Source organism: Electrona antarctica (genome assembly GCF_951216825.1).
Source record: "Electrona antarctica genome assembly, chromosome: 6".
NCBI classification, from domain to species: domain Eukaryota; kingdom Metazoa; phylum Chordata; class Actinopteri; order Myctophiformes; family Myctophidae; genus Electrona; species Electrona antarctica.
In genome coordinates this window covers 689,813-755,459 of record NC_136811.1, presented here as the reverse complement: position 1 = coordinate 755,459, position 65,647 = coordinate 689,813, and the positions used below count along the sequence as shown (strand labels likewise).

At 42.7% G+C, this 65,647-nt stretch overlaps 1 protein-coding gene across 1 annotated transcript; it reads left to right on the top strand.

The window, feature by feature from the left end:
- The first annotated feature begins 25,355 nt into the window (after positions 1-25,355).
- LOC306924392 (uncharacterized protein) lies at positions 25,356-65,254 on the top strand. Its single transcript, XM_079502886.1, has 6 exons — positions 25,356-25,481; positions 28,817-28,942; positions 44,352-45,272; positions 58,377-58,604; positions 61,939-62,091; positions 64,465-65,254. Exons 2-6 carry the CDS (start codon positions 28,849-28,851, stop codon positions 65,022-65,024), a joined length of 1,956 nt encoding a protein of 651 aa, XP_079359012.1. The 5' UTR covers positions 25,356-25,481; positions 28,817-28,848; the 3' UTR covers positions 65,025-65,254.
- Positions 65,255-65,647: the final 393 nt, after the last annotated feature.

Below are 65,647 nucleotides of genomic sequence, written 5' to 3'. Positions count from 1 at the left end.
CATTTGTGGCCGGTGAGGAATCTATCCTTAAACAGGTCCGTGGATTATAACCTTATTTTCCTTAATATAGCATGAAGTGAGTCGCGATGTCCAGGCAAAGTCCTTCTTTTATTCAATCAAGGCATATCCCATAGTTACATCAAGTTACACGCATCAAGTCATCAAGTCCATACAGCATTCAGGCCAGGCCAAGCCTGTCCTCTCCGTTCTCCTCCAACCAACCAACCAACCTTTTTTTTCCCAACTCTTCTGTGTCCCATCTTATACAATTCTAACATGTGGGTGTCACTGTGTGTGTGTGTGTGTCAGTTAAGTCAAAGACCCCCCCCTGTGACAGGCACTATAATAATAGAATGCCTAGAGTCAAACTGTAGCCTCCTATCATAAAGGTTGGCCCAGGTCAACCAGGAAGCCCCAGGTGGTCTTCCTGAATAGCCTAGGTATTTCTACAGCTGCCGTAAGCCAAGACCTGTGTTCGCTGACCCTAAAGATCAGATCACAGATCACTTCCCAAGAATTATCTTGAGAAGTAGTCAACTGAACCCTACCATTTGGAATGACTGTCTTTCACCCCCGAGAGTGGCTTCCTGCCTGTGACTTCAGTTGATATGCAAATAGACTTCAGTTTAAGGCACGTTGTTAAGACACTGGAGAAATGGCTTACAGAAGTTATATGTACAATTGTGACTAACCATGTAGTTATGCCTATGTTATGATTCATAATACACCACATATTCCCCCCTACTAATAGTCCTTAATACTATTAGTATAAAATATGAATCATAACATTAGCCCAAAATATCAATTTTCCAAAAAATGTTCACTTTTTTTTCCTTTTTCCCCAAAAATCCCCAAATGTTCAAATTAAACTGAATCCCCTTTTGTAGGTACCTCTTCCCCCCTGGACAATATTCAGAAACTGAAAACAGTAATATTAACACAAAATCAAACCTAAAACAAAATGAACAAAATCAAAAGCTATGTTATTTGACATCTGTTAGACAATGACCCTATCAGTCCGAAGCTGTTTGTTGTCACACCCAGCTTCTGTAAATTCAAGTGAACTGTTCCTAGGCTAATTACACCTCTGACCCCCCCCTCCCCCCTGGCAGCTGAGCAAGGGAGAGGGTGAGATAGGCTGATCCCTGTACCTGTATAGACATCAATATTTGTTTGGAAGTGGATTCCAATATCGACTTAATAAGAAATAATATTCCCTTCTCCCCCCCTTCTTAGTTAGTGAGCAACTTTCATAGAATAATGGACAGATGAATGATCCTGCAGAAACCATCCATCTGACCCCCAATTCGGTGTTGCACACAAACTAAGAACCAACATGTAATACTCATGGTGAGGTTTTAATCCGTATTAACATTATCCCCATCAGTTCAACATTGTCTGCAATATATTACCGGTACCTAGTAATAGCAGAATAATGGACAGGAGACAAAGTAATATTGGACATATTATCCTACCGTAGGCCTATTTTAACTAACAATTAAACAACATTTGTATTACTAACTAGAATATAATTCTCATTTTTGAATTGGATTTCACTGTGATACTTAAGGAAGTTATCTAAAATGAACTCATATTATTACCATTAACTATTATTTTTAAACAAATCAACCAAAATCTTTTCATTCCTAAACTGAAGTACCCCTTTTCATTACAAAGTCTTTCTCTCCCTAAACTAAACCTCAAAGTGTCAAAAGCAAAATGTCCGTCATGCCAAATGCACAATACATTGGGTCAGTGTCAGATGACAGCTAGGTGACAGATCAAAAGCCATGTGCTTTCAACAGCACAGAGAGGGGCGTCCCAGCGTGCAGCCTCTCAGAGTCTCTCGCTGTGGTCCCTGGTCACACTGTCCAGAAAAATGACCAAATGTACCACAGTTATGGCAAACTCCGTTCAGTCTCGAAATATATCCTTGCTTTGAAGAATACGGCTGTACTCCCCATGGTGCAGCCCATTGATAGGATGACACCTGTTGTTGACTTGGTGATGCCCTCATTCTCCATGGCAGCACTTCTGACTGCTGCTGCTGAAAAGGTGCAACTTCTGGCTGGACAAGTCTCTCTTCTTGAATCTTTTTCAGCTTTTCTGCTTGTAGTGACACCGTGTTCTCATTCATTTGTCGAACAAGGTCCAAAGCTTTGAGTATTTCGGACTCCTGTTTTTTCCGGAACAGGTCGACGCAGTAAGCAATATGGTCTGTGTAGGTTTCCAAAGGCAGTGTTGAAAGGGAGACCATCTCCTCTAATTTAGTCTGCACGGACCAGGGCAAACCTTTCAGAATCTTGTCCCTAACCAGGGCCCGCTCGTGACCTGAACGGCTGGCATCGTTCCCCGTTACATCCATCCACGTCTGGTGCACACGGGCTACATATGAGCGTGGATTCTCGTTGTCAGCCAAAGAGTCAATCAAAATCCTGTCAGGATTGAGGTCTGTGGGGTAAAGTTCCCTTAGTGCACGATCCAGGAACCCCTTGTGTCCCACATACAAATCTGCGTCTCCTACAGCGGTGTTGACATAAGCCTGCATTCCCACACGGATCAGGAGGCTATTCAAGTTCTGCATACCCACAAGGTGTGCTAATAATTGTTTCATATCCCCTACGGTTAGCTGAGAACCCACCATAAGTACGTCGAGTTTGGCCATCCATGCGTAAGCCCCCTCCTGCAGTGGCGGCAACTTTGTCACCAAGTCCGTCATGTCCATATTAGACCATGGTCTGTAGTCAAGATTCTGTCCTCGGACAACCACAGGCAGTATTTTAATGGGCGCAATCATCACCTCCTCTTGTTCGCTTTCGTTGAAGTCCTCTTTCCTCGTCCTCTTACTCCCACTTGTCCTCCCATGACTTTGAATCCTTTTCCTCCGGTCGGTCTGTGTAGGCCTAACGTCCTCGCCATAGTCATCAGAAAGAGAGTCAGAATCAGAGTCAATGTTCATGTCCGCGCCAGGGCGGGCTGCCCTTCTGTAGACGTCATCACCTCCACGTGAACTGTCTCTGTGGCAGCCTGTGGCAGCCTCATCCTGCAGGTCACCCAAATCGAGGATCAAATGTGCCTCTTTCATCAGAATTTCACTCAACCGTGTTTCTATGGCACGCATAGACTGTCTTTGTGTCCTTAATTCACTGGTCAAGTCCTCTTTCAGGCAACGTACCCGTTCCAGCTCCCTCTTAACAGAGCTTTGAGTGTCGCTGTCATCTGGCCGTTGCTTAGATGGCCTCATGTCCCTGTTGTCCACCTCAGTCTGTGCTGAGTTGTTGCTGTGACCCTCAGTGTCAATGCACTGGTTGTCTGTGCTGCAATCAGCGGAAATCTTCTCATCGGGCAGTACTGACACAGGAGACAATGGTACGAACAATTTCCTGCTCATGTCCTCACTGTCATAAATTCCGGGTGATACACTCTGTACTCTGACTGCAGTCTCCTCTCACCTCACACAGACACGCATACTCATTTGCATACTAGCCCCAAAGAATGAGTAGATAGTCTACAAACTCATGTAAAAACATGTAATACTTTCTCTCTCACACCATCCACACAGGAAAATGTAACATAAAGAAATGAGAGACAAACTACACATAAAAATAAACATAGAAATGCCTCTATATATATTTTTTTAGACTAGCAGCTCACTGACTTAGGGAAGAGACCCCCCTTGATCATCTCACACCCACGTCACTCACTGTCCTCATTTACAGGTACATGTAAGCAACGGTTGCTGTAGTTTTGTCCCTAAGGTCAACTTACTTATACAGACTATATATTCTTTGACTAAAATAAAAACCTTTAGGGTTAACAATCCAAATTAACCTATCTAATTTTATAAAGGATAAATGAAATATCCTAACTGTGATGATTTACAATGAGAAATGTATTCCCATACTAAACTCTAAATTAAGCTTGAACCCCAAATTAAACCCAATTTAATATCTATATTCCTCCCCCCTCTGAAACATGTTTCACACGTTTCAGAAATACCCAAAAGAAAAAAAAATATACCAGAAGCCAGCCCAAATTAAACCACCCAAACAAAAAGTAAAATTCTCCCCACTACCATGCCCTGAGACAAAGGAAGACCCCCCAGCGTGTGTGTCCCCAGAAGAGAAACACACAGACACTGTCCCCCTGTACTGTAAACCAGGAGAGCACCGGTGAACCAAGAATAAATGCCAAAACACCCCCAAAAAACGTGTAAGTCAGACGTAATTGAGAAACATTCGGCATCTAACCACAGCTCAGCGATGATCAACCAGCACCATATACGAAACAACACATATATGAACATAGACTCACAGACACAAACAGACAGACAAAGCACATACGCACACAAACATATTGCACCATGCACACACTATCGCTCAACTCACACCACGCACACACCACCGCTCAACTCCTAAACTCCCTAACAGAAGCTCACTCCTCAGTCCTCACGTAACACCAGGCCTCAACAACAGACCCGCCCCAGCACCATTGTCAGCCTTGGGGTCGCAGAACTCACTCCAAAAAAAGAAAAATCAAGGGAAATTCACAGATCCTCCGCAGGTTCGGTTTCCGTGCCGTAGAATATCACTCCACGTCATCAAGACCACGCCGGGCGCCACTTGAGGAATCTATCCTTAAACAGGTCCGTGGATTATAACCTTATTTTCCTTAATATAGCATGAAGTGAGTCGCGATGTCCAGGCAAAGTCCTTCTTTTATTCAATCAAGGCATATCCCATAGTTACATCAAGTTACACGCATCAAGTCATCAAGTCCATACAGCATTCAGGCCAGGCCAAGCCTGTCCTCTCCGTTCTCCTCCAACCAACCAACCAACCTTTTTTTTCCCAACTCTTCTGTGTCCCATCTTATACAATTCTAACATGTGGGTGTCACTGTGTGTGTGTGTGTGTCAGTTAAGTCAAAGACCCCCCCCTGTGACAGGCACTATAATAATAGAATGCCTAGAGTCAAACTGTAGCCTCCTATCATAAAGGTTGGCCCAGGTCAACCAGGAAGCCCCAGGTGGTCTTCCTGAATAGCCTAGGTATTTCTACAGCTGCCGTAAGCCAAGACCTGTGTTCGCTGACCCTAAAGATCAGATCACAGATCACTTCCCAAGAATTATCTTGAGAAGTAGTCAACTGAACCCTACCATTTGGAATGACTGTCTTTCACCCCCGAGAGTGGCTTCCTGCCTGTGACTTCAGTTGATATGCAAATAGACTTCAGTTTAAGGCACGTTGTTAAGACACTGGAGAAATGGCTTACAGAAGTTATATGTACAATTGTGACTAACCATGTAGTTATGCCTATGTTATGATTCATAATACACCACACCGGTTAAGACACATTTGTGGCCGGTTAAGACACATTTGTGGCCGGTTAAGACACATGCGTGGCCGGTTAAGACACATAGGCTACGTGGCCGGTTAAGACACATGCATGACCGGTTAAGACACATACGTGGCCGGTTAAGACACATGCGTGGCCGGTTAAGACATATGCGTGGGCGGTTAAGACACATGCGTGGCCGGTTAAGAGTAAGACACATACATGGCCGGTTAAGACACATGTGGCCGGTTAAGACACATACGTGGCCGGTTAAGACACATGCGTGGCCGGTTAAGACACATGCGTGGCCGGTTAAGACACGCGTGGCCGGTTAAGACTCACCCGTGGCTTCCGCCTGCGGTTAGAGTTAGGTTAGGGTTTGGGGGTAGGACGTTGGACCAAAGATATGCACCCCTTAGAGAATGTTTGTTTGTTTGTTTGTCTTTGTTTTTCCAGACCAGGTCCTGCTAATCGTGGTGGTGGTAGCAGTCAGCGTGGTCGCTCTGTCTATTGCTGCTGTAGTGGGTAAGCATCACAGTATTCAGAGGTGTCATGACAACATCTGTATACTTTTCCTGCATTTTCTCTAGATATACTTTTCATCAAGGTTCTTTTCACTGTTATTATTTTTCATTTCCGTTTTTCTTTTCTTCATGTCACATAAAAGCAGGGCTTCAAATTGACATATTGGTTGTCCAGTTTGACCCACCTGTTTTGGAGATATGGCTTATAGAGTAATGTCTTGCATGTGGACTCTTAACATTACACCTAGCTACATGTTTAAGCATTAATTGCATATGTACACGTCGATTTCAGCTCTGACATTTTTGTCAGACAGTTGCTCTAGTATGTGAAGAGTCTGCCTGTGCTATTAACTCATTTTGGAGTAAGAAAAACAACAACAAAAAATGCTGTTTTTCTGCTCAGTCAAATCCTGTCACATAAATTATATGTCAGACAGGACCGAATCCCTTACAAGTCACCTCTGTAACCTTTGACATTTGTGACTCGTTCCAGTCGTGGTTTTGGTGAGATGCAGCCTCAGCAGCGGACAGCAAGGGTGAGTCTAAACACACACACGCACGCAGGCACACGCACCCACGCGCGCACACACACACGCAGGCGCACCCGCACGCACGCACACACACACACACAGACACAGACACACACACCTATTTCTGCTGCCTTGCCAAATTTAGCTCTTAAATTAAACAAACACTCCATCCATCCATCCATCCATCCATCCATCCTAGAACTAACTCTTCACGGGACCCCCGATTCCGAAATTTCCCGAGAGGACCCGAGACCCACACAGGTTTTATCATAATCACTCGAGGCCGTGTTGGAATCGGCCGTATGTCCCGCAGAACTCAATTACAATTTACAATGCAGGCATTGATCAGACACTCTTAATCCAGAGCAATTTACAGTAAGCAAGAACTGGTAATTCATAAAATATATAGTCATCTAGGATCATAAGTAAGCTAAGAACCTAACATCCGTCTAACAGTACAATATCTGTACAATTAAACTATGAGTGTACACTATAGGATGCTATGTTTACATAAAATTATATCTAAATTACATATAGTTTTACTTTTAGCCATCGCATACACCTGTAAGGTCGTCGAGGCTGGGGCAAGTCTCACGGCAAGTTCTGCAGGCTAAGATGGAGTCTGAAGAGGTGGGTTTTCAGACTACAGCGGAAGATTGGGAGTGAGTCTGTGTGTGGAGCGTTGTCTCGGCTGTTTTAGTGAAGGTTCTGCCAGCTTGGCTGGTCGAAAACACTGTAAACCTACAGGATAGAGTGACCGCTGTAATGTGCATGTGCTTTGAATGAGAGCTGACTGTCCAGGACAACACCAAGGTTCTTGGCTGTTGGAACCGAAGTTACCAAGGCGTTGTCTATGGAAATAGTTAGCTCTTGCAGGACTTAGCTGGGAACTCGGTTCCGTCCATCATTATGTGTAATACCCGAGTGTGATGTTTTAGGTTGGTTTGGGATTGCTGCAGGGCATGTTACCGTACAGCCAGGCGAGCCAGCTGCCATGTGCCTGCCAGGCTGATTTGAAAACACTGGCGTACAATCTTTGATCTGACTCGTCGGGTCTCTCAGAATATCGGCGATAATTGGATCTCGGACCGACGTGTCACGGGTCCACTCGGGCAGCAGGCTCGTCCTTTGAAAGACATCTCGGAACGGGTCGAACCAACTTGTGACATATAATGACATTTTATGCTTGCTTAAAAAAAGATTTAGAAAAGAACCAGGGCCGACACACACACACGCACACACACACACACACACACACACACACACACACAGAACAGCCTGAACCAGTTGAGCGAAGAAGAAAGTCGTTTGATCTCTCTCTTGTGTTTGGCTGATTGTGCAACCAGTGTTATAGCTCTGTGTGTGTGTGTGTGTGTGTGTGTGTGTGTGTGTGTGTGTGTGTGTGTGTGTGTGTGTGTGTGTGTGTGTGTGTGTGTGTGTGTGTGTGTGTGTGTGTGTGTGTGTGTGTGTGTGTGTGTGCCTGTGTGAGAGTGTTCACTGACTATAGCCTGGCTAATAAGCCAGACCGAATCAGCCATAGGCAATTGACGACAGTGTGATTTGAGTCTGGCTTATTCGCCAGGCTACACTGACTACACTCTTAAAGACCAATGCAACTGCCATCGACCTTATGCAGTCCATCTTGCCATCTGTCTACTTTTATGTTTCGATCAAGCCCCCAGTGAGGCTCTCCATCGTTTGAAGCACTCGCTCCGGTTCAGTCGCTATCCTTTTATTACTCTATGGTTTGGATGTATGGGCTGTCAATCAGATAGGACTTTTCTGTTTGGATGTATGGGCTGTCAATCAGATAGGACTTTTCTGTTTGGATGTATGGGCTGTCAATCAGATAGGACTTTTCTGTTTGGATGTATGGGCTGTCAATCATATAGGACTTTTCTGTTTGGATGTATGGGCTGTCAATCAGATAGGACTTTTCTGTTTGGATGTATGGGCTGTCAATCATATAGGACTTTTCTGTTTGGATGTATGGGCTGTCAATCATATAGGACTTTTCTGTTTGGATGTATGGGCTGTCAATCATATAGGACTTTTCTGTTTGGATGTATGGGCTGTCAATCAGATAGGACTTTTCTGTTTGGATGTATGGGCTGTCAATCAGATAGGACTTTTCTGTTTGGATGTATGGGCTGTCAATCATATAGGACTTTTCTGTTTGGATGTATGGGCTGTCAATCAGATAGGACTTTTCTGTTGTTTGGATGTCATTCATTCATTCATTCATTCATTCATTCATTCATTCATTCAAACCTTTATTTATTCTCGAAAGACATCGAGGTCACCCTCATTTTATTTGCAGTGTCGTCGAGATACAACATCATATACAACATTTCAAAGCAATGAACAAAAACAGAACAGAACAGCAACATTTCCTCATCGCGTGATGTAGCACGCATGTTTAAAAACAGTTGCAGACACTTTGGGGGTAAGTCTGCAATCAAAGATTTAAATTGACCGTATGTTATGGGAGAACAGATCTTTAATTTAAGATGTAGGCCATTCCACGTGGTTGGGGCACTAAAACAAAAGGCTGTTTTCCCCAACTCTGTGTTTACATTTGGGACTTTTAGTGTGAGCCAGTGACTGGAGCGTGTCCGTGTTACAGGATTCCAATCCAGCAGAGCTTTATGTATACGGGCTGTCAATCAGATAGGACCTTTCTGTTTGGATGTATGGGCCGTCAATGGCAAATTGCAGGTAGTTGCCACCCTGCCGTTAACTTACTGGCAAGATGGCCACGGTCTGCATAAGGTCAATTGGAGATAATGGTTGATGTGTTTCTTTTCACCTGACAGGGGAGAGTTTCCCCGGCCGGACTTGGCGTGTGGAAGGAACACGTTATTCCGACCAGTTATTTTCCCTTCCATCAGGCTAGCCAGGGGGAGGTAGTTTAGGAGGGAGGGCTGGAGTTTAGGGACCAGGATTACGGCATATTTTTGTGAGGGTACCTACCCTAGCTAGGGGACACGGGGAGAAAATGCAAACTCCCCAGAGAAAGGCCCTTTCGCCAACCCTGCCTCGGGTATGGGGCACTGATGACGCGGAGGAGGGAACACGCCATCAATGCACTGAGAGAGACACAATCACGTAGGCCTGAGGACTATTCAAATGTCTTCTAAATCCTGACAGTTTTCTGAAAAACCTCATGTTTCTATGTCAGTCGTTCTCAAAGTTTTTCATGCCCAGGACCCCCTGTATTTGGCCGCCGACCCCCATCTGAAAATAGGTAATTCAAGGGACCCCCCAGAAGTAAAGATTTGAGTTAAAAACGTTCGCTCTGAAAGAATATATATTCAAAGATTTGCACCACATTTGCATGATTTTTCAAAAATAGCAGATACAAGCTCGTAGATCTGCTATTTTTCAATAGCTAAAAGTATAACATAATGCTTAAAACACCAACAAGGGTTCCTGCCCAGAATGGGTTAATTCTGCATAGCATTGAACACATAATTAGAAAGAAGCTCATCGTCATGAAAGGGGGCAGAACTTTGACGCTCTATAGAGCGTCGCAGTCCCGCCTCCTACCCTGGACCAGGAAATGAAACCCAATGCATTTTTCCCATAGACATTTCTTAAAGTATTTATTTAAAGACGGTTACACCGCGGACAAAGCCAACTCGAGTCGTGACAACTCACATACACAAACAATATTTTGGACCAAACAAATAATTACAAAGAAGAAAAACAACAAAAACCTGTAACCTGCCGTTTTTTCTTCTTTCTAATTATTTGTTTGGTCCAAAATATTGTTTGTGTTGTCATGAGTTGTCAAGACTCGAGTTGGCTTTGTCCGCGGCGTAACCGTCTTTAAATAAATACTTTAAGAAATGTCTATGAGGAAAATGCATTGGGTTTCATTTCCTGGTCCAGGGTAGGATGCGGGACTGCGACGCTCTATAGACTGAAGTTATTAAAGCGGGTCATGTTTGCCTGTTTGGAATGTTAACAGCTGAAATAAATAATATATCAATATTCGGATATTAACCCGAGGGCCACATTAAGTGAAGGTGGGGGGCCACATGTCGCCCCCGGGCCGCCAGTTGCCCATGCATGATTCAATGCATTGATTAAATGTGATTTTGTCCCTTTCAGTGCGTTGATGGCATTCAAATCGGGTGATTTAAAACCTATTGGCTCGCTTCCATTGGGGTCCTGTGTACTCAATTATTCGAAACATTTAATGACATACAAATATACAGTACTATATGCAAAAAGATGTGTTTTGTTGTTTACTGTCCTATAGTTTCTAGACACGACCATATACTGTTATGCACTGCGTCGACACATTTGTCGGCCGGACACATTTTTGATGAGTCTCTTTATTTTTTATTTTATGAAATTATGACCGATTTCCGATCTCCGATTATTTGCATCGTCATATCTGCCGATACCGATTCTAACCAATTCCGATATTAGACAGAGGACCACAATGGAAACAAGCCAAAGCCCCGCAAACGCATATTAATAAAGTATTCAAACAATCAATGAATATACAATTCTCCAAGAGTCTGTTTTCACTACTGAATGACTACTGAATGAGATGAGTACACAAATTAAATGTAGAATTTAGCCATTGACGGTCACATTATTATTGTGTCAATATCGGTGAAAATAAAATGCATTATTTTGAGACCGATCCGATATGCTACCGATTATATCGTGCATCTCATTTTGTTTTTGTTTACTACATTTTGTGTAATATTTTTTTCATATTTCTTTTAAGTAATTTAATGAATCAATAATAGGCAGATCTAAGAAAGTCCATACATTCCGATGTACAAACTAGTGAAAATAGCAGATCCACAAGCTCACAGCGTGTCACTTCGTGCCACGTTGTGAGCTTGTAGATCTGCTATTTTCACTAGTTTGGGTCCCGGGACAAAAGTCTCACTTTCGCACCCCTAAAACTGTTTTGGGTCTCAAGCAAAAAAAACTTAAAAAAAAAATCACACCTGTGTGAAGTGAGTGGTGCAACTGTACCGTGTGGGGGTCCCCTGGGGTCCCTGTTCCAGCCCCACAGGAACGCGCCCAGGGTGCCGGCCCGGTTCCCGCAAGCCGCCCCGCATCCGAAACAAATGACAGAGTTACCATGTGGGGGTCCCTGGGGGGTCCATGTGGGGGTCCCCGGGGGCCCGGAACATGCAGACCCCCAGGAACGGCCCAGGGCTCGTACTGTAGTGTACTCTGTGCCACTTTACTCTGTGCTGTACTCTACTGGCCACTTTAGGTGTTACAGCTTTCCGTGCTCGGACATACATACAGACACAGGGACAGACGGACACACAAATCTCCGTAATGGAGCGGAGGCACCGCTCAAACATTTTCCAGTTTTTCATGTGTCTATGAGGTGACAGTACTTCATTAGACACCCTGGAGTCGTTTTTATGTGCAATGGTGTATTAACTTTGTATTTAGGGTTTCTTCCTGGAGGCTGAACCCTTGAAAGTCAAACGGGCCAATGAAATAAACAGTAATATAGTGACACCACACTATCAGCCCCTCCCCTAACCCCTCCCCCTTTATCACCACCCACCAGGCAAACCAGGCATACTTAATGAACTGGGCGTGTCCACATAAAAGCATGATTTTAACAAATACTGTACACTTTTTGGAAAAGGTTCTTCCCCCTTATATTGTAATAATACCTGATGATCATGTTTTAGGGTGGAAAAACATCGTGGCACTCCATCTTTAATGATCGAATATTTTCAGAAACAGCTAAAGTAGCCGATCTACAAGCTCACAACTTGTTGGTTATTTTCCCTGCCCGACACCGTGCTGTGTGGTAGAATCCATGACAAACTTTCAGTGTGAGTGTGTGTGTGTGTGTGTGTGTGTGTGTGTGTGTGTGTGTGTGTGTGTGTGTGTGGTGTGTGTGTGAACATGTGTTTTCTAGCCTCGACAACATAGCACTCTATATGTAAACTCATAATTTCATTGTACAGATATTCTACTGTTAGACGGATGCTAGGTTCTTAGCTTACGTATGATTCTTGATGACAAGTTTGTATATGCATTTGATGTATTACCATGTGTTGTTCGTACTTACTGTAAATCGCTCTGTATTAAGAGCATCTTCTAAATGCTTAAATTGTGAATTGCATTGTGTGTGTGTGTGTGTGTGTGTGTGTGTGTGTGTGTGTGTGCGTGTGCGTGTGTGTGTGTGTGTGTGTGTGTGTGTGTGTGCGTGTGTCTGCGTGCGTGCGTGTGTGCAGGATCTACAGCGTGCCTACAGAGCAAGGCCAGAAGGTGGCAGTGTAAGCGCAGGACACCGGCGAGAGAGCAGAGAAAAAACAAAAAACAAAAAATGCAAAGCTTAGCTGAGCTGGGTTCACCGTCCAGATGCAAAGCTACAACCGTAGCCGCAACGACGCACGTACGTCACTGCGGACGCACGCTCGATGACGTCCAATGACCTTTGTGAGCAGCAGATTCTACAAAGCGACACTGTCACAAACTATATATATGCTGTGATCTTTGCATCTTTAGCATCTGCCCGTGTGAACGCAGGGGTGGGTGGCATTCACCAAAGATGATTGGTTACCAAAATGGACCCTTATTAGATTTTTAACCCTTGAGAGCGTAAACCTGTTTAATTTCACGCTCTCAAGGGTTCAATTGTTGTTAAACATTGGTGTTACCTCATTTACAACAATTTGAAGAATTGTCATTTTTAGGGGTGCGATTATGAAATTATGATCGATATCCGATCTCCGATTATTTGCAGGGTCATATCTGCTGATACCGATTCTGACCGATTCCGATATTATACAGAGGACGACAATGGAAACAAGCCTATAGGCCCTTCCAAGTGTTTTCACAACTGAATGACTACTGCATGATATTATAGGCTACACAAATTCAATTAAATGATATATTTTTGTTGCTGGTTAAAACCGATTAAATAATCGGGATTATTTTGAGACCAATCCGATTCCGATATGCCATTGTTATGGCCGATATGCCCGATTCCGATTATGCTACCGATTATATTGTGTATCCCTAGTCATTTTGATCAAAGTCTGTGTGTTATTATCTCTCCTAATGGTATATACACTCTTGTCTGCCTGGCACTGGCAGCTGAAAAAAACCACACACAAAAAGTTGCATTATTACTACAAGGTACAGTAGGTAGCCAGTAGTTCAGTTTAGGCTGACAGCTGTTTTTATAACTTGTTGTTGTTAGACCTTGTTAGTTGTTACATGATGGCCATTGGCCAATATGTTTACCTGGTGCTCTTGTAGCAGAGTGGCTCACAGCCTCAGCCTGATGTGATGACCCATCCTGGTTGTGTTTGCTGTTAATACTGTTCTCTGTTCATGTGCAGGAGGAGGGGACCAGCCTGCAGGGGTGTGTCTAGATGATGAGGCACACCTGACTCCAATTTGGCTCAGGAGTATTTAAGCAGGCTGGTCAAGGCCATTCTCCCTCTCTCCCCTGCCAAGGAACATTGTTTGCTCTTTACTACTTTGGGTTAGTTTTGACCTTAGTTACTGCACTTGCACATACATTACACTTTCACACATCCACACAGGCACTACACTACTGATTCAACTGATGACTCACACCCCACGTTACAGTAAAGTATTCTTTGTTTTGATTAAGTTTATAATAAATACCTGTTTTTGGCATTTACTCCTGTGTGTCGTCTCCCATGTTTGTCATGGTTAAGTCCGTTCATGACAAGATGGGGGCTCGCCGCTCTAGCTAAGTTTGTTGGTAGATATGGTTGTTATCTCCGAGTGGAGTTTTTTTCTATCAATTGTTTTGATGAACTTAAGCTTTGTTTGTTTGTTTGGGAAACAAATTGTTTGGGGGACACACATAGGAGTTGGTATTTTGTTTTTGGGGGGGGGAGAGCATTAAGAACCTTTTCGTTTTTCTTGTATTCTCTCTGTGTGCAGGTTTGATGTTTTAAAGTGCTTAGTCCTTGGGGTTCCAACTCCCATATAGCTTTTGAACAGTGGGTCTCCATATGGGACTCACTGTTTTTATTTTCTGGGTTTAGACTGTGTTCCACACAAGCTGGAATGCGGTGGTACCACTGAGAGGCCCTTGTTGGAGGGGGGGACTCGGGAGGGCCACTGAAGACTAGGGTGGAGACAGTCAGTCAGATTTTGTAGGCAGTTTAGGTAGGGGAGTTGGGCTCTGGGGTCTTTTGCTACTTTTGGTTAAAGCCTGTGCACAGTTTTTTTTGTTTGTTTTTTTTGAAAAAAAAAAGGAAATATGAGTTCAGTTGAAGAATTTGTTCAGGCTCCATCTGTGGAGCTGCTGGATAGATGCACAAAAGAGCAGCTATTAAAGATAGCAGAACACTACAACATTCCTGTCCGGCCTACACAGTCAAAAGTTAGGGTAAAAATAGTTCTGATCGACTGTTTGGTGGAAAAGGATGTATTATCAGAGGAGGCGGTCCCATCGGAGGATGAGAACCCAATTGAATTGAGGTCTGGTAAAACCTTTTCTTTTTCTTCAGGGCAATTAACTTTTGAACAACAAAAGGAATTGCTTCAAATTAAACTTGAACATGAGAAAATTAAACTTCAACATGAGAAAGAGATTGAAGAGATGAAGCAAAGAACTGAATTGAAAAGGTTGGAACTGGAGCAAGAAAAGTTTAACATGAGTGCTCATGAAGCCAAGCAGTTTAATGTTGGTTCTAACCTACAATTACTTCCCAAGTTTTCAGAAAAAGATCCGGATTTGTTCTTTTCCCTGTTTGAACGTGTGGCAGATGCCAGGAATTGGTCTGATGGTGAGCGCACTCTACTGCTTCAATGTGTCCTCACAGGTAAGGCCCAGGAGGCCTATGCTTCTTTATCAGTGATGGATAGTCAAAGATATGAGGTTGTTAAAGGAGCAGTGTTACGTGCATACGAGTTAGTAGCCGAAGCCTACAGACAACGTTTTAGGAATTGGAGAAAAGAGGAACACCAAACATATGTGGAATTTGTAAGAGATATGTTAGTCCAGTTTAACAGGTGGTGCGTAGCATCAGAGGTTAAAACCTTTAATGGGCTTCGTGAGTTGGTTACTCTGGAACAATTCAAAAACTGTGTGCCAGTTAACATTGCTACGTATATAACTGAGAGGAAAGTGAAAACCCCCCAAGAGGCAGCCATTTTGGCTGACGAATACTGTTTAACACACAGAAGTGTAGTTGGTGACTGTATGTCTCAGTCTGGTGGTTCCCTTCGTACAGGAAAGTGGTTTGGGGGGCAGGGGGATTCAAGTCTTTCCAAGTCTGAACATGGTTCCGGGAAACAGGACGATGCTAATGTTTGTCATTTTTGCCATAAAAGTGGACATTGGAAAAAAAATTGTTTTGCTCTTAAAGCTAAGGAGAAGATGTTAAGTGGTGCACCAATCAAACCATCCGCGTTGGCTGCACCGGCAGTTCCCTCACCGCAGCTAATGGTTAACATGGAAGGTGTTTCTGATATCAGGTGTTCCACTGGGGGTGACCATAACGCTGAGTACACAGCATTCCTTTCGGAGGGTTTTGTATCACTGCCTGGTGGAAAGGCAGTTAAAGTTAACATCTTGAGAGATACAGGGGCATTACATACTTATGTCCGTCACAACGTCATTCCATTCTCCTCCATTTCAGACACAGGCGATGTCATTTTAATGCGAGGTATGGGTATGCAGGTAATTCCGGTACCCCTACATAGAATGAACATTGTCTGTGGGTTGGTCAGTGGGGAGGTGGTGGTGGGAGTCCGTCCTGAGTTACCAGTGGAAGGGGTGGATATAATCCTTGGAAATGATTTGGCTGGGGATAAAGTGTGGGCTGAGGCTAAATCTCCAAATGTGGTTACCCAGGTCCCATTACAGTCTTACACAAGTACCCACCCAGGGGAAACTGAGGTTTTTCCGGCATGTGCCGTAACTCGCGCTATGAGGAAAAAGGATGAGTCTGCTGAAGAGGGAAAAGAGGGTGCAAAAGTGTTGTCAATACCTGTACCTCTTCAGTCCATTTCAATTACGGAGTTAGTTCAAGAGCAGAAAGCGGATACTTCCGTGAGTGTTCTGTTTGACTCTGTGTCCCCTGCAGAAGAGATGGATGCTGCAGCACAGGGTTATTTTGTGATTAATGAAGTACTCTTGCGTAAATGGTGTGTTCAAGGAGAGACTGGCGTGGGGGAGCCCATTTTGCAAGTTGTGGTGCCTACCAAATTCAGAGAAATGGTGTTGAAAAGCTCCCATGATGGAATAGCTGGGCACATGGGGGTTAGGAAAACATACAGTCGCATCCTGCAACATTTCTTTTGGCCACGTTTGAAGAAGGATGTATCGGCCTTTATAAAAACCTGCCACACTTGCCAACTGACGGGTAAGCCCAACCAGTCCATAAATCCAGCACCGTTGTGTCCTATTCCAGCGTTAGCTCAACCATTTGAGTATTTGATTATGGACTGTGTAGGGCCTCTACCTCCTTCGAAATCTGGTTGCCAATACTTATTGACACTGATGTGCCAGGCTACTCGGTATCCAGCAGCTTATGCGCTACGGTCTATTACAACAAAAAATGTGTTGAAGGCCTTGACTCAATTCATTTCAGTCTTTGGCATTCCGAAGGTCATTCAGACTGATCGTGGGTCAAATTTTTGCTCGCATATGTTTGCACAGGTCATGAAGCAGCTTCAGATTAAACACATACTGGCATCAGCCTATCACCCTGAAAGTCAAGGGGCTCTGGAACGTTTTCACCAAACTCTGAAGTCACTTATGCGGGCTTATTGTATAGAGCTTACTCGGGACTGGGAAGAGGGTCTGCCTTGGTTGTTGCTGGCTGCAAGAGAAGTGGTACAAGAGAGTACTGGATTCAGTCCTAATGACTTGGTTTTTGGACATTCAGTGCGTGGACCTTTGGCAATTTTAAAAAGTGGTTGCAAACAGTCTGAACCTCCCAAGAATTTGATAGAGTATGTGAATGGGTTTAGGCACCGTCTGTATATGGCCGGGCAAATGGCAAAACGTAATCTAGCGCAATCGCAAAAGAAAATGAAATCCCTGTTTGATCGTAAGGCAAAACACAGACAGTTCAGTCCTGGAGATCAAGTGATGGTTTTGATGCCAATGGTGAATTCTCCATTTCAGGCGCGCTTTACTGGTCCACTGACAGTGAAAAAGCAAGTCTCTGACCTGGACTATTTGATTGTGATGCCTAAGGGAAAGTCTAGGGTGTGTCATGTGAATCTGTTGAAACCATACTGTGCTCGGGTGTCGGCGTCTCAAAACTCCAGTGACGTCCCTTGCGTTGAGCCTTCATTGTGCGTAGGCACGGTTGGGTTTTCTTCAGTGGGGGAGGTTCAGGGAGGGGGAGATTGGCCGGCAGATGAGGCTGTGTTACAAGTACGCCTGAACAACTCTGAAGCATTAAAAGCTTTACCCAAAGTACTTGGACACTTGGATGAGACAAAAATGAAGGAGTTGGTCTCTATGGTTAATAGCTATCCTTTGCTATTTTCAGATACACCATCACAGACACATCTGATAGAACACGATATTGATATTGGAGATGCAAAGCCAATTAAGCAGCGATTTTATCGTGTTTCTCCCGAAAAAAGAGCCCATCTGGATAAGGAGGTAAACTACATGCTAGATAACAATTTGGCAGAACCCTCCAATTCTAGTTGGGCCTCTCCATGTCTCTTGGTTAAAAAACCTGATTCCACTTTTCGACCTTGCACCGATTTTAGAAAAGTCAACAGTGTTACAAAACCTGACTCCTTCCCATTACCACGCATGGAAGACTGTGTGGACCAGGTGGGGTCCGCCAAGTTTGTGAGTAAGTTTGACTTGCTTAAGGGATACTGGCAGGTCCCATTGAGCCCTAGGGCCCAGGAGATAAGTGCTTTCATAACACCTGCCGGTCTGTATTCCTACAAGGTAATGCCGTTTGGTTTACGTAATGCTCCAGCCACTTTCCAACGGCTGATGAACATTGTGGTGTCAGGTTTGTCGGGTTGTGCTGTGTACCTCGATGACGTCGTCATTTTTAGTGACACTTGGGAGGAACATGTACAGAGGATACGTGCACTGTTTGACAGGCTGGCGTGGGCACGGTTGACTGTAAATCTGGCTAAGTGTGAATTTGCCAGAGCTACTGTTACATACTTAGGCAAGGTTGTGGGTCAGGGTCAAGTGCGCACTGTGGAGGCTAAAGTGGCAGCCATCAGGAAATTCCCAATTCCATTAACAAAGAAGGAGTTAATGCGTTTTTTGGGAATGATAGGCTACTACCGAAGTTTCTGTAGAAACTTTTCTTCAGTGGTGGCACCTCTTACTGATCTTCTGAAGTCCAAAGTAAAGTTCATTTGGTCAGATAAGGCGCAGGATGCTTTTGATAATGTAAGAGCTCTTCTGTGTTCTTCACCTGTTTTGGCAGCACCTCAATTTGACAAATGCTTTTTGTTGCAGGTAGATGCCAGTTATGTGGGTACAGGAGCCGTCTTGTTACAAGCTGATGATAATGGGGTTGAGAAACCACTAGGTTTCTTTTCTAAAAAGTTCAATGCCTATCAGGTAAATTATTCAGTCATTGAGAAAGAGGCCTTGGCCTTAGTATGGGGGTTACAGCATTTTGATGTGTATATTAGCACTGGGAGTCCTCTGGTGGTGTACACAGATCATAATCCCCTTACCTTCCTACGTTCCTTGCAAAACCCAAACCAGCGTTTGATGAGGTGGGCATTGTTTTTGCAGCCATACCATTTGGACATCCGGCATATAAAAGGCCATGAAAATGTAATGGCTGACGCTCTGTCGCGTGCATTCTAGGGTATCAAGGTTGCAGAGGTGATGATTGGAAGGATGGGTCAGGTATCTGTATAATTGATGGGTAACTGTAAAGTTAAAGTAAAAGTTACGGAGTACCTGCTTGGTCTCCGATCTTATGGGGGGGGGTGTGATGACCCATCCTGGTTGTGTTTGCTGTTAATACTGTTCTCTGTTCATGTGCAGGAGGAGGGGACCAGCCTGCAGGGGTGTGTCTAGATGATGAGGCACACCTGACTCCAATTTGGCTCAGGAGTATTTAAGCAGGCTGGTCAAGGCCATTCTCCCTCTCTCCCCTGCCAAGGAACATTGTTTGCTCTTTACTACTTTGGGTTAGTTTTGACCTTAGTTACTGCACTTGCACATACATTACACTTTCACACATCCACACAGGCACTACACTACTGATTCAACTGATGACTCACACCCCACGTTACAGTAAAGTATTCTTTGTTTTGATTAAGTTTATAATAAATACCTGTTTTTGGCATTTACTCCTGTGTGTCGTCTCCCATGTTTGTCATGGTTAAGTCCGTTCATGACACTGATGGCCTCAAAAGTCTAATATCTCCCCTGGTTATCCCTTTGGTCTAGTGGTTAAGATATTGGACTTTCACACAGGAGACCCGAGTTTGAATCCCGGGCGTTCAGGGACTGATTAACCCCCACAAGGGCCCCTGGGCTGGTAATTATTTTGGGGCCCCCATAGCGCGCAAAAGTTTCGTATTTTTCCATGTTATTATCATCTTTTTGCCATAAATAAAGTCAACGCCAATGAAGGGCCTCAAACCCAGTATTGCACGGTCCAATTTCCCCAAACGGCCCCTGTACAACACACAACATGCCATTCAAATATGGGGTTGGGAGTTAATCCAAAGTGCTTTCCGATCAAGAAAGAAAACGGCATCAACACCACAGTACAGTGAAAAGTGAAACCAAAAATGACAAGTCATAAATAACCATTAAACACTAAAATCAGACAAACACATTTGCAAACGCAGACAGCAAAAACTGAATGAGAATTTAATTACATGCAGTGGTCATTATAAAAACAGACAATCAGTCGCCCTCAGACTAACATAATCTCAAAGCGAGAGAGAACTAGAAAAAGTGCTGCTGAAAGCCCATATAGGTCTCTGTCAGTGTTATTGTCGGCCAGCAATGTTTGGAATTCGCTAATGAGGATGGAATATTTTATATAGATCGCTGCAATCGTGATCGTAATGTGATTAAAGTGGCATTTCTTCTCTCTCTCTCTCAGTCTCATACATTGTATCTTGATGATAGATGAGTTGACATAAGATCATAACACAAAATGGACACGCATAAGTGCTGAGACAATAAACGCATAAATGCAACATACACTGTCATACTCATATTGACAGGCATGCATGCATACATACACACACAGACGCACGCACGGACGCACACACACACACACACACACACACACACACACACACACACACACACACACACACACACACACACACACAGTGCTCATAATATGTATATTGTGCAAGCTGCTTCAGCGTGGTAGTTTAATTAGACCAGAGTGGCTAAGCAACACCGACCTGATAAAAGTGTAGATGTGTTCTTTTCAGCAAGCGACACCATCGTACAATAGAGTATAATATAAAATACCTAGAAACTAGAAAGGAAGGGTATGGCCTGGTCAGCCTGCAATTACATGCATAAGATCTGGTCATCCCAGCTTAGTAAGATGTTAAAAGTAAAAATATTTAGGACGACCGTTGAGCCGATTCTACTACATGGCAACATAAAAGATGTTCTAGACATTCTAATGATAAAAAAAAAACATATTAGGCCTACAATTATTTTACTTACTTTTATCAGGGTTAAAGGTCAAAGGTCAATTGTTAAAAAATGTTCAAAATTGCACAGAGTCCAGACATTTTTCATTTGTGTGAATTTCAGCCTCTGTGGGGGGTATTTATATGCCAATATCATGACCAATGGCATTGCAATGAACATCAATGATGACGTTTAGGTGAGAAAATAACTTAAAATACGTTGTATTATTGCAACGTTGGGTGTTCCAGGGTTATGGACATGCAGGTTGTATTAGACGGGGAAGGATTTACCCTCTAGAGGCATTAGACAACCTGCATCCTTAAAGGACCCTCCATTCAACAGGGCCCATTCAAATGGAAGATGTGTATATTTGGCAGGTGGTAAGATGTGTTTGAAAGTGGTAAATGGTGCATTTATATAGCTGAATGTAATGCACAATCTATGTAAAGCGCCTTGGATAAAGGCGCTATATTATAATATAGCTCCTTTATCCAAGGCACTTTACATAGATTGTGCATTGCAATTGCATTCACACACATGCATACACCGATGGTGGCGGAAACCATGCAAGGCACCAACCGGCACACCAGGAGCAATTAGGGGTTCAGTGTCTTGCTCAAGGACACTTCGACACTAACTCTGGGGTAGCCCGGGTTCGAACTGGCAACCTTGCGGTTGCTATCCGGCCAGACCTACCCCAGACCCTCCGCCTTTTAGTCCTTGTATTTTTACCGTACTTTATTTTTACCTGTACTTTTGGCGGCTAGACAGAGAGGAGGTAGTAAAGTGTCTAGCTATAGTTAGAGTGGAGGTGGCACAAGGGGAGTCATTAGCCCCTTTTGTTTGAGTGTGCTGGGTCGTTACTAGTCAAGTTAATATATACAGACGCTACTTCAATAAAGAAAAAAAAATATATACAACCCTCCATTCAGTAACTAGTAGTAGGCTAATATATTTATATCATTACTTTATCCAGTAACGCTTACAGTAGTGTAAGCTATTATGCTCTCCCAATATAATACAGAATAATAATAATTATTATTGTGTATAGGCCTACCCACAGGAACGCACAAAGGGGGCTGGCCCGGTTCAGCCGATTCGACTGGTATCACCCCATATAATCGGCGAAATCATCTGTTATCAGCACGTTTGAATGGTGCCAAAATGTCCATACTGGCATCCTCACCACATAGCCTGGTCAAGGTTTCCCCCTGTAGCTGGGTCTGAATTCGTTAAAATCGTGCACTTGGTGACAAGTTTTTGATTTTTGGTATGGTGGTAGGTATGGTTATAAGGTTTTCAAAAACCATCGCAAACGAGTTGGGAGCGCCCCCTAGTGGTCCGTTTGCAATGAATCTAATATTAAATGGGTCAGTATATGGTTATAAATCAAAATAATTGATAAAAGAGATTTTCCAATGGATTATATTAGTATTGGGTGTGCTAAATAACATACTAAAAAATTAGGAAAAAATAACTTCTGGAAAGGCATCATTTTCAAGATGGCGTCCACGATGGCTGCCGGGAGCTTAAAATGCCTATAAACTGGGATTTAATACATAAAAAATCATAACAATTATGCACTTGGTGACAAGTTCTTGATTTTTGGTATGGTGTTAGGGATGGGCATAAGGTTTTCAAAAACCATCGCAAACGAGTTGGGCTCGCCCCCTAGTGGTCTGTTTGCAATGAATCCAATGTTAAATAGGCCAGCATTGGATCAAAGGGTCAAAGGGCTAACATTTGGCCCAAAAACATATTAAAGCAATGGGGGCGGCCCATTCCCCACTGGACATAACGTCAGTCCAGGCCTGATAATCACCGACGAGTTTGCAAAGCAGTGCTTCGAACGCTGATGTCATGTTGTCCTGTTTAACTTCCAATGTGATATATCCATGCCGATCGTGTTTACGTTTACAACTCAATGTGCCGGCGGAAGTGTTGTCCTCTTTCAAGAGCGGTCGAGCAGAGGAGGAAAAGCCTTCTTGCTCTGCTGCCTCCAGGTGGGCAGGGTGTCCTCGACGCAAGGTACGCAACGCAAGCAATATGGTTGCGTAGGCTCGGGATCAGATCTCAACCTGACGTAACAAGACGGAACACGTAACTGACGCAATGCAAGGGAGTCATTTCTCTCACCCTCAGTTGCGTATGTACTCTTGCGTCGATTACGTTCGACTCTGCAAGGCACTTAAGGTAAGGGTCAATTTGGTTACCAGGGGACCACCTGGAACCCTCAAGGACCACGGGTGGTTCCCAAACCACTGGTTGAGAACCACTGCAATAGAGCATAGGCTATACTTCTATGCAGGAAGTAATAATATACAGTATACAGAAGAAAGGAGGGAATGGAAAGAGCTGGATTAGCCGGAGTAAGACTAAAGGGAATATTGGTGTAATACATTTGCTATTATACAATTCCTATGCTGCATAGGATTATTATTGTTTTATTAAGGGACCAATAAGTCACAAAGTGACTTTGGTCACTTATTGTTTTTGTGTTTTTAAGGGACCAAGAAGTCATGAAGTGACTTTGGTCACTTATTGTTTTTGTGTTTTTTTTTCTTCTCCTTCTTCCGCCAAAAATAGCAGTTCTGGCTGAACCGTGCAGTTGGTTTTCGCGAAACGCGGTAATCTGGTAGAGGGCCATGCCAAACGGTGACTATGCGAAGCCCATGATGATTGGCCAAATGGTGTCGCTATAGCACTCAATTGAAAATGCTAACTTTGAACGTGCATATCTCATGAACCGTTTGACCGTTGGCAATGACACTTTGATACACATATGTGTCTCCTCATGCCGGACAACTTTCGTGTTCTGACTTTTGACCTCTGACCTTCAGATCACCCGCCATTTTTTATTATATTTCTTCTCCTTCCGCCAAAAATAGCTGTTCTGGCTGAACCGTGAAGTCGGTTTTCGCGAAACTTGTCAGCATGGTAGAGGGCCATGCCAAACGGTGAGTATGCGAAGCCCATGACCATTGGCCAAAGGGTGGTGCTATAGCACTCCATTGAAAATGCAAACTTTGAATGCGCATATATGCATGAAAACTTCTACATGTGAACTTTGGACCTATACGGACAAAAAAATCGTAGCACATTTTTTTAAGTGAAAAAATGAAGTTTTTATGAGCCAATGCTGGTTTGTGAAAATGCTTCTTCTGTCTCTAATACATACATCGTCATATGCTTATGACATTTTACAGTATGGTAAAGGGTCATGCCAAATAGCACTGAAAGCAGTCTTACTCCAATTGGCCAAACGGGGGCGCTATAGCAATTTTTTTTAAATGAAACCTTTCAACAGTCATAACTCATGCCTCGTTTAGCCAAAATTCATGGCACTTGTTTCCACATGTTCCTTGACTCAAGGGGAACACATCTTTCACTTTGACAAGTAAGCTCCGCCCTCAGATTTTCTGTCATTTTGAGCAGTTTGAAGAATGCTTATTCCTGATTTTCTGATTTTTGAAACATGAACAGCGAACACGCTATGACATGCCCAAAACGAGGACACACATGATTGTTATCAAACACTGAATGATTTTCCTGTTTACATTGTAGTCACTGATTGTGTCCAGATAGTTCAGTCGGTAGAGCTCTCGCCTTCAGACCACAAGGTTGTCTGTTCAAATCCGGGTACTGACAACTCAGCTTGTCAGTCTTATTTGTGCATATTGTTCTTATTGCGTATTGTCGTCTTTCTTGGCCCCGCCTTATCGCTGCTTGCAGCTATATTTTAATTTTTTCTATTTGTACATTTAAAACGAAACACATTTGGAACAACAGCATGTTGTAGGATTGTGCAGGTGAGATTTAGAATACCCTGTTAATCTCACCTCATTTAACAACACAAATACAAACAAATCATAACAATCTAATATAAATTATTTAGCAACATAAATAATACAACAATAGATAGGGCCTACACAGTATAAATGAAAGCGTAAACATGCATATTGTTAGTAGGAAAAAAGCGTAAACACATATTAGTAGGAAAAACATTAAGTCTAGGCTATGTGTGTGGGAGAGTGGAAGACATTGAGTTAAATTTCATTCAACAAATGGTTTCTATAAGTTTATTATTAAAATGATTTAGTGAAGTTCGACTTTGAGATCACAGTATAGCTGTTCCACTGTATTACACTGTACCATGGCTCCCCCTAGTGATCGTTTATGGTACGTGCACCATGCACGCTCCAGCAGCGCTAGTGCGCATGTGCACAACCCTATTTGTTTTTCTCCGGCCGCGCTCTATTATTGTTTCGGCAGCTGCTGCTAAAATACACAGACAGAACAAGAACAAGTTTGTTAAAACATCATTATGGCGTCGGACTTTTGACACTTAATATACAGACACAACTAAAAGGTGTCGTTTGAAAACAGAGCGGTCGTTAAGCAGCAGGAGGAAGTTTGTTTGTTAGCAGGCAGCTCATCCACTGAAAGAAAGTAGAAACACAGCTACAGGTAAAAAGACGAACCGTTCAACTATCACGTTGTGTTTTTACTCTTTTATATTATTGACTTATCTTTACACATGAAGCATATGAGTCGTAGGCCTATTTCTCTCATATCTGCTTTTGTTATTTATAAATGTGATGATGAACAAGCAGCAGCAGTAATAATATCGTAACTTGCTCCTCCAAAGGGAGCTAGCTCTCTTGGCTACGACCTACGTGGCTTGTTAACCTGCCTGTGCCTGCTGAGTTGGAGATCTGGGTTCGATTCCAGCGCAGGGTGCTAAACGTTACAATATGTAGGCTACAGTTTGGTTGCAATACTATATTGTAGCTCCGTTTGGAGCTATTATTATTGTAACCATAACGTTACATCAGTGTGTTGTACTATTGCAGTGGATTATGTGCATAGTAGGCTATAGTATAGTAGGCTATAGTATGTTTTTGATGAATTGAACGAGGTGGACCCTCTTGTAAACAAGTGTAATGCTTTATTGGGTCGTCCACTCACAGTTAACAGTCCTTGTATTGAGTTGTGCTTGAATTGTACTGTAATTCTGCAAACTGTTAATAAATATTTCAATCAATTTAGGGCTGGGTGCAATAACCGCAATATCGCCATACTGCCGGTATACAACTCATACCGCGGTAAAAAAATATTATTTCTTTAACTTTTTTTTGTCCGTGCTGTTCTGGCGCTGTTCTAAGCCTAAGTGCATATGGTGTGATATGAAATGAAAAGTGTATCATAATAAACAGTGAGGCTCGGTCAGTCTAATCATGCCAGCAACACAACAACACCAGAGGGAGTTCAACAAACCATGTGCTTTTGATTGACTGATTGAAATATGTATTAACAGTTTGCAGAATTACAGTACATTTCAAGCACAAACTCAATACAAAGGTTGTTAACTGTGAGTGGACGACCCAATTAAGCATTACACTTGTTTACAAGAGGGTCCACCATGTACAATTCATCAAAACATTTAGAGACGTACAAATAGACACTTCTATATAGACAAAGAACAGAACAGGAATTCATCAGTGAGGGAAAAAGGGGTGGGGGGGATTCAGATTTTATGGGGGCCAGTTTTGAATTGCAGCCATCCGTAGGTGCCCTTTGAGAGCGGTTTTGAAGGAGTCAAGGGATTTGCATGTCTTAACACGTTTAGCCTAATGTCTCTCTCTCTCTCTGACGGTCTGAGCAATGCACAATGCACCTGGCTGTTACAATAGCGCGAGGTATTAATATTCGCTCAAAACAAAGTCGGACAGTGTTTTAAATTAGGCTACTCCAAACCAGACCCACCTATACATGTTGTCTGTTGTGACATCAATGGGATCGCAGGAAAAAGACGCTCAACACAACTTGTCTTGATCTGAAATGATGTGAAATCCGTTCGCTTTTTTATTTCTTTTTTTAGCAGCGGGCTGCGGGAGATGTCTGACGCAGTTGATTTGATTGACACCCGAACACGTGTTGCGGCGTTGACATGCCAATCTTTCCTTAATAAAATATATTGTCCATAATATCCGTTCCAAAACTCTGTTTGCCTGCACCCCCTGTTACCTCCTCCTGATAGCTAGAGACAGAGACACAGTTAGAGACACACAGCTGCTCTATACATCTCTGTATAGCGTGTGAAAACGTGTACGTCACCAAGAGGGGGGCGGCGTCTGAAAAGCTAGGGACGGCCCTTTCGTGGGCATTACATTCTAGCCCACATCACTCAGAATAGAGTGACGGTGGTATGTTTTTGTAAATATTGAGCTCGTTCTTGGCGACAACATAGTGAACCAACACCAGGATGGATAGAAAGAACGTCGGGCCCAAATACATTACAAGGAAAATGTTGTGAACAAACACGGCTGTGCTTAGATACTTTGTTGAACGTTATGTCTCTGCGCCCGTGCGCCGTACAGCCGAGATCCAAGCCATTCTACTTCTTTTTGTAAACTCGTCAATCTGGGTTCCTTGATGCTGTCTCCATGCTGGAAAGCTGATCATCTAATTCCGTTTTCTGGCTCATTTCCTCGACGCGACCTGCTGTGGCACTTATTTACTGAGCAAGTCTGCACCATTGTGATACAGTAATTATCGCCATACCGGCGGTATGGGGGCCGACAATAACCGCGGTAATAAAAATCTCATACCACCCCAGCCCTACAATCAATCAATAGGCCTGCAGTGTGGGTGGGCGGGAGGAGACAGTTTGTATTGATTATTTTATTCACAGTATGTAGAGTGGGTACATTTCAAACGAAAGCACAAATCAATACAAAAACTGCTACTTTGAGGACAAAACCATGAAAAGCACTAAGACTTTACATCAGGGTCCTCCATTTTCAATTCATCAGAACATTTAAAGGCGTACAGATATACACTTCAATGGAAAAAAGGAAATCGTCATATACAGTTAAATAAAGTAAAATAAGGGAAAAATATGTACAGTATGGGAAAAAAGGGGGACGGGGTGTCTTCGGCTTTTTTACGGGAATAAGTGCTATTTGAGACTAATAACAATAATCAAACTTAGTTTTAACTAAACAAAATATCACTTGCACATGTCCAATTTATTAAACCGTAGTATGGTCCATTTCAATGCACGTGGTTTGTTAACACCCTCTGGTGTTGTGAGTGTGGACTTTGTTGACATTAAAGGGTTAGTTCAGATTTTTGTACTTAACGCTGTAGGAAATACTTCCCATAGTGGTTGCAAAGGTATTAATTGATTGACCGAGTCCCGTGGTGGGAGTTCTGCCCTGGTTTTGGTGAATACTAAGTAGTTCCGGTCATAAGGTGGAGGTCACTGGGGGTCACGCATTAAAAATAAATGAACTCACAAAACTAGCATAAGTTGTATTGTTGACCTATTTCTACCATAGAGCAACTTTCGTTCAACTTTGACCCCTCTGTCACATGGAACTATGGTTTTGTAGTAGTGATGATGGACACAACAAATTGTTCCTTGTGACAGAGCGTTCCAAGTTGAACAAGTTATTTATTTTATTTATGTTTTTTCCAAGTTCAAAGTTGAACAAGTTATTTATTTTATGTTTTTTTTATTTTTTTTTATTATTAAAATAGTAATGAATTGAGCAGCCCTACTTAGATCACTCTCCTCACCGAGGTCAATTAAAAACTGACCATGTGATCAAATATTATCTCCCATCCCTACTTGTGAACGGTTACAATTTACGCTCACAGAAATGGTTGCACTTTATGCTCCCTGCTGCTTGAACTGAGGCAGAACATTAAAGATTGGTTTCTTTCAATTTATTCACTTGGGCTAACAACACTAGGTCTCCAGTTATTACATTCCTTCCTTATTCACTTGATTTCAGAGCAGTGTGTGGAGTCCAGACTGCAGGTGAAGATGAACTTTCCAGACTCAGCCAGGGACGTTTCTATTAAACAGGAACCTGAAGGCATTTCTATTAAACAGGAAGCTGAAGACCACCCACACCTCAGTAAGTTTCATGTGCTCTTCCTTTCTTTAATATTTTCTGTTCTATAGGGCTGCCACAATGTCAAATTTTCACAATAACCACGGCAGACCACTCATAACTCTGCTTTGAACATTAGGTGAAAAGGTTGTACAAACCTGCTTCATGCATATTAGAAACATCCACTAGATGAAATCGTTTCTTTCCACTGGTAATCTAAAGACTGTTGTGAATGCTTTGGTATTCTCTCATTAAGGGCGCTTTCACACCCAAAGTTCACTTAGAAGGTCTGAATCAGGGACCAAATGTTTAAATAGTGGCATTTTGATTCTGGTCCAGTTAGCGTTCACACAGGACTTTGTTAACAAAATTACACGTGGCCATTGATCTACTGACAGTGACAGAATAAACTAGAAAAAGTGCCCTTCTGGGCACAGGTCTCCACCAGGAGGATAGGAGTGTGTGTGTGTGATGTTGGGCAAAATGTTTAGGAGCAATATAAATGTGTGTGTGCGTGACGTGGCTTGGCCTGTTGTCAAGTGGCATTTCTTCCAAAGCCTAGTGGGAATATGCATGCACAGTTTCACCACAATCGGACGCTGCGTTCAGTAGTTGTGGCGATTTGTACAAAACGGGTACAAAGCGGGCTACTCCTGAAAAGTTTAGAAGCCAATTGTAGCCAATGAAGGTGGATTATGAGAAATCAAACGACTATGGAGAGCATGTGTACCGATCTGCGTGACATTTGGATAAAATCTGAAGGAGTAATATTAGAAAATGTGTTTTACATATGTCGGCCTCCTGGTGGCGCTATAAAGAGCAGATGTGAAAAATTCCAGGCAAAGGTTTTTCCTTGGCCTCTAGGGAGCATACAAAGTTATCCACAGATCCGTGCAGTTAGAGGTAAAAACACTTTTCAGCCAGTTATAGCGCTACCATGAGGCTGAGTTGAAAATGTTCATGTGGCAGTTCTTCCTCGGCCTAGTGGGAATGTGCGTGCACAATTTCACGGAAATCACACAATGTTTTCATGATTTGCAGAATTTTCTTTGAAACTGAGCACTCCTGCAAACTTTGGAAGCCAATCTTAGCCAATCAGGATGGAGTCTGAGAAATCTGAAAGACCCGTTTCGTTGAATGGCTCTAGAGAGACTGTGTACCAATTTGCGTGATGTTTGGACCAAATCTGTAGGTGTACTGTCCAAAAACTTGTTTTGCACAAAGCGGCCTCCTGGTGGCGCTATAAGAGGTTCATCGTTGGCATCCAGGGAGTGTGTGTGCAAAATGTGGCATCGACCAGGTTAACGGTGCCGGAGATTAGCTGTTCACAGAAGGAAGGACGGACACACACACACACACACACGGACGGATGGACGGACGGACTGACGGAGTGCAAAACATACTCTCTCCCCATGCCTTCGGCCTGGTGGAGACAACTATAGGCTATTTATATGGAAAATTACTTCACTGCCAAATACCACAGAAGCGCGTTGTGATTATTATTTTTTGTATTTCAAACTGTATAGCCTACTATGCGCACATTTCACAGACGCAAGCTTATTAAAAAAATCACACCTGTGTGAAGTGAGTGGTGGAACTTTGTGTGGGGCTCCCTGGTAGTTCCAGACCCACAGGAACGCGGCCAGGGTGACGGTGAAGATTACAACGAAATCAGATTAACTTGAAATGGCGTCTCCGTCGTCCTAGTAACTGCAGATGTTCCATTATGGTCCTACGCGGACCCTACACGGCGTAGCTGTCCTCGTCAATGCCAACTTAAACAAAACATACCGATCTGATTATCTTGTTGAGAAACAGGAAGACACTCGCCTTCTTCCTTCCTGTCTATGTACAACAATACGTTTTATAAATGCAACTATGAGTAAACATATGTGTCACATACATTAACTATGCAGCCTTTGTAATGCGTCAATATAAACGCATCGATGAAAGAATAAATACATACCGTAAATAAATGAACGTTTGTTATGGAGCGTACTACAGTTAGCCATTCTAGCCATGACGTTTTGTAATCATAATCAAAATCATAGGGTATAAAAGCAGTCATCACAACTCAAAACTGACATGGGAACTAGATTAACTTGAGATGTCATTCACCATTGAATGACTGACGCCCCTGCATGGCTCTCTCTCTCCTCCTCTGTCTACCTTTCCTTCTCTATTTCTATTTCTATTTGGTCTTGCATAGTTTTTGTTTTCAAAAAGCAAGATTATGTAGGCTACGATGTTTTTTTTATATTTTATTTGTTCTTACTTTCTGATGGACACTCCAATGCCTGGCTTTCCGAAATTGCATCATATGCCGGCCAAGTGTTGTCCCATCCCAGCCAACGTCTATGGACTGTTTGTGTAGGGTAAATGTTTATAAAAACTCAAAACATTATAGGATAGGCAAGAATAACGATCCTGTGTTGGTGATGGAAAGTTGTCGTGTGTATCTTGAATTGGCATGATATGTGCAGTGCAGTCATGTGAATTGACACTGATTTTGTGTCTGATTTGTAATAGGCCTACAAATATTAATCAAAGAACAAATGTAACATTAGCTTCAATAATTTGGTCAATATTCAATCATTTGTAGCACATTGGCTTTTCAGACACTTTGAAAACAAATCTAACCTATCGTGTCATATTTACTATTTCTGAGTAGCCTGTATAACAATCACTATGGTGAATTTAGGTGATGATGATGGTTGGAGATGTTAGCAACCAATCTGTAGTAAACAGTCGTGTTGGAAATAAATGTGCCTGTGGTGAATGAGATCTCAACTTAATCTAGGTCCCATGTCCATTTGGTTTTCATGGCTGCACGGTTTTATAATCTATGATTTGATTATGATTGCACAATATCGTCGCTAGGAAAGGCGTACTGGAGTACGCTCCATGTCTAGTAGACTTTATGCTGAAAAGGGAGGGGTTCGAATCCCGTCAGAAACAGACGTTTATTTGTTTATTCATTCATTCATTAATCGATTACATGGGCTGCATACTATAGCCTACACTCCAATGGTGATGTTGCATTTCTAAAGCGTAGGCTATAGTATTGTTGGAGATAGACAGCTTCCTGTTTAATAACAACAAAACATATACGGCTAGCCTCGGTCCCAGGCTTACTCATCTGTGGCTAAGGTCCACATCGCAATGTGAGTGTCCGTCTGCCCAAGAATCGGATCGGATTGGGTATGTTTTGGCATTGTGACAGAAAAGGTGGCATTTGCGAGGACAGCTATGCATTCTGTCGCGGTTAGAACATCTGTTCGTTTCTGCGGCGACGGCTGACACGATTTCAGGTTAATCTGATTTCATCCAAAACCGATACACCGGCCTGGTTCTGGCGAGCCGCCCGTGTCCGAAACGGTCGAGAAATGATAGTTACCGTGTGGGGGTGCCTGGGGGTCCCCGGAACATCCAAACCCCCAGTAACGCGACCAGGGGGCCGGCCCGGTTCCAGGGGGCCGGCCCGGTTCCAGCGAGCCGCCCCGTGTCCGAAATGGTTGAGAGAGAGGCGCCCGGGCTAGTCACGGTGTCTGGTGTTACCGGTGGGCGGGCACGCCACCGACTACTTGCACACCGATAGCACCGTTTTATTGTTATTTTTAATACTAGACTATTTTCTCGTGTACCCTATACAACCACTTCAGTTCATTTTCGTGTGGCACCCATGTGCTTATAAGCAGGTTATCAATACTTTAGTCAGATAACAGGTTGTACTATTATTATTATTATTATGAAGAGAACAGAAGTGAGTGCTGCTCTTCAACGGGGCTACAGGCAGGCAGCCAGGGACGAATAGTTTTCATAATCCTCAAGGGGGCACGTGCCGCACCGCCTCCCCGCCCCCCCACCCCCCTTTATATACTCTAAGCCCCCCCCCCCCCCCCCCCCCCGCGGGGAAAAAAAATGGGTTTTTTTTCACACTAAACTTAGGTTCTAAACACTTATTTGTAACACTTTTTAAACGTCACAGTGTTTAGTTTATAAACAGAAGAGCATGTTATGCCATGATTGCAGGCTATAGTCCTGTCCGCCTCCGCAGGTTCGGTCTCACTCACACTCTCTCCAACAGACATCCTCAGCCACGCTCCAAAAGTGGCATCACCTGTCACTCATTAGTAGTCTAATCACTCTGTGAGGAGTGCATAGGCTATAGTTCCTTTTCTCCACAACGGACTTTTTCGCTTCTAAACCCCTTTTCCCTGTGACGATCACTCAGCGAGTCAGCAATAAGGTGAAACAGAACACAAAGATGAGTAGCCTATTTATTTTTTAACACGCAGCACCCCTCTCCCACTCTCTCTCTCTCTCCCTCTCTCTCTCTCCCCCTCTCTCTCTCTCTCTCCCTCTCTCGTGTGCGCAATGTCTGTGACTGAGACTGTGACACAGACGCGGTCAAAAATATATATAGCATAAATAATAGGCCAAATATAACACTTTCCCTCTATCTGTGACTGTGATCAGCTCCTCACACACATACCTGGCAGGTTAAGCACCCAGATTAGCATTTCAATGCCTGATCTGCATGTGTACAAGCAGGGACGAATAGTTTTCATAATCCGCGGGGCGGGGGGAGGTGTTAGGAATGTAGAAAAACTAGAAATTCCCTAAAATCATCAAGGGGCCCCGCAGCCCCCACGTAGTCGTCGTCACTGCAGGCAGCAGCCAGAGCGGAGCTGAGCACACACGCAGCATGGTGTCAGATTTCACTTTAGTTTGGTGACAGGTCTTAGCTGCATTGGACTTACACCAGGGCTCCACCGGGCGCGTCAGCGTCGCGTCTCCGTCAGGGTCAGGGAATGTTACCTTTTTAATCAATGAAGGGTGGCTCCACTGCCCGCATTGCGTTGACGGAGACGCGACGCGTGCATTCAAATTGAACCGGTGCGTTTTTTGACGCACGCGACGGAGACGCAACGCGTCCGGTTGAGCCCTGGCGTTAGCTGCATTGGACTTATGTACGGTGAGCTTATACTTCCACAATGTTTTAGTGTTTTATTTACTCACAATAACCTGTAGCAACGGTGCGTTCTCAATTCATCCTATAATGATTTCCTGTTAGCGTCTTGATCAACACTGATGAAGGCTATGTGAGCTGAAACATGTGCGTTGTTGGTCTCGGTGAGGAAAATAAAATGATAAATAGTTCTGCTGGATTGTTTATCTTCTAGTTGTATTTTTTGACCGTGCCTGCCTATACTGCCTAAATCCTCGACGTAACTTACTTTGGAAATTAGATCTAGAAGTGCAAGCGCTGTTTCTGTTTCTGGATCAATGCCAGACAGGTCTATTAGGACACCTAGTGGTTGGATTCGGTGTTACCGGTGTTGAGAAGCACGGTGAAAACGGTGGGGAAATTCTAGCACCGCAACAGGCCTAGCCCGGGCGCCGTCTGAATCTGCCTTCTCAAGAGATACTGTCGGTTTGCGATCAAGACATCACATTCATACCTGAATGCCCTTAATAATTACATAGGTCTACCCTGGGATCCTCTTGTCTATTTGAAGAAATTATAATCCAGTGAGTTTAATTGAGGTGGGGATATGAAGAATGCCTGCTATACGTTTTCAATCCCACCGGCTCAATTTGCGCAGTTGCGCGGCTGAGCCAGCCTATAATTGATTTGACCTGATCTATTTTGCACAGCACACTAATGGTGCAATTAATTGAGCAGGTGTGTAACATTCCAACAATATAATAAACATTTCAAATGGATATGGCTTTCATACACTTGATATTTTTTCATATGAGATTGTAGATGGAAATGGGCTCTGAGCTCAGTTTTGGCTATTTTATATAGGCTATGGGTCTACACGCTTTAGCAAGATATGAAAATGAATACTATTATGTCTGAGGAGAACATAATTTCCCCTTCTGTGCTACAGTGGACATTGCATGTGGAGTCCTCAATTCAATTAAATTCAAAGGAGCTTTATTGCCATGAGAAAACATACATTTTCTTGCCAAAGCAAAAGTGGAACAAAACAAGATTAAACAATACAATAAACAGAGCGGTGTTACATTAACACTTTGAGTACTAAAAAAACGTAATACATCCATAGGAGACGTTTTATACTTTTGAAAGTTGACAGCAGTATTTCAATGTTTTAAACATGTTATAAACATTTGGTGGTTTTCAAACTCTCCTTGGGTGATTGTAATCCGTGGGAAGTACATGTCTCTGATGTCTTGGTACAGTGGACAGTATGTGTCTCTGATGTCTTGGTACAATGGTCAGACGTGTAGCTCAGTCTTTACCTCGTTTTGTGTGCAGTGGGCATAGTCCGTCTTCTCTCGGGAGCTAGGTCTGCCTATGGCGGGATTTCTCCATCGTAAGAATGTTTTCACTGAGTCTATAGGGTTTGTAATACATTTTGGAATTATATTACACTATTTTCTCTCTCTCTCTCTGTCTCTCTGTCAGATAAAAATCATTGCAGGAGCGGGCAGGAGTGGCATAAAAAAGTGTCGGGCCTATACAAATGAACGGTCCTTTCAGTTTTCTGCTTAAAAAGAACAGATCTGCAAGCTAACATATTGTAGGCCTACCATACAGTGTGTGTCAATAGCTTTAGTATCTTGTAAATCTGTTATTTTTGCACATGGCGTTACGATGAGAGAGTCTATACTAACTATAGGATATAGTTAACATGTATATTGCAGCTCATGAAGATAGATCACAACTGTGTAGGGCAGGCTAATCCTTCCCTGTAGAGAGGGACTACAGGGAGCAGGGACAACTATTATATTTTACATCCTCAACATTGAGGTGTGCTAATACTACAGATTATAATATACATTAAAATAATCACACCCGTGTGAAGTGAGGGGCGCTCTTATCATCTTAGTTGATGTAATGATGATGTAAAACAAACGGTGTCAAAACAAACATTAAATTATCTTTTTGTTAATGGGATTTAATGTTTGTTAGTGACTAAAGAAACATTAATTTCTCTTCATTGTCAATGGCGTTTTTAAAACAAACATTGACCTAAACACAAATATTAATATAAACTGTATATAGGAGGGGCTAGTGCCCCATTTCTTTATATATATATATATATATATATATATATATATATATATATATATATATATATAATGTGCTATGTATAAAAAAAATACATTGGAAACCTATTTACATCACTGACTTTATGGGTAAAAAGGTACCTTTGTACATAATAATAACTAGAACTGCACTCTGCCGAGTGCCTACTTGTGTGCAAGCAGAGCGCGCAAGTACTGTCGACCGCTACGAACTTTCAAATCTCAGCCTCTCTGTAAAACATTGAAATTAAATACTAAAGTCGGGTTATAACTGGCTGTCAATGGTGACGTAATTACGATACGTTTCAATATTGGTTGGGTAACAGATAACATATGTATGTATACATGTATGTAAGTTGAAAGTACTATACTGTGGTCGACTGGCTTTTTTATGTGCGTATGCTTGGTTGGTATACTGATGTCGATGGTGACGTAATTAGGATATGTTTCAGTGTCGGGTTAATTAAAGGTAATGTCTGTATGTAATCCGAAACCTATCTTTATTACGTCACCATCAAAAGCCAGTTATAACCCGGCATTGATACATATCTTAATTACGTCACCATCAATACCTACCAAGCATACACGTGCATTCGTACCAGCACGACCACCATACTTGCGTGCTCTGCTTGCGCAAGTAATGACGTAATTAATCTATGTTTTGAAATCATTTGATGGGTAAAATGAATTGTATTGGTTGTTGATGTAATTGAGATAGGTTTCATGTTTGGAGGACACAAGAGCTTATAGAACTGCTGCCCAAACTCCCCAAAGCCATGTGACCTTGTTTTTACTTTACGCAATCAAATAACTGTTTACAGCTGCTGCTGTAAGTTTGCAGCGTTAGCATTATAAGCTAGCGTTGGCTAACATAGGTCTACTATTGTTACACCCTCTGTTTTATTATAGTTAATTCAAGATGAAAACAGCAAAGCTTATGGTTACAAGGTTAGTATTATTCCTTCTAGCTCTGGTCCTCTCTTTAATGTGTGTGTGTGTGTGTGTGTGTGTGTGTGTGTGTGTGTGTGTGTGTGTGTGTGTGTGTGTGTGTGTGTGTGTGTGTGTGTGTGTGGGGGGGGGGACTGGGAGGGAGGGAGGGAGGAAAGAGAGAACTTGGGACTTCAAGGCAGGCCCAGGCAGAGCGTGCTGTGCTCTGTGTCTACTCCATCGGTGTTACAGGAAGACACGCAGCTAGGCTATACATCTGCTTACAACCGTACTTTACCGGATTTTCAACGAGTGGTTGTTGCACTTGTTTGCGCATTTATGACAAAATATAATAATCGGCTGTTTTTTTCTGATCAGCTGTGGTCTGACGTAATGAAATCACACCCGTGTGAACTGGGTGACCATAGCAACCATGCTCATTTTTGAGTGGTGTAAACCACTCCTACAACTGGCTTTGTTAGTTTACGTGTCTGTTCGTACCAAAAAATGAGCATTAGTTTACGTGTCTGTTCGTACCAAACTGATGGCTACGATCACCCAGTTCACACGGGTGTGATTTCATTACGTCAGACCACAGTTGATCAGTCTATATAAGACCACTTGGTTCACACGGGTGTGATTTCTTTTGGTACGGACAGACACGGGTACAAAGCCAGTTGTTGGAGTGGTTTACACCACTCAAAAACATGAATATCGAAGCCGATAATCGGCCGTCGATCACTAGTATGTACCGTAAGTTGAAAGTACTATACTGTGGTCGACTGGCTTTTATGTGCGTATCCTCGGAGGCACAGTATACTGATGTTGAGGGTGACGTAATGAAGATATGTATCAATGCCGGGATATAACTGGCTTTCAATGGTGACGTAATAAAGATAGGTTTCAGATTACTTACATGTTACCCAGGGGGCAAAGGGGGTTGACCTGCATTTGTCATAACATACAAAGTTGTCCACCAAAAATAATATCTACGACCCAGTAGGATCACAACCTATATGGACAACCCGGTCCATTTTTGGGCGAAAGTCCAATATGGCCGCCCCAATATTAGCCCCTATTAGTTATAATGGGGGGTGAATAGGGCAATTTTTTAAACAGAGATATTTCCACGAAACTTCTCAGGTTGATCAATGATATGAATATGAACATTTTTTGTATTGCAAGTTTCCATGAAATCCAATATGGCCGCCGCAATATGGCCGCCACAATATTAGCACCAAGAAAATAGGTTTTGGCTCTAACTTCTGAACCAGATGAGCTAGAAATGTAAACTTGGTGTCTATTTCATGGTTTCTGACCATGAGAGACTCAATGGAATACCTATTTTTATTATTGGGTGTGTCTGGACCCTTATTGTGCATATTTACAAGATGGTGGCTACCCGAAATAGTGCTTTACCATGATTTCTACCATGATTGTTGACTGTTTTGGCAAACGGAAGCAATATTAATCCATTAGCTAAGATGCATGGCACAGAAGGGACATATATTCTTGAGCTTGCATATTGTAAAAATGGCTGCAAACATGAATAAGAAAAGACACATTACATTTCCTGTCAGATCCTATTACCCAGGGGGGAAAACCACCCCTTTTTGGATACCTGCATTTGCCATAACATCAAAGGTTGTCCACCAGAAATATCTATGACCCAATAGAATCACAACCTATATGGACACACCGGTCAATTTCTTTTTCTGGAAATCCAATATGGCCGCCACAATATTAGCCCCCATTAGCCTATAATGCGGGTGAATAGGGCAACATTTTTAACTGAGGGATATTTCCACGAAACTTCACAGATTGATCAATGATATGAATACCATAATTGTTTGTATTGGAAGTTTCCATGATATCCAATATGGCCACCACAATACTATCACCCAGAAAATAGGTTTGGCTCTAAATTCTGAACCAGATGAGCTATAAATACAAACTCATGGATTCTAACCATGAGAGATATATAAATATTTTAGCCATAATTTCCCTCTATTAAGTATATTATTGTTCTGGGGTGTTTCTTTGCAGAAAGACATCCCTCTGGCTGTATTTTGGTTTTGTTCTACTGTTTCTGTTGGCATTTCCTCTGTTTATGTTGACAATCATCCCTGGCAGGGACGTGCATCGCCAAGCCGGACATCCCTTCCTTCACTGAGTATGGATGGTCTCTCAGTGACGGGAATGCAGTCCCCTGTCCATCTAGAGCCAGCCTGACCTATGTCAATGATCAAGACAATATCATGTAGCTGTATCAAAGGCTGCCAGAAAATCTGTTCATGTGCCAGGGACTGGAGACAAGATGCAGCAGGAGCTTCACTCCATTCCTGACTGGGGATGCATCACCATTATCTTGGACTCTGGCTGGCATCCTGTCATGAAAGGACGCGATGAGAGAGATCAATGTCCCTGGACAGCCAAACTTGCCAGGGATCTACCATAGGCCCTCACGATAGACTGTGTGAAAGGCCTTGGTGAGGTCAACAAACACCATATAGAGACCCTTCTGCTCTCTGCACTTTTCTTGCAGCTGGCAAATGGAAAATATCATGTCACATGTACCTCTGCCTCTGTGGAAACCTGTGGAAAAACATTCTCAGCATGGCTGATTAGCCGGTTGAGGATGATTCTTGCTAAGATCTTTCCTGTGATGTTCAGGACTCAGGAGGGCTATACCATGATGGTTATCGTAGTATGCCGGTCCCCTTTCCTCTTCTAAACATGCACTATGGATGCGTCCTTGAAGTCTTGAGGGACTTCCCCCTCTTCCAGATTACCTGGTACAGGTGCCATGCCTCCATTCTTGTAGATGTCTGCAGGCAACCCATCACCTCCTGGTGCCTTTCCAGAAGTGGTTTGTTGGAGTGCTTTCACTGTCTGGTGCACTGGTGGGGGGGTCAGCCAGATCAGCTTTGATTGGCAGCTGGGGTATCGTGGCAATATCCTCTTCGGAAATTGAGAACTCTCTGTTTAAGCGTGCTAGGATGTTACTCTTGTCAGTGAGCAGGACACTTGTCAGAGGAGCGGACTGGAGTTGAGCCAGTGGTTTTGGGCCCATACAGAGCACACAGAATGGTGATGCATCTGAGCCATTCCCAGTCAGGAATGGAGTGAAGCTCCTGCTGCATCTTGTCTCCAGTCCCTGGCACATGAGCAGATTTTCTGGCAGCCTTTGATACAGCTACATGATATTGTCTTGTTCATTGACATAGGCCAGGCTGGCTCTGTAGATGGACAGGGGACTTCATTCCCGTCACTGAGACCATCCAGACTCAGTGAAGGAAGGGATGTCCGGCTTGGCGATGCACGTCCCTGCCAGGGATGATTGTCAACATAAACAGAGGAAATGCCAACAAACGGTAGAACAAAACCAAAATACAGCCAGGGCGATAATATCTTTCGTGGTTAGAAACCATGAGTTTGTATTTCTAGCTCATCTGGTTCAGAATTTAGAGCCAAACCTATTTTCTGGGTGCTAGTATTGTGGTGGCCATATTGGATATCATGGAAACTTCCAATACAAAAAATGTTCGTATTCATATCATTGATCAACCGTTTAAAACTTTGCCCTATTCACCCCCCACTATAACTAATAGGGGCTAATATTGGGGCGGCCATATTGGACTTTCACCCAAAAATTTACCGGGTTGTCCATATAGGTTGTGATCATATGGGGTCATAGATATTATTTCTGGTGGACAACTTTGTATGTTGTGAAAAATGCAGGTTTCCTAAAAAAGGGTGGTTTGCCCCCTGGGTATGTGTGTATATATACAGACATTAACTATAGTAAAATACGCACATCACTTCGTGGAGGTTCTGGATTCAAAAAGTGACATAGGAAAAGAGAAGGGAACACACTCGTATGCTCCAAACGGTAGGCCTATATTTGAAATTCTGAAATATACCTTTTGGAGCATATGAGTGTGTGGATTCCCTTCTCTTTTCCTACATACAGACATTACCTTTAATTCACCCGACACTGAAACTACGACTCCTAACTACGTCACCATCGACAGCCAGTTATAACCCGACATTGAAACATCTTAATTACGTCACCATCAACATCAGTGTGTATATACCTCCGAGCATACACGTGCACGTACGAGCACGACCACAGTACTCTGCTTGTGCAAGGAATAATAATAAATATAGCTGCAAGCAGCGATAAGGCGGGACCAATAAAGAAGACGATACGCAATAAGAACAATATGCACACATAAGAATCATGGGCTGAGTTGGCGGTGCCCGGATTTGAACCCATAACCTTGTGAGAGCTCTACTGACTGAGCTATCCGGACACAGTCTGTTTTGTCATTGTAAACGGTAACATCATTCAGTGTTTTTGGTAACAAGTATGTGTCCTCGTTTTGGGCATGTCATTATCCATTTCTACAGTGTGTGTGCTGTTTATGTGATCACGTACAATATTCTCTTCAACTGGAATTTCAGTTAATGGTCCATAGATTGTGTGTAGAACGTTTCGCGCAAGTTGCTCAAAAATCAGGGCAGAAAATCAGATGTAAGCTTTTTTCGAACTGCTCAAAATGAACTGTGTGCCATGAATTTTGTGCCATGAATTTTGGCCAAACAAAGCATGAGTTATGACTGTTCAAAGGTTTCATTTTCAAAAGATTGCTAAGCGCCCCCCTTTGGCCAATTGGAGTAAGACTGCTTCCAGTGCTATTTGGCATGACCCTCTACTATACTGTAAAGTGACATAAGCATATGACGCTGCATACATGCATACAGCAATTTTCATTGGCTCATAAAAACGTAATTTTTTCACTTAAAAATAAATTACTACGATTTATTGTCCGTATAGGTCCAACGTTCACATGTAGACGTTTTTGTGCATTTTGATCAAAGACCCTGGGAGGAGATACATTTGAACTGTTTTTCATATAATTCAAAATAGCGGGTGATCTAAAGGTCAGAGGTCAAAAGTCAGAACACAAAAGTTGTTCGGCATGAGGAGACACATATGTGTATCAAAGTGTCATTGCTAACGGTCAAACGGTTAATGAGATATTCACGTTCAAAATTTGCATTTTCAATTGAGTGCTATAGCGCCACCATTTGGCCAATCGTCATGGGCTTCGCATAGTCACCGTTTGGCATGGCCCTCTACCAGATTACCGCGTTTCGAGAAAACCGACTGCACCGTTCAGTCAGAACTGCAATTTGTGGCAGGAGAAGAAGAAGGAAAAAAAAACACAAAAACAATAAGTGACCAAAGTCACTTTGTGACTTCTTGGTCCCTTAATAATTAACCACAGTATTAATTAACAGGTTACCATTTATTTTAGGTTTACAGGTTAAACACTTAACACACCGCACGCGAACAGTTCCCGCAGCCTGATTAGCCCTGACGCTACGCTGATAGCATTGGTCGACCAACCTTTTCCAAGGCCGACAGCAAATGTTTTCTCATAGCGAGAAGCACACCGCATACCTCAAAAGAAAGCTTAATTTGTCCACTCCAATTTAAAATTTATTATTTTAATTTTACCATCTTCCATTCTGGAGATATTTACCTTTTTATGTAACACCTGCTTTTGTAGTAACGTGCTCTTCTTGAACAGAAAGCCTAGTTAGGGACCGTTTTATGTCAGACGTTGACAGGCAGTTATAAAAATGAACATAACATATCCTATACATACTATACAGTATACACCTAATGAAAGCCCTGAATGTCTACTTTTACGAGGAAAAAAGTACACATTGATCCCATCTACCCTTCGTCGGTAATTGGCTTTTGTATGAGCTACATAATGAGACTGAGGGAACATATTGGGGATACATTTACTGTTTTGTTTATTTTTTATGAAGATGATGATGACGGATCAAGCAGACGCCAGACGAACAGATGAAACAATGCAAAGACGCGTTGTCATTATTTATCCATACCTGTATGTACGTGTCTGTCACTGTGTATCGTCACTGTGTATCGTTCCAACTCGGCTAGCCAAGTTTGCCGCGGGACAGTGGTGTTGCTGTGCCCCTCCGAGGTGGAAAGACTGGTGTGAGGCGATGTTAGTGTTGCTGTCCCCCTCCAGTAACACAACAGCGCGTATTTGCATTGTTCCATCTGACCGTTGATCATCATAAAGAAATAACCGCCCACCGTCCCTCGCCGAGTTCGCCGAGGGACGATACAATCCGTGATAGTTTTCTATCACTATTTGAAGTCTGGGACTGAGATTGGGAGCATGAACAGGTTCCCTACAATAAAGAAAATATCCTTGAAATACAACGACACCTTCTAGTGCCCCGGTGGAGAGGCTGTTTAGCCTGGGCAGCCTTGTGCTGACTCCAAGGAGGAACAGGCTGTCAGACAAACGATTTGAGAGACTCCTGCTTATGAGGTACAACCGCTGCTGTACCAGTCAAATAAGATGAACTGTAGTACTCTAGAAGAACTGCAGTAGCCTATAAAGCCATGGTTTGGTAAGGGAACAACGTGAGGTTGTCGTTTTGTTTTGTTTCCCCTTTCAAGTCAGTCATCATCATCCAGTGATGTTAGAAAGGTGTGTGTGTGTGTGTGTGTGTGTGTGTGTGTGTGTGTGTGTGTGTGTGTGTGTGTGTGTGTGTGTGTGTGTGTGTTGTATATATATATATATAGTTTTATTTTGAGGCAGCCTACTGCTTTAACTTGTTCAACAACCTACCTTTCCTCTGAGTGTGTTACCTGGGAAGTGTGCATTTTCTTATTTTATTTGTGGATAGATTATTTTTGAAGGAGTTGAGTTGATATGTGATAAGCGGTGTTCAGTTGATTTTTGCAATAAAGTTGTTGGGAAGGCCAGTCTGTTCTTTTTTTTTTTTTTTTTCTGGATATATTATTATTATTTATTATATGATCAGTTGATTTTTGCAATAAAGTTGTTGGGAAGGCCAGTCTGTTACTTTGGCAGTTAATATTTGCACTAGACTGTTATTTGCACTTTTATTTTGGGAAAGTTAATATTTGCCTAGAACCTGCGGTACAGTGGTTTTCAACCCTTTTCATATCATATGCATTATGTATTCTGCATTTGAACCATCCCAAGGACCACCATTGGTTGAGATTTTCCCAATAGGATAAGATTTTTTCCATTCTGTATTGATGTTCATTGTTGGTATCATTATGAGAGACTTGGGCTTGGGCTTTTTTGCCTCAGCCTAGCACTTTACCCTTCTTATTTTATATGTTCACTGTATTGTTTTTTTACTGTGCTGAATAAATAAACCTACTGGCGATATGTGGAATTGTAGCACTTTAATGGAATTGGACGGACGTTCATGACGTCACATGCGTAAGCCCGGACCTCAAAATTGAGGTCCTCAAAATTGAGGTTCGGGGCTAGGCTAGGCTAAACTTCCGCTCGCTCGGAATCCAATCTTTAGGAATCCAGTGTTGACCATCATCTTATGTTTCTGCTCCTAGGCATCCTGCACATGGTTGTGTGTAAAGAGGAGGTTTCTCATGAACAGGAGAGGAGTCCCAGTCTGCTCCAGGAGGAACCAGAGCATCCACACATTAAAGATGAGGAGGAGCTTAAAGAGGAACAGGAGGAGCTTAAAGAGGAACAGGAAGAGCTACTTCAAAAACCAGAGGAACCTGTTGGGTCAATGTTGACATTACTAGCAGTGAAAGGTGAAGAAGAAAATGATGATGAAGAAGAAGACGTACCTTCCCACTGCTCTGAAGTTGAAGTTGAACTTGAATCTGACACTGAAGACACTGATGATTGGGAGGAGACCAGTGAAGACAACGATGACGAACGGCGTGACAAGAGTTTCAGTGACTCAGGTTCCTTGAAGAAGCATCAGCGTCTCCACACTGGAGAAAAACCTTTCCAATGTAAACATTGTGACAAGAGTTTCAGTCTTTCAAGTGGCCTGAACAGACACCAGCCTGTCCACACTGGAGAAAAACCTTTCCAATGTAAACATTGTGACAAGAGTTTCAGTCTTTCAAGTGGCCTGAACAGACACCAGCCTGTCCACACTGGAGAAAAACCTTTCCGCTGTATACATTGTAACAAGAGTTTCAGTCAGGCAGGTGCCCTGAAGTCACACCTTCGTATCCACACTGGAGAAAAACCTTTCAGCTGTAAACATTGTAACAAGAGTTTTATTCGGGCAAGTGACCTGAAGTCACACCTTCGTATCCACACTGGAGAAAAACCTTTCCGCTGTATACATTGTAACAAGAGTTTCAGTCAGGCAGGTGTCCTGAAGTCACACCTTCGTATCCACACTGGAGAAAAACCTTTCCAATGTAAACATTGTGACAAGAGTTTCAGTCTTTCAAGTGGCCTGAACAGACACCAGCCTGTCCACACTGGAGAAAAACCTTTCCAATGTAAACATTGTGACAAGAGTTTCAGTCTTTCAAGTGGCCTGAACAGACACCAGCCTGTCCACACTGGAGAAAAACCTTTCCAATGTAAACATTGTGACAAGAGTTTCAGTCTTTCAAGTGGCCTGAACAGACACCAGCCTGTCCACACTGGAGAAAAACCTTTCCAATGTAAACATTGTGACAAGAGTTTCAGTGACTCAGGTTCCTTGAAGAAGCACCAACGTGTCCACACTGGAGAAAAGCCTTTCAAATGTAAACATTGTGACAAGAGTTTCAGTGACTCAGGTTCCTTGAAGAAGCACCAACGTGTCCACACTGGAGAAAAGCCTTTCAAATGTAAACATTGTAACAATAGTTACAGTACCTCATCTGACCTGAAGACACACCAACGTGTCCACACTGGAGAAAAACCTTTCCACTGTAAACATTGTGACAAGAGTTTCACTACATCATCATCGCTTAAGTCACACGAACGTGTCCACACTGGAGAAAAACCTTTCCAATGTAAACATTGTAACAAGAGTTTCAGGTGGGCAGGTACCCTGAAGTCACACATTAGTGTCCACACTGGAGAAAAACCTTTCCACTGTAAATATTGTGACAAGAGTTTCAGACAGTCAAATAGTCTGAAGACACACCAACGATGTGTCCACACTGGAGAAAGACCTTTCCACTGTAAACTTTGTGACAAGAGTTTCACTACATCATCATCCCTTAAGTTACACCAACGTGTCCACACTGCAGAAAAACGTTTCCAATGTAAACATTGTAACGAGAGTTTCAGGTGGGCAGGTGAACTGAAGTCACACCAACGTGTCCACACTGCAGAAAAACGTTTCCAATGTAAACATTGTAACGAGAGTTTCAGCTGGGCAGGTGAACTGAAGTCACACCTTCGTGTCCACACTGGAGAAAAACCTCCTCAGACGATCCCTCTATCCTTGCTTCCAGGCATCCCGGTCCTCAATACATCTGGCCAGCTCGTTGGTGTCGTTCTTGAGTACATCCACGTTAATCCATGTTAATGTGGGACGTCCTCGTGACCGGTGCCCGTGTGTTGGTTCCCACAGCACTAGTTTGCTGGCTGGCAGTATTTGTATCCACACTGGAGAAAAAACATTTCTAATGTAAACATTGTAACGAATTTCAATTATTCAAGTAATCGGAAGAAACACCTTCTCACAAGACCAAAAAAAAGAAAAGTCCAATGTAAACGGCGTGACCAAAGTTTAACTAACTCACGTCACTTGCCAAGACACCATTGCATTCACACCATGGGGTAAAAAGTTGCCATGATAAATGAGCTCACTAGGAGGATCAAATACATTTTAGCTGGAATGTGAATCTCAATTTTATTTCCTCCACAAGAATTGTGATCATGATTCTCACACGATTCTATTTTTTTTTTTTGCAGATTACTTACATTTTTTTGACGGAATGTTCCGCCAATTAAGCACCGGATCGCTGATTTATTTAAAAAAAATGTTTTGGCTTGACCTCCCCTTCAGTGATCCTAGACCGGATCGTGCATGCACACTGCCCTTCACTTCTTGTATACAGGCTGACTAAAAAGCAGAATAACTAAATCTACGGAGCTCTTTGTACGTCTCTAAATGTTTTTGATGAATTGAACATTGTGGACCCTATTGGAAACAAGTGTAATGCTTAATTGGGTCGTCCACTCACAGTTAACAGCCTTTGTATTGAGTTTGTGCTTGAAATGTACTGTAATTCTGCAAACTGTTAATACATTTTTCAATCAATCAATCAAAACTCTCCTTGGTTTAAAGTTGTAGTGAAATGGCCTTTTTGAGCATTTCATTTTGAAGTTTCAGCCTCAGACGGCAGGATCTAAGTTTCTGAACCAATTAGAGCGTCGTATCCCTCCAGGCCATGGGACCTAGGTCCACGCGTATGCAGAGTGATTTGTTTACAAAGTTACAGAGAGACGGCAGGTAAGCCGGGGATTTTTTTCCTAACCTGTACACAACCTATATACATATTTTAGCGTGATGATTAAGTTGAAAACGAGTAATCATCATCATCATTTTCCGACCGTGGTCGAGATCGTGGATTTCACAATATTACGCCAGACTTCCCGGTCCTTCATTGTTCAAGGTTCAGGGTCTTTATTTATGTCCCAGAAGGGCAATTAGGTTTACAGCAAGAGTAGTGGTTTAAAACATACAAACAATACTGGACAACAACAGACATGAGACACCATAGCATAAACAGAGGTCTGGGCATCAGGTCTCTGTCGACATTAAATCTGGCTAATTTCCTTAGGCAAAAAAGGCGTTGCTGGCCCTTACACAGCATGTCAGTGTTTACATCAAATTTCAATTCGCTGTCAATAATCGTGCCCAGGTATTTATAACTGGGTACGATTTCCACTGGCTGGCCACAGTTATCGGTGTTCTGGGTGGGATGGGGACCACGTCTGAAGTCAATACAGAGCTCTTTTGTTTTTGAGATGTTTAATTCAAGGAACGCATCATTGCAGCAGGACAAGAAGTCCTCTGTGACCTGGCCATGCCCGACCTCGTCATTGTCGAGAAGGCTGACAATGACTGAGTCGTCCGCGTACTTTATAATAAAGCGGTTGTCGTGATTACTGCGACAGTCGTCCGTGTACAAAATAAACAAAAACGCAGAAAGATCACAGCCCTGTGGCGAACCAGTGGAGGTGGGCAGAAGGCTAGACACTGTCATTCACCCTTACACATGTAAGGATGCCTGTGTCCCTAGCGATGACATCAGGGAACGACAGTTTTCTACCTCTGGTCTGCTTTGAGGTAGGACTCCAGAGAAGAAGGGAATATATAACCTCATTGTCAGCTCTGTAGCAGTGGCCGGCAAACTGTGTTCTTCTGGATCGGACTAGTGAAGAAACACGGGGAAGGTTGCCGTATATTGGATTAGTCGATGGGTGGCTCTTCCAAGACAGATTTTGCACTCTCATTAGAAGGTGGGTGTAAGTGCCATCCAACCGTTTCTCTAGTTTCTTTGAAAGTGTCCATGTATCGGAGCCATAGAGTAGAATCGGCTCAACGGTCGTCCTAAATAATTTTACTTTTAGCATTTTACTAAGCTGGGATGACCAGATCTTATGCATGTCATTGCATGCTGACCAGGCCATACCCTTCCTAGTTTGAAAGAGTGTTTGTTAAGTGTTTTTATAATGTGGTTATTGTTGGATTTGCATATATTTACGTATTCAGTTTTCGTCTCGTTGAGATAAAGACCAACACAGTTGGAGGCCTGCTCAAGAGATTGAAGGAGAGCCTGTGCGTATTCCAATGATTGACTGATAAGCGCAATGTCATCAGCGAAGTCGGTGTCGGTTAGGTATTTTGCAGGATGACGAGAGCTTCTCCTAGGGTTTAGTTGGTAGCACTTATCATTGATGGTATCAACTGACATACGAAGCACATAATCAACAACAATAATAAATAGAAACTGGGCAAGTGAATCCAAAGCCTTGGAGAATGCCAGCAAGGATGGGGAATGATGGTGTTTCTCCGTCAGGAGTAAGGATGACCGCTGAGGTATTTGTATATAGAACTGTTATGGCATTGATCATTTGATCATTTGACCATTGATCATTATGGCATTGATCATTGATCAAACGAGTAATACACTGTCTGGATGTCATCTTGAATTGGATTAAAAACGGGAGGATTTCTGTAATCTGTAGCAGCTGTGATTTGAGGACGTGCAGCTATGGGAATCAAATGGGTGAGCTTCATTTTTATTGGCTTTTATTGATGTGTATCTGTATCTCTACACGTCATCACGCAGCACGTTTTCGTTTTAAGGAAGTAATTCAATTTTTATTTGTATGGACTTTTGATATAAAAACACAAATTAGAATTTTACCATTTTTTTGGCATCCATTGTTAGGTATGCCCATATGATGACCACGGATATGGTCTAAACTTGAAAAACGTATTTTTCATTTCACTACACCTTTAAACAAAATGGGCAATGTTCGGAGGTCTTTTCTGATTTTCCGGTGATCTTGAACATTGGTGCTTTCTAGAGCAAGGATGGCCCCATTTTAGCTCGCTAGCATTGACGCTAATTATTTCCCAAACAGGATGTGAATCCAGCGTGTGTCACATTACAACCGGCTCGGCAGTCTGCGGTTGGAAGTCGGCCATTTTTTATTTATTTTGCCGTTTAGGTGCAATTTAGGCCATTTCCACGGCTTGCATTCTAACGAACTCCTCCTAGCAGGATGGTCGAAAACTCGCTCAGTATACACAAAATACCTTAACGATGAAAGGTTATCAAAATCGTGAGTTTTCGTAAAATGGCGTGACCGTGGCAAAGCGTCAAACTTCAACACCAAACAGGAAGTGAAAATAGCAGCTGATTCGTCAATATTTCATAGTTCCTATTTTTTGCTCTAACTTTTCAATTGTGTGACATACAGACTTGTGGGTGGTGTCATCATACTTGGTTTTGAGTCCTTGACCATCATTGGTGTAACTTAGCCCTGCCCCTTCTTCTGATTGGTCGATATTTTATAGTTCCTATTTTCTGCTATAACTTTTCAATGGTATGACACATATAGACTTGTGGGTGGTGTCATCGGACTTGGTTCTGTGTCCTTGACCTTCATTGGTGTAACTTAGCCCTTTAGCATCTTTAAAGCTTTCGTGATATTCATTTTCATAGATGTTTTTCTTTTTCTTTTAGGTTTTATGACCTCAATTACACCTAAACAAGCTGAACTTTGAACAATCAGTGGATGTTCTGTGGTCTGGGGTTTTCTCTGTGTGTTCTGAAGCCTTTTGAGTTTCAGTGAAAAATAAAATAAGAATGTTTATGCTAACCCAGACCACAGAAAATAAACGTGACATGACAAAGATCTGGACTGGATCAATTGTGACAGTTGTATTAAAAATTACACCCGTGTGAAGTGAGTGGTGCAACTCCGTGTGGGGGTCCCCGATTCCGGCAAGCCGCCCTGCGTCCAAAACGGTTGAGAAATGACAGTTACCGTGTGGGGGTCCCTCTACTGTACCCTCTACTGTACTGTACTGTCACTGTACTGTACTGGCACACCCGGAATCACCATATATACAGTTAATATGTGCATGTGTGTGTGCGCAGGTGAAAAACAACCATGCTGTTTTCGTGCTCAGACCGACCCAGCCACCCACCCACACACATAGCTCCGTAAGGGAGTGGTTGCACCACACAAAAAAGTGTACCGCACGAAAAGAGAGTTGAGCCAGAAGGCAAAGCTCTCTGTTTACCGAGCAATCTTCGTTCCTACTCTCACCTATGGTCATGAAGTGTGGCTCATGACCAAAAGAATAAGGTTGCGAATACAAGCGGCCGAAATGAGTTTTCTTTGACGGGTGGCTGGCATCTCCCTTAGAGATAGGGTGAGAAGTTCAGTCACACGAGAGAGACTCGGAGTAGAACCGCTGCTCCTTCGCCTGGAAAGGAGCCAGCTTAAGGCTCATACATAGTCTGGATTTTCGGTGGTTAGGTGACCACCGAACTACAACCGCCACCGCTCCAGCCCTTCTCTCTGTTTTTACTCACCACCGCTCAACGTTATTTCAGCACCGGTGGTCACCTCACCACCGAAAATCCAGACTATGACTAGGCCTTTAGGTGGTTCGGGCATCTGGTTAGGATGCCCGAACACTGCAACGCAGACACTGCAACTGGACTGTGTGAGAGCACCGCACAAGATCACCCGTTTCGACTGTTGGATAAAAAAGTATTGCTTTGATATTCATATTATTAATTACGTTTTTTTATTGGCATATGCATTCCATACATTCCATAGGGCTAGAACATATGGACATATGACATCATCAACTTGCGACAGGAGCAGTTCCTATAGTTTCCAGCAACGTCTCGTCATAGAGAGCCCCCTCTCTCTGATCTCCGCCCCCTCGCCGTGTTGTGGGGCAAACGGAACCATAGCTGAACGGTGTGAATGACAATTCACACGCTTTGCGTTTGTAAAATTACTCATTTGCCGACTAAAGATGGAACGGAAAACTAATGGAAAGCGCTCATGCCCCATGTTTATTTAGTTCGGGTGTTTTTTTAACTGTTAAATCTGTTCATTGAAAATCACGGATCTGCAAGCTCACTAGGTTGTAGATGGATTGCAATTATACTAATGGTGATATAAATAAAATCATGACATGACCAGCTAGATACCCAATTAAAATAGAAACCTCATAGATTATATAAATGTGTATGTGGCTTAATTAAATGACCAGTGCTTGGCTGTTATGCATCCACCGTTCTGTGCGCCGTCAGTGCCTGATTAGAGTTCTCATCGGGCCTGAAAATTAAGGCCCGGCCCTACCCTACCCTAACTGGGTCGGCCCGAGGCCCGGCCCGACCCTAACAATTACCATAATGTCAGGCCCAAAAACCCGAAAAAGCCCGAGTGAAAAAAAAGAGAAAAAGAAAAATGCCACTATATGCCCGCGGCGCCGTGGATTATTGAGACGACCGTGTCAGAGAACGCACTAATAGTCTAGTCGCCGAAATAAAGGATTTATGTAACTCACGTTAATTGGCTGATAATGTTCCATTTCCAACATTCTAATGGTTTCCAGCAATTTCCAGGGGTGAGTAAACATCTTCTGAATCAAAGTAGCAGCGATCCTCTGATGTGACGCAGTTAATTCACCTCGGGTGAACGCGCATATCGAGGGCAAGTGTGTAGGGCGAGTGGCGAGGAGGCGCTTTCAAAAAGAGGGCTAGGGTCCTACTTTCCCCACAACAAGGATGCGGGCTGGAAGCGACAAATGTTTACGCCCCTTTTGTGATATTTTGCTGGGCCCTATTGAGTGAAAGATTCTTTATTAATGAAATAAATCAAATATTTAAGGTGTTTTTATTTATTTTTATTTTAGTTATAGAGGGCAAGTATAATAATGTTTTAACTAAGGCATATTTGTCTCATTAGTCAGGGATCCTTTTAAGACATATACTTCTGTACTGCAGGAATTATACAGAAGAAAGGAGGGAATGTAAAGAGCTGGATTAGCTGGAGTAAGAATAAAGGGAATATTTGTGTAATGCATTTGCTATAATACAATTCCTATGATGCATAGGATTATTTTTTTGTATTTGCACATTTAAAAACGACTCATTTGGAACAACACCATATTCTAGGGTTGTGCAAATGTGCAGTGCAGGTGAGATTTAGAAAACCCTGTGGGGTTTACAAGGTTATACCGTAATATCACCTAATTAACAACAAAAATACAGACATAAAACATCAAAAATAAATTATTTGGCAACATGAATAAATACAACAATGGATACACAATATTAAAATGTATATTAGTATAAAAAGTGTTTTTATAGTGTGTTACATGGGTGTAAGTGGAAGAGATTGAATTGTTAGATTTGATTCATCAAATTGTTCTATTAGTTCATATTTAAAATGATTTAGTGAAGTTAGACTTTGATGAGATCACAGTATAGCTGTTCCACTGTATTACACTGTACCATGGCTCCCCCTAGTGACCGTTTATGTTACGTGCACCGTGCACGCTCCAGCAGCAAGTGCGCATGTGCACAACACTGTGTGTTCGTCTGACTGTGTTGTCCGTGTTGACACCTTAAGTAATATACAAAGAAAACTAAAAGGTCTTTGAAAACAGCTTGTGTCGTCGTTATACAGCTCAACCCCTGAAACACAGCAGGTAAAGATGAACTGATTCACTACGTAGTTTTTACTCAATTTTTTTTGTATTCTTTTTTATAACTTAAAATGTTTTTTATCCCACGATTTTGTAACCCATTTTTCACCCCTGCCCTGACTGTCAATTCTTTAGTCCCCATATATGGGGGACATGGGGAGAGCAACGGACTTGAACTCCTGCTTCTATATTTACTCATCTTTTAACATGGAACATGCCTCGTATTTATCTCATATCTGTTTGTTATAAATGTGATCCTAAACAACCAGTAGTTAATACTAGCAGCAGTAGCCTAATAATATTGTAACTTGCTCCTCCAAAGGGATCAGGCTACGTGGCTTGTTGCCTGCCTGCTCTGCTGAGTTGGAGGTCTGGGTTCGATTCCAGCTCAGGGTGCTAAACGTTTGGTTGCATCACTATTATTAAGGTAACCATATTAATAATACAAGTAGCCTACAACACATCAATGTGTTTTACTATTGCAGTGGATAGTATATACAGTATGAGAGATTGAGATGAGTGTCAATGTGAAATATACCGTATTATGTCCTCAGTTGATGTATACTGTAGTTGTAGTGTGCAATATAGTCTATTGTTGATGAATATCATGTTCGTGCCACAGTGGTGGTAAGGTATTGAATAGGCACGGTCAATCTCCTCTATATGTATCACATCAGGGGGACCCCTAGCCCCTTTCGGAACCCTTGGTTACCTTTTCTGAAGACGACGGTACCCTAAGGTCCCTGATAGCTTATTCCACCCTCCATAGGACGCAGATTTACCCACTCTGTTCACGGAGAGCCGTGGCGCCGCTTGAGTGTTGGTGAGATGTTTCAAAGATGCATAACACAGCTATAGGAGACAACGGAAATGTGGGCGAAACTGCATTAACCGCCGATGCCGTTAAGTATTTTTAATCTTTTTTTTTAAAGTTTTGGCTTCTCTGAAATTCTCTCTCCTCTCTCTTCCTTGACTTCCTTATTGACTTCCCCTTGTACCACCTCCCGCACCAGGGCAGGGTGGCCGGTGCGAGGCAGTAACGTAGGGACACGCAGCTAGTCAATAAGGAAGTCAAGGAAGAGAGGAGAGAGAATTTCAGAGAAGCCAAAACTTAAGCGGTTAATGCAGTTTCGCCCACATTCCCATTGTCTCCTACAGCTGTGTTATGCATCTTTGAAACATCTCAACAACACTCAAGCGGCGCCGCGGCTCTCCGTGAATAGAGAGTGGGTAAATCTGCGTCCTGTGGAGGGTGGAATAAGCTATCAGGGACCCTAGGGTACCATCGTCCAAAATTCTGAAAAGGTAACCGAGGGTACCGAAAGGGGCTAGGGGACCCCAGTTAGAGTCAGCAAAGATTGTCTATATGAAGATGCACAAACTTCATTTGATCCACTAGAGGCGCAATGGACTACAAATCCTACAAATGGTCTCCTTAGTATAGGCAAAGATTATTAATTTATAAAGATGGGCGAACTTCATTGGAGCCACTAGAGGGGAAATGGTACACAAAGCCTTAAATGGTCTCCTAAATATAGTAGGTGTGGTTTGCTTCTCCCCTGACCTCCCCACCACCCTCCCTCTCCTCTCTCCCAGGCTGACAACAACACTGAGCATTGAGAGCATTAGCTATATGGCAAATGTCATGATTACCATTTTCAAAAGTTGAATCAGCGAAAGAAAACAGCACGTACAAATGTTTAAAAAGCGATAGTTTTCTTCCCTATCACATCTCGAAGCTACAGATCTCGAGACAAATAGGTGCATTTATTTGCAATTGTTTTTATTTATAATAAAACAAGTTATTAATTTGCAATAATATTACTAATCTCATATAGTATCACCCAGCGCATGACGGTAGGAGAGGAATCAGTTGCGTTTAATATATGTATTTATTGATGATAATCATTATCGGCTATTAGGTTACGTTATTCATCGATGTATGTTTTCATATTGTCAAGGTGGTGCACTCACCTTTCTTCTTTCTAAATTTGTTCTGTCCAATTTATTTATTTATTGTCATGATTTGTCAGGAGCCGAGTTTGTCCGAGCTAGGCTTAAAGGGATAGTTCAGATTTTTTGAACTTAAGTTGTATGAAATACTTGCCATTAATATAGTGGTTGCAACTGTATTAATTGACTGGCCAAGTCCCGTGATTGGAGTTCTGCTCTGGTTTTTGTGAATATTAAGTAGTTCTGGTCATTTTGTGGGGGGCACTTGGGCCACACAGTAAAAGTATATTAATTCACAAAACTAACGTCATTTGTATTGTTGACCTATTTCTAAAATATTAGCGCAACTTTCGTTCAACTTTGACCCCTCTATCACATGGAACAATTATTTGGGCGTAGTGATATGGACACAAAAAACATAGTTCTGTGTGATAGAGGGGGCAAAAATGATCGAAAGTTGCACTAATATTTTAGAAATGGGTCAACAATACAAATGACGTTAAAGTTTTGTGGATTCATTTACTTTTAATGCGTGGCCCCTTGTACCCCCCATAAAATGACCGGAACTACTTTATATTTCACCAAAGCCAGAGCAGAACTCCCACCACGGGACTCGGGCAATCAATTAATACAGTTGCAACCACTATATTATTGGCAAGTATTTCATACAGCTTAAGTAAAAACTAATCTGAACTATCCTTTTAAAGCTCTTTAAATAAATAGCTGGGGAAATGAATGGGAAATTCTCTTCCTGGACGCTCGCTGTTCTGAAAGAGGGCGGGGCTGCGGGAACTGCCCATAGATCCAAAGTCCCGTTAGTCTGAACATGCATTAAGGTTGGCGAACATGCACTGCTCCCATGCTTGCGGTTATGTTTAGGTTAGGGTTAGAGATAGGGATAGTAATTTCGGAACAATGAACCTTCTTTTGATTGATTGATTGAAAATGTTACAGTTTGCAGAATTACAGTACATTTCAAGCACAAACTCAATACAAAGGCTGTTAACTGTGAGTGGACGACCCAATTAAGCATTACACTTGTTTACAACAGGGTCCACCATGTTCAATTCATCAAAACATTTAGAGACGTACAAATAGACACTTCTATATAGACAAAGAACAGAACAGGAATTCATCATAATGGAGGTAAAAAGGGAAAAGAAACATATACAGTGAGGGGAAAGGGGGGGGGTGGTGGTGGGGGGGGATTCAGATTTTACGGGGGCCAGTTTCGAATTGCAGCCATCCGTAGGTGCCCTTTGAGAGCGGTTTTGAAGGAGTCAAGGGATTCGCATGTCTTAATGACTGTTGGTAGGGCGTTCCACATTTTGGTGGCATAGGAGCGAAAATAATTTAGTCCCTTGTTTGTGCCGAATCTGGGTTGTACATGGTTCGTTGCACTCCCTCTGGTGTTGTGGGTGTGGACTTCGTTAACATTAAGGAAGTATCTAGAAAGGTACATGGGTATCTTGGTGGAGTATCGAATCTTGTGGACCAGACCCATTGCAAGATGCTGTACTCTGTCGTCGACCCTAAGCCATGCCAGTCTGTCATAGTGGGCAGGGGTGAGGTGGGTTCGGGGGGTGAGGCCAAGTAGGAGCCTGACCAGTTTGTTTTGGGAAGTCTGGAGCCTAGTTTTAAGGGCCTTTGAGGTGCTGTGGTACCAGGAGGTGCATGCATAGTCAAAGAAGCCTTGTACGAGGGCTCCTGTTAAGGTCTTCAAGGTGTTTTTGTCGACCAGTGAGGAGATCCTGTAAAGGAATCTTGTTCTTTGGTTGACTTTTTTGATTACGTTGGTGGCCATTTTATCACCGGAAAGATTAGCCTCCAGGATGGAACCTAGGTAGGTAATTTCATCTGACTAATGACACGGCGCTGGGGCTGCAACGCTCTATATAGGGAGTACTGTCCGAAATCATCACTATTATAGTTCGCTGTCTGGATCCCCATATGGGGAGTAGGGAGAATTCGGAAATTTAGGAAGAGAAGAGGGGGGAGGGGGGGATATTATTGTTTCAAAAATCCCCAAAAAGCAATGAATTAAAAACAAAATTCAACGTTTTTTTTTCTTCTGTAATTTAATGAAGAAATCAAAGAAAAATCTAATAAATTCCATGAACTAGAAAACAAATGTTTACAAAGTAGTGAAAATAGCTACATTCTACAAGCTCACAACATGAGCAACATTAATTTATTTTATGGGTCTTGACTATTGAGCCAAAAAAGGTTTGGGAATCAGTGGTCTAGAGACTGTTAAATATTTGACTGATCTAGTTCAAATGTGTTGACTGCAGATCTGCCTCTCGTCGGCTCCCATTATACGGTGCTTGAATTGTTTCCGGGTTAAACATGAAGGGTGGGGGGGGCTTCCGGAAGGGGAACAACAACACAGCTCACAGTCACACTACAGTCATTTGGGTCAGAATGTCCCCCCACTATTGGGAGATGACTGGTCTATGTATCTATTTATTTATTGTTCCTGACCCGCGCTGGTAACACCGTTCCCATTTTGTCGCACAATTGTCGTTGTATTGGCTAGACGCTTGCCTCTCGCTGCAACGACGACCATTCTGCAGTTAGTTGCTCTCTCAATGTGCCAGAAAAGCTAATACCACAACAATCATCATTCTTTCTTACGTTGGCTGTATAGTAGGTGTGAAAACAGCATGGGGGCAAGGGCTTGGGCTGCTCTGTTGTCACATGCTGACCAGGGATCAGATGAGATGATTATTGCAGCGCAATATATGGGGGAACAAAGTTTCTCCGTCAGTCAAAGTGAAACCTACGTGGACTCAACCGTACTGAATGTGTGATCATGGGTTACTTTTATTCATCGAGGACGAGGTGAAAACATGCAATTTAATTATCCCATTGCGTGGGTTCTACACTGAACTCGGATCTTCGAACCAATTTCAGGGGTCTATTATGGTTTGGGTCCATCATTTTGAACCCAGTTACCCATGAAGAGCTATATGTGTATACTATAACTAATTAACTATATAATGTATTGCTGTAACAAGTTAATTTCTGACTCGCTTAAGTGTAGAGTGACATGTTTGGAAAACATTTGGAAAATGGCCACCAAATGGTTGTTATTTTACAAATGCAGGTTCTAGACCACCTAGGATCTTGATTCTGGTACTGTTTAGGTTTGTCCTGTGACCATGGCAGCCATTTTTTCAAAATGGCCGCCACCCACTGTTATTTTACAATAACTCCAGTTCTAGACCACCTAGGATCTTGCTTCTGGTGGCTAATCATACATTTTCAAGGATGAGGAATACACTGGTACTATTTACAACATGTTAGATAATAGTCAAATCATCAAAATGTGTCATATCGATGTAGTCTGTGTACTCTTACCCAGATGCCCTTTCAGCTCGCCAACCAGCTCTGCCCCTGAACTGCCAATAACCGGCATGCCCAGTACACCAGCCCTTGTACCCCCCATCAGATAACACAGTGGAGCAGCAATACAGGGGGCCACGACCTACCATCCCCGACTTCACCAACAGAGACCTGAGTGAGTTTTCCCGCCTCAAATTATTACTCAAACCTGCTGCCATCAACGCCACCCTGCAGCGGTTCAAGTATCAAGTCCTAGTTGACCACCTCAAGCTTGAAGAGGGAAGCCTGGTGGCCGACGCTTACATGAACTTCCACACGGCATACTCAACGACAAGTTAGCACAGGCCCACCAATTAGCGTTACGGCAAATAGCCAGTGTCCTGGAGGCAGCCGACATCTGTCGAGGCGATGGGGCGGCCTTTGAGAAGTTTACGCTTCGAGTACAGTACTTCAAGTACGTGTGCAGCTCCCTAGTAATCCATTATGTGATCTGTTCTGTCATGAGTCTCTAGTACACTGACTGAGGAAGTGGTTGTTAATCTCACAGAATGGACAGTAGGCATTAGCTTTCCCTGTCTCTTAGGGTGGGGCTGCAGCCTCGCACTCAGCTCCGTCTTCGGCACCATGCAGAACTGTGGCATATGCGCCAATTTTCTGAGGCAACAAATGTTTTGGCTCAGTACTAGGGAGCTGCACACGTACTTGAAGTACTGTACTTGAAACGTATAGTTCTCAATGGCCGCCACATCGCCTCGACAGATGTCGGCTGCCTCCAGGACACTGGCTATTTTCCGTAACGCTAATTGGTGGGTCTGTGCTAACTTGTCGTTGAGTATGCCGTGTGGAAGTTCATGTAAGTGTTGGCCACCAGGCGACCCTCTTCAAGCTTGAGGTCTTGATACTTGAACCGCTGGGTGGCATTGATGGCAGCAGGTTTGAGTGATAATTTGAGGCGGGAAAACTCACTCAGGTCTCTGTTGGTGAAGTTGGGGATGGTAGGTTGTGGCCCCTGTATTGCTGCTCCACTGTGTTATCTGGTGGGGGGTACAAGGGCTGGTGTTCTGACCATGCCGGATACTGGCAGTTCAGGGGCAGAGCTGGTTGGCGAGCTGGATGGGGGTCTGGCTAGGAGTACACATACTGGTGTTCTGACCTCACTGGGTACGGGTGACTCAGGGGCAGAGCTGGTTTGCGAGCTGGAAGGGGATCTGATGAGGAGTACATGGAGAACGCCAGCTGATGTCCTGGGCTCACTTGACTCTCACATGTCACAGTTTGAAAACATGTACAGTCAGTACTTTATCGATATTACACATTTTGATGGTTTGACTATTATGTAACATGTTGTAAATAGTACCACTGTATTCCTCATCCTTGAAAATGTATGATTAGTCACCAGAATAAAGATCCTAAGTTGTCTAGAACTTGATTTATTGGTAAAATAACAGCAGGTTGGCGGCCATTTAGAAAAATGGCTGCAATGGTCACAGGACAAATCTAAATAGTACCAGTGTATTCCTCATCCTTAAAAATGTATGATTAGTCACCAGAATCAAGATCCTAGGTGGTCTAGAACTGGAGTTATTAAATAACAGTGGGTGGCGGCCATTTTGAAAAATGGCTGCCATGGTCACAGGACAAATCTAAATAGTACCACTGTATAACTCATCCTTGAAAATGTGGGATTAGTCACCAGAATCAAGATCCTAGGTGGTCTAGAACCTGCATTTGTAAAATAACGACCATTTGGCGGTCATTTTCCAAATGGCTGCCATGGTCACCACGGGACAAATCTGCGATGGCACTACAGCCAAAAATCTTCCTTATGGCATGCTCTAACTGTGTGCCAAATTTCATACATTTATCGTAAAGTGCACGATTCCATCAAAAATTCTGCCTGTAGGGCCTCCGCTATGATGATTTCGTTACACTTTTCGGGGCTACATGAAAACAAACGGCGAACGTCATGACATCAACCAGTTCAACAAAAGTACAGGTCAATACAAAATCTGCTATGAGGATGAAACCAGCAAAAAACACTAAGATTGGCGCCCACTGGCCTAGTGTTCCAGGCGCATGCCAGATTTAGGCTCTGGCCTGACAGTGTGTCGCATGTTCGAGTCCCGTTCATGACGACATGTGCTGCATGTCTCCCCTTCTCTCCCTCCCTCTTTCCCGTTTTCACTGTAAATATCCATAAAGTCACAAAAGCCAAAAACTTAAAAAAACCCCACTAAGATTTCTTTACATCAGGGTCCTCCACTACACTTTATCAGAACATTTACACATACATATGCAGTATGCACTTCTATGAAAACAAAAAAGGAAAATGATCAAATTTACAGTTAAAATACAAATAAAATCGGGGGGAAATGTGTACAGTATGGAAAGATGGGGTGGGGGGGCTTTAACTTTTTTACAGGGGCCAGTTTAGAATCGCAGCCGCCTGTAAGTGCTCTTTGAGAGCGGTTTTGAAGAAGTCTAGGGATTCACATTTCTTAACGGCTGTTGGTAAATCATGCTTACTTGTGAACGGTTTCAATTTACGCTCCCTGCTGCTTGAACTGAGGTAGAACATTAAAAACAGATTGGTTACTTTCACCTTGTACACGATTGTTCCATGTGTAAACTTAAGTTAAGTGAGATTTCTTCCGTAATGCATGAATCCCACTACTTCCAGATTCACATGCACAAGAGACCAAGTACAAACCCAAGTACAAACTCAGGGGAACTGGTATATTTAAGAGAAATAACGCAAGAACCAACACCAAAGATAAATGCTTATCCGTAAGAGGGGTGCGTAAATGGTAAATGGTGCATTAATATAGCGCCTTTATCCAAGGCGCTTTCCATAGATTGTGCATCAATTCACCCATGCACGCACACATTCATACACCGATGGCGGCAGAAACCATGCAAGGCACTAGCCAGCACATCGGGAGCAATTTGGGGTTCAGTGTCTTGCTCAAGGACACTTCGACACTAACTCTGGGGGAGCCCGGGTTCGAACAGGCAACCTTGCGGTTACCATCCAGCCACTCTACCCCTGAGCCACCGCCGCCCTATGGAATAGCCTGGATAAGGATCTGAAAATGTGCTCATCAGTCACCAAATTCAAACAAATGTTTAAATCCAAGGTAATAAATTGATATAAAACATTAAAGTATCCTAGTTAGAAATAAGTAATAGTAAATATTAAAACCAAATAATTAAATTAATTTAAATATATACAAATGCAATTATTAATTAATGTATAAATATTACAAAGAAGCAGTCTATAGAGGGTCTGAGTCTTATCATTCCATACACAAACTCAATGTGCAAACCGTATTAGGACCACTTATTGATTCTCCACCTAGTGGTGTAGCTTGTGTGGTGTGGTTTGGTGCAGCTTGATGGCAATACTTCCATACTGACAGTTTTGTCAGCTTTATTATTATTATTATTATTTTTTTATTTGGTTCTGTAAACCAATAGGGTAGGCAATTATAAGCTTTTAGCTTCAGTCTACACCTTTTCGGGCCACTTAAGTGTATAATGTATTATGTATTGTTATACATGTGAAAGGTTCGAAATAAACTAAACTAAACTAAACATGTTGGGAGAGTTGGGCTAACACCACTAGTTCTCCAGTTATTGAAATCCTTCCTTATTCACTTGTATTTCAGAGCAGTGTGTGGAGTCCAGACTGCAGGTGAAGATGAACTCTCCAGACTCAGCCAGGGATGTTTATATTAAACAGAAACCTGAATACATTTATATTAAACCGGAACCTGAAGACATTTATATTAAACAGGAAGCTGAAGACCACCCACACCTCAGTAAGTTTCCTGTGCTCTTCCTTTCTTTAATATTTTCTGCTCTGTAGGGCTGCCACAGTGTCTTATTTTCACTGTAAAATAACAATGGCAAAAACACTCATAATATAGTCCGTTCGCTTGTGTAATTCCTAACCATTTTGGATTTTGCCTAAATGGAATCATGGATTTTCATCATTTTGAAGTTTCCAAAACGTATACTTTACTTTACTTTAACTACTACTCTGAAACGGAGAAACAGGAAGTGTAAAAGTTATTAACATGTCCCGCAAATGTTATTTAAATCACGATCATATCGTTTATTGCGACCGAATGCACCACGAATGCCCGGGGTTATTTAGGACCATTAAATCAGAGCGCCCAGCGATTTACAGCAACACATTTAGCGACGCACCAGGCGCTATCCCGGATGTAGCTGAAGTAGCTTGATGTAGCCAAAACACTCCCGAGGCCATCGACAACGGGAGGTATGATTAATTCTAATGCGGCTAGCGGCAGGACCGCGATGGGCCGTCTAAAACATAATCTTTGTTTAGAATTGGACGGAATGATTTAGATCAAGAGTTATTCACGTTTTAAGATTTTCGGTCTCGGCTAAAATGGGGGGGAACATTTTCGATGATGTCCCAACCGGAAATTACATTGAATGTTGCGCAACAGACACTCCCAGCCTGTGGAGCGATGTGATCGGTTTTGATATCAATAAATCTCCGTCCTGTTATTAATCTCTGTCCTGAGCGCTGGCCGTTACTATAGGACGGAGAACTCAGTTTATGCTGCTCGGGGTGTTAACCATGAAACCTTGTGTTTTTTGTCACATCACGTTACTCACAATTCCCATACATGGGGAAAGGCCACATTTATTGCATAGACATATAAACGTAGACGCCCTTTCCGGCTCTGAGGCGCGTGTCACAACTCACAATTGAAGGCACAATTTTCCCGAGATTCCTTGCAAAGCATTTGCCTTCAATGAGCAGCTTCCGCGTGTCCTGGAAAAGACACGCTGTGATTGGCCAGTAGTCACTTGAGTGACAGCGAGAGACATGGAGTCGTCGCATGAGTGACGTCACTTGGGCAGCGACGCAGCGTGCCTTCAGCAAATTCCTTCAGCACTTCTAAATAAGAAAGCTGCGGAGAACTGTTGCTTTGTGTTCACTCTTTAATGTTTTCTGTTAGTAATCCCCCATGGCTCTGATGTTGTATTGTTGTATTATTAACTTTGTTGTTTGTTTGTCTTGTTTTGTATTGTAATGTATTACTATGGTCACTGACATTACGTCAGACCACAGCTGATCAGGCTATATAAGACCTTGCACCACTCAGTTCACACGGGTGTGATTTTTTATAATATCTATGATTTATTGTGCCCAAGTCTCGTGACATCACTATGACATAGGTCTTGTGACATCACTATGACATCATCAGGGATGATAGTAAATCAGGGATCATATCATAGTAAATGCGACCTGCTGTTGCAATTAAGCCCATATATGGAGATCCCTGATGTCATCAATATTAGTATATGCTGACATTCCATATGTTGATCATTTCCCATCATACTTCCGCTTCGATGACTCCCTTTTGACTGATACCTGTCCATTTAAACTCTAGACGGGCCTGCCCCAAAGTTATTACTGCAGCCGCGCCCAGCAGCCGGCGAAAACTAGAGTTCTCAACCGGCCCGAAAATGAAGGTCCGGCCCTACCTGGGCATCAAACCCTGTACACTCAAGACACGCTCCATATATGGCCAGTGGAAGGGTGAGGTCCCTTCTCGCCCTCGGGTGTCTTACTGGTAGAAATGAGCCGCAAATCAAGCTTGTTTTGATCAAAAACACAGCCTAGAAAAATAATCTGATATATTAGTATTAAAAAAGATCCGTTCGTATAGACGGCATAAGACGGTGGACTTTTCACTTCCGGTTTTAGTGTTTACTTCCGTCGCACAGTAACCAGAGCAATACAGACGCTAGCAGAACAGAGTTATGCAACGTAATCAATTAATATAAAAAAGACGTCAGACGATCTCGGGGACTAATTCTTTTAACGAAGCTAATGGTCCACAAGTGCTTGTGTTTCATAATGTCATGAGTAATTTACTATCATCAGAGCCCAGGTGTGAAGTACCATGTTTTTTAAATTGCTTCAGAATTTCATGATTGAAATAAAACTGTAACACCATTATTCATTTTGGGGCTAAAGTTACTAAATATATTTCTTCAATTGTATTTTTATTTTGCTAAAATCAGAACAGTAATAACCTGTAGTTTGTAACGGTTTAGTCAATCTTATATTGGTAGCTCATTTTGTACATGGAACAGATTTACATTTTAGGAATCCAGTGTTGACCATCATCTTGTGTTTCTGCTCCTAGACATCCTGCACATGGTTGTGTGTAAAGACAAGGTTTCTCCTGAACAGGAGAGGAGCCCCAGTCTGCTCCAGGAGGAACCAGAGCCTCCACACATTAAAGAGGAACCGGAGGAGCTGAAAGAGGAACAGGAGGAGCTACTTCAAAGACCAGAGGAGCCCGGTGGGTCAACATTGACATTACTAGCAGTGAAACATGAAGATCATGAAGATATCTCTTCACACTGCACTGAAGTTGAAGTTGAACTTGAATCCGACACTGAAGTCACTGGAGACAGTGATGATTGGAAGACCAGTGGAGGTCAGTTCTTCTGTTCCGAGTGTTCAAACTCCTTCACATCTCAGGTATTCCTGCGTAGACACATCAGCAGGAGACACATCAGGAGTCACAATGACCTCTACTGCCAAAAGCTGAGAAATGGACAGATCACCTCAGCAGCTCTGTCTGATCACCTGTACTGCCAAAAGCGGAGGAATGGGCAGATCAGCAAATCACCAACTCTACAGCAAAACACCAACTCTACAACCAGCCAGAAAAGAGTTTCAAGGTTTCAAGTAATCTGAAGCCCTGATATACAGACATTATGACATGACTTAAGTAGAGATGGGTTGGAAACAACACAGTCACAAACAAGACAAAGTTAAAGTGATTAGGGATGTAACCAGACAAATATGATTATGATGACATGACCAATCATGTAGTTAGGTAAAGTTAGCTTAAGTTGTGGCAAATCTGCAAAAAAAATGCTTACTACTAGCTTTCTTCACAGATGTGTTCATAAAGGTGTCTACTATCACAGAAACAATTGTTCCAACCCAACTCCCTTGGGAGACTAAAATTTCATTATACGATGGAGTGCCGTGATTTCTTTCCACCCTTAAACATGTGGCAGCGGTGGCCGAACGGATTGCGGAGCGGTCTTGATACCGGAAGGTCGCCAGTTCGAATCAGCGGTCCGACACGTTAAAATTACCACCGCTGAAGTGCCCTTGAACAAGGCATTGAACCACTACGATGAAATGTGTTCTATGAGCAGGGCCTGGCTGGAAACAAGTTCTTGAGCTTAGCCCAGATACCCTGGGTAAATATAGTAATCATTTAATTTAATTTCATTTCATTTCATTTCAACATGATCATCAGGTGTTATTGTTATATAAGGAGGTATAATTTTTTCAAAAAAGTGTAC

Bases quoted from the DNA above. Each gene is read 5' to 3' on its own strand.
- LOC306924392 (XM_079502886.1), top strand. From the start codon at position 28,849: ATGAACTTTCCAGACTCAGCCAGGGACGTTTCTATTAAACAGGAACCT. The intron at 28,943-44,351 runs GTAAGTTTCATG...TTCTGCTCCTAG, and splicing joins TGAAGACCACCCACACCTCA to GCATCCTGCACATGGTTGTG. The intron at 45,273-58,376 runs GTAAACATTGTG...ACCCCCCATCAG, and splicing joins TGGAGAAAAACCTTTCCAAT to ATAACACAGTGGAGCAGCAA.